Below are 68,408 nucleotides of genomic sequence, written 5' to 3' on the forward strand. Positions count from 1 at the left end.
ACATACAGCATTTTTTGTTGTTGTGCACCCTCCTCCCTCCTGGTGATTGGCTGAGGGATAAACAAGCCTCTTGGCCGGACCATGTCTCTGTGTGTGTGTGTGTGTGTGTGTGTGTGTGTGTGTGTGTGTGTGTGTGTGTGTGTGTGTGTGTGTGTGTGTGTGTGTGTGTGTGTGTGTGTGTGTGTGTGCATGCTCATATGTGTGTGGGTGTGTGCATGTGTGCGTGAGACTGAATAGTGTATTGTAGGAGGCCAGTGGGTCCACCGGGCTCCCATACAGAGACAACAGTTACTCACAGACTGTGCCAGGCAGCTTGAATACACACACACACACACACACACAGCAACAATGACAATCTTCATCGTTCCACTTGTCCACTTGGACTCGGATGAATACACAATAACACAAGGCTGCTACAGTGACTGCATCTAAATAACTTTTGTTTATTGTGTTTTTTTTCTCACCACAATAAATTCATTCATAATTCCGCTGACCTGCGACAGATGGCTGTACTGTCTAGGCCTACATACACATTTGTGTATGTGTTTAACTATACTTAGATTAGAAGTCCCCACAAGAATAGTAAACAAACAAACATTTGACCAACTGGGGACATTTTGTTAGTCCCCACAAGGTCAAATGCTATTTCTAGGGTGATCAGGATTAAGGTTAGAATTGTGTTAGGATTCAAATTTGGTTTAGGGTTGGGGTTAGGAGCTAGGAGCTACAGTGCCTTGCGAAAGTATTCGGCCCCCTTGAACTTTGCGACCTTTTGCCACATTTCAGGCTTCAAACATAAAGATATAAAACTGTATTTTTTTGTGAAGAATCAACAACAAGTGGGACACAATCATGAAGTGGAATGACATTTATTGGATATTTCAAACTTTTTAACAAATCAAAAACTGAAAACCCGCAGCCCTGTGCTCTATCAAAATTCATGTCATATTGACAGGACGAAGAACAGTTTCTAAAGCTCTGGTCTGTCCAAGAAGTGAGTGTAAACGCTAGATATGTTCTCTGCTATCCACTTTGTTTCAATTATTATTTTTGTATAGTGAAGGGTCACTTGTTGTTGTTTTTTCAATCGTTCAGGGAGGATTTAGGTCAAATATATTTTGTTCAAACAGGTCCGATTTTCTCCATGTAACCCTTATTATAAATAACGTTCACTCCCTAATGAGACTCTCAGGGGAACGTTCTCTAAAGTTGTAAGAACTGTTGTTGTTAGCTGGGTCGTTATACTCTTTGGTCTAGTCATTTGATACCAGATGAACTGGCGTTGAGCGCTTTAATATTACTTTGCTGCCATCTAGTGCAATGTATCGTTACATTAAGTGACCCTTTGATGTCGTGAATTGTCACACTCGCAAATGTATTTTGCTTATAGCCCCGTATCAAATGCAACCATAGCTCAATGTCACCCGTTTTACGTTGAGTAATTCCCTTCAACGTAGTGCCAAAGATGTGTATAACGTTGCTTAACTTTCAGGTCTGCTTACGTAATCGCCTGTCAGTGGTCGCTTTACGGTAGATCGTGGAGGTCAGAGAAGCACGATGAAAAGGCTAACCCAACTATAATTTACAAAAAGCTGATAATTTCAATATCTAACTACCCACAGTAAGACAGCGTACAACACTATTCAAACGTGAACATATTACTGCGTTTTAGATACTAGGAAATATCACCAACGTTATTGCTTTTGGCTTGCATCATCACGTTTGGTCAGCTAGGCTAATGTTAGCTAGTTAGCTAGCTAACCCAACCAGCATCTCCAGCCCGAAGCGTTCGCCGGGTGAGTCTCCAGATCGTCACCATACATGGACAGTAACGCCCCTGGGTCGGGAGGGAAAGGCGGCCTCGGGAGTCTCTTTGGAGGCAGCGAATACTCCAACACAGAGCTCGCCGGTGTCCCATGTAAGTGCCCCTGCCAATTGATGTTGCTACGTTGGTGGTAGCTAGCATACTAACTAACGTTAGCTAGACAAGGCCAACACTGGCCGTCGTTGACATCAACTGAGGTTACTGTATTTTCTACATAGTGACTGGAATGAGCCCCCTGTCGCCTTATCTTAATGTTGACCCCCGCTACCTCGTACAGGTAAGAGATGCTAGCTTGCTACCTAGCTAGTTAGTAGAAGTTGACCTCACTCAATGAATGGATATGTAGAATTGATTTGTGACATTCCCACTATCAAGTCGACTAAGATAATAGATGTTAACCTGTGTGTGTGTGTGTGTTTTCCAGGACACAGATGAGTTCATCCTGCCAACAGGGGCTGGTAAAACTAGAGGGAGGTTTGAACTGGCCTTCTTCACCATCGGGGGCAGCTGCATCACAGGTGAGACATTCCCTCTCTCAGTTTCTCTGTCTCACCTCTTCTCTCTATCCACATAACTCCCCTTCTCCCATATTAAGTTATGATGCCTGCTGGTTCTGTATCTGAGTCTCTTCCTCTCTCGCCCCCTCCAATTCTAGGAGCTGCGTTTGGGACAGTGAATGGTCTGAGGATGGGGTTGAAGGAGACCAGAGAAATGGGCTGGACTAAACCTCGTAACGTCCAGTAAGCACCACTGTGTTCCTCTTAGTAGTCTGTGGCTTTAGTGTTATCACGTTGGAGACAGGTTTTTATTCATGCTAATATAAATGTTCTATGGCAGGGGTATTCAACTCTAACCCAATGAGGTCCGGAGCCTGCTGTTTTTATTTTTTACCTGATAATTAATTGCACCCACCTGGTGTCCCAGGTCCCTGATTAGAGAGGACCAATGAAAAAACACAGTGGAACTGGCTTCAAAGGCCAGAGTTGCGTTTGAGGGTTCTGTGGTAGGGTGCTCTATATACTGCTCTCACTTATCTGACCTTGCCCTCAGGATTCTCAACATGGTGACCAGACAAGGTGCATCCTGGGCCAACACTCTGGGCTCTGTTGGTGAGCACTTCTTCCCTTCCTCCTCTTCTTCTTCACCCTGGCTAACCCATGGACCAGGTGTTTTGTCCCTAGTATGTCTATATTAACCATGGGGTGTGCATGTGTGTTTACAGCGTTATTGTACAGTATATTTGGCGTGGCCATAGAGAAGGCTAGAGGAGCAGAGGATGACATCAACACTTTGGCTGCTGGGACTCTCACAGGCATGCTGTTCAAATCCACAGGTGTGTGGCCTGTCTGTGGTTAGTCTATGGTTGTGTCTCGTGTGGGGCAAGAGTTCAACATGTAGTGCCCTAGAAACCCCATCTGTCTCATTCAAAACTTGTGTTTGTTTCAGGAGGGCTGAAGGGAGTGGCTCGTGGCGGTCTGGTGGGGTTGGCCATGTCTGGTGCCTACGCTCTCTACAGTAACTGGGACCATATCAGAGGCGGCTCCTCTTCTTCAAATCTCTACTGAACACATCCCTCCCTATCTATTGCGTTTCATCCAAAATTCCACCCTATTCCCTACTTGGTGTACTACTTTTGGCCAGAGTCTCAGGGAATAGGTTACCAATACTCAAACCCTCCCACAAATATCACCAGGCCCTTCCCTTGTTCACTTCCTGACTTGAGAGGGTTCTGGGATATTGGAGGCATGACTGAGATGTCATTAAACCATGGACTAAATGACCTCCAAGAAACACCCCCCCCAGCCCTGTCCTTCTGGGTTACCTCCCATCTCACCCACACAGATCTGAAAAGGCCTCACACTATTTCCAAGGGGTTTATGTGTTATTGTATTGGGAACTGTTTTTAGAAATGTATCTTTTGTTATATTATTGAATGCTATGTCTCATAGCCTGGAAGAGGGAAAGAGTCATGTAAATAGTATGTCCATGTTAAGAGTATATGCTAAGTAAATGGATACTGGGGCCCTGTTGTAATCAATTTTACATGCCTCCTCCCTCCCTGTGAAGTGATCACTCATCTGACATGACTGGAGTGATGAAAACAATTCAGTGGAAATCGGTTAACAGCTATCCAGTCATGTCTGGTCAGTGATACATCCACCCTTCCCCTCCTTGAAGTTATCTGAACATCTCGGGCGGAGTTACTGACTGGTTATTTTACGAGGTTACACACTTGACTCACGACTGTGTTAGTCCCCTGAGGTAAAGCCAAATGGTTAGTACAGGGAGCGAACGCAAGGTTACTCATCTAAGCATGGTTCATTGAACCACCTCTGCAACACTGGTCTAAGACCCAACCAGAGAGCTTCTGGAAGTCATGATTGTAGTCCTTTGCTTTCATGTGACTGTGGGTTGTAGTCCTTCAGATACAGAACAAGACTTCTCATGAAGCTGAAGAGCAAAGAGACATTCATCCCAGCACACACCCTACCAAGGCCTTACAATCAAAACTGTTGTAATGTATTTATTAATAGTGGGTACTATTTTCCTGTTAAGAGTTGGAGTCGATGCTGGCCTTTCTAAAAGTTACTTCCAAACAGTACTGAAAGTGTCTGTATTATCTATTTGTGTCCTTGCCTGTTAAGCCCACTGTAAGAACAATACAACAATCATTCAAAATGAGAATATGCTGCCTTGGGTCTTTGTCAGTTGTGCTCATGCTGCTTGTGTTGTGAAAGCCTGTAGATGGGGTTAGGGGTGGGATATGCTATTGTGACTGACTGTCTGGGTTTGAACCCAGATTGTGTTGCCGCTACACTATTGGTATCAGTCAGTAAGCTAAACTAACAGTGTTCTACAGTATATTTGAAAGAAGAGGTTCACAATGTTCTGCTTTTTCTGCCAGCTTTATTGGCTGACAGACTGCATGATGGGAGATATAGTCAGGAAAGAGTACAACCAGGAAGTGGAACATTGGTTGGGGATGTGGTGGAGGTCAAGGTGTCATACATGCCATACAAATTGCAGATACTGTATGTTCCTTTGCATGCATCAATGAAATGGGATAACATAATTCTGAATGTAATATTGAAGGACAAAATGCTCCAGACAAAATCCATAGGTTATAGACATAAAACATTGAATTGTTGACTTGAGTGTGATTCTGAAACAAATTGTCCATAACATACACATTAAGTGGATGGTGACTAGAGTGCTTTCAGAGACACAAAGCCTGAATAACACAGAATTTAACACAGATTACAGCATCGTGACAGGTGGCTTGATTTAATGAAATGCTGATGATCAGTACAATGTTGATTGTAAAATGTCTTCATTCAGATTTTGTCTGATGTCACTGTAGTGACTCACAGGTTATGGACACAGAGGAGAGGGGTGTGTGGCCTGAGGCAATATGGTATCTCACACAAAAAATAAATGCTATAGTTTTGGGGTGTGGAGGGGTTGTCAGGTTGTGTGTGGTCTAGTCTAGTGCATGAAGATGTCTCTGATGCGCGTAGCCTCGATCCAAGGGATGTAATTGGCGGTGCGGGTAAACACGCTGGGCTTGTTCTCCACGGTGCAGCCAATGGGGCCAAAGCTCACCACACCGTGCACCTCCCACCTGTCACGCCCCAACTGGCACAGCAGAGGACCGCCCGAGTCGCCCTAAGAGGAGAGGGGGGATAAAACATTGTTAGATCACATTCCTATGTTAATACTAATGCTGCGTTTATAACATCTCGTAAATGTGTAAATACCAGCATGCAACTGGGAAAAATCTATTTAAACACCCCTCCAATTGGTCAGTTATTGTGGGAAAATCATCTATGATCTCTGAGCTCTGACTTCTCTCACATGCTGAACTCTGCAGTTAAGGAAATTACCTCTAACAGCATTTTCAGCAGTTAAATGCAACAAACCATTATTATTATTTTTAAACGATCTATTAATGTTTTTTTTACCACTATAATTTGTTTGATGAGCATGATAGCTGTACTTTTAGTTTATGGTTGACGCAGCTTGTTTGCCATTAGCCAATCGGCGTACTCAGTACAAGTATGTAATTCTTCCTCCTCCCTTTCTCACTCTGTCTTTCCCACTCCTCCCTCTGTCCCACCCTTCCTCAGTCCCCTCCTTCCCTACCCTCCCTTTCTCTACCTGGCAGGCAGCAGGTGGTCCTTCTGTGTCTCTGAAGCCGGCACAGATCATGGAGTCCCTGACGCGGTCTCCCCAGAACTTCTTCTGACGGCAGGTCTTGATGTCAATGATGGGCAAACGGGCCTGGTTCAGAGCCTCAGCCAGAGACACGTTCTCCTTTCCACCTGATACACAGACAGGGACACACCACAGGATTACCTTTAGGCAACATACTTGTTTCATGCCTATTGAACGCAGCCCTTGTCAATGCTCTTTTGTCTACAATCTTAGTTGTAACATAAGTGGTCATAGGGAGAATCTCAATTGCATACTCCTCGCGTCCTCACTCCACACCTTTTTTTCAAAACCCATTGGATGAGAAAGCTAGAGGTCCCTCCCCTCTGATCGTCTCCTCCAATGGGTTTTAAAAAGGAGGCGAGAGGATACGAGTATGCAGTGAGATTCTCCCAGTGTCTCCATTCAGCCTCCCCCTCCTTACCCTGTGTGCCTCCCCAGCCTCCTCTCCTCCCCCTTTCACCCCCCCTTAACCTGAGTGTCTACCCAGCCAACCGCACCTTTCTCACCCTCTCCTCTCAGTCATCATCCCTAGTTTCATCCAACCTCCTCCCCCTTAATCATCCCTCCTTACCCCGAGTGTCTCCCCAGCCGGTCACCCAGCAGTATTGTCCTGGCTTCAGGCTGATCTGTTTGCGCGGCAGGCATGCATAGCGTATGTGGTTGGTGGGCACGATGTCGGTGGCAGCCTTGACCAGGGCGATATCGTAATCCAACTCGCTGTGCGTGGGGTAACGGAAGTGCTCGTGACGATATATCCTCTTAACCGGGATAGTCTTCTCGGGTGTTTCGGAACGTTTAAGCTGGTGCTTCCCCAGGACAATCCTCCAACTCCCAGCATCCTCGGCTTTACCCCTGAGACACACAGCATGGTGGGTAACTGAGTTCACGCAGGGTTCAGAATGTAACTGTCCGTCACATTACACACAGGTAGTCTACTAGTCCTTTTTGGTGGTTTCTCAAGATGTATCGTCTCTTTCTCGTCTAAACTGAGTTATGGTGAATGGATTAGACCGTGGTCCTTTTGAGACAAGTGTTTCATTTTTAGCTCAGTCCAATAATGTTGTGTGCTACCACTCACGGAATGGCAAGTCTTACTTCTGGAAGCAATGAGCAGCAGTGAGGACCCAGTTCTTGTGGATGAGAGTTCCTCCACAGACATGGATGTAGTGCTTACTGCCTCTGGGACGAACCTGAGACACACAGAACACACACATTTGCCATCAACCCACAGGCAAGATTTATATGAAATTGCAATATGAGTGAAATAGTTTTCCTTCCAAAAAAATTTGTAGTTAAGTATATAAAATGCAGCTCTTCTGTGTTGGAATGGTGTATGCGTACCTCAACAACAGAATGGTGTAAGCATATGAATACCAGTGGCGGTCGGCGCTGTTTCAAATGAGCATGGCCTTATTTCTATTACAACATATTCGATTGTTGTCATTTATATTCCATTTACCCAGCTCAATGTAACATCGATAGGTTTAGGCTACCGCATGATACTCAAATGTTTCCCTATACCCATCATGAGGTTGTTATAGCCTATGAATGAAAGTTTACCACGACCGTGACACATTCAATACATTCAATGCATCTAGCGGATCTAGGGTGTAATCAATTTTCAACAGAATCGGTGGAATGAATGCACCCCTGATCACCCTCAAGCACAGTTCACTTTCATAGAAGCCACATACAAACAGCGTGATCACTTCAAATCTACACACTCTCCTCTCACCTTTTCCCTTCGCTTGTGGACTTCAGTGCACAACACAACAGGTCTGTGACCAGACGAAAAACCTTTCCAAGCCAAACCTTCATACCATAACCACTAACTGTTACACACAGTCTATATTGTTGTCACCATATTAACTAACGTCATAGTCAGCATAGCTAGAACTAACGCATTAGTAAACCCACTACAATCATGCAGTATAGTGTACAGCGAGCAGTTTAGCACTTACACCGGCGGGCCCTGTTGGCAATAAATTAATATAACCAAAAGCTTACCTTGACTTGGAAGAGTTCCAGTGTTGGATAGCCAGAGAGCTAACATAGCATCCCTCTCTGTTTGAGCCATGTGTTTGAGCAGGCTAAACTAGCTGGCTGCATTTGCTAGCTAAGTAAGTAAAAGTGAAAGTGAAAACAAATATACAACAAAACTCTTCTATCAACCCTGAGCTCCGACTCCTCCCACACGATGACCTCTGACGTCACCTTAGTAGGAAATGAGCTTGATAACAGCATTTTCGGCAGTTAAATGCAACTAAAAAACATTATTTATCAAAGGCAATCAATAAAAAAATTTTAACACTAATTTGTTTACAAGCATGATAGTTGTACTTTTAGTTTATGGCTTAAGCAGCTTGTTGGCCATGAGCCAATCTGCATTATTCAACAAGTTCAAAGCACTTGAATGCAGCCAACCGGTATTTACAACTTCAAAACTAGTAATTCCCACTTCTTTATGACGTTATAGGCTAGTCTACATAAACTAGCCTATAACACCACAATGTAATTAATAATTGCATTATTGTTTTCAAGTGAGTACAACATTTTACTCTAGGCTGTAAACTGCAGTGAAAATGTAATTTGCATAATGGTGCAAAAGCCCTGTGATTTGAACATTTCATTCCATTTGGATCAGTTGTGGGTCTACTCTCAACAGTTTATAAGGTCTAGAAAGGCACAGTAGCAGGCCATCCTGGCTGTACTTCTCATACTGAGATGCGCTGTCTGCTGCAGATCTTCATTCTCCCAAGTCGTCCTATAATAATGTGGCCACATATGCTCCTAGCAGGCCTAGATATTCAGGAAAGCTTAACACGCGCTCTGCCTCCTCCACGATCCATGCAGCATTCCTCGTTCACCTAGAACCTAACACTTCTGCCTAAATATTTGTAATTTAACTTTTTAAATGTATTACTTTTTATGAGTGGCATAAATGCAACCAGTCACAACGATTTAATCTGATTAGGCTACTTCAAAAGTCTCCTGTAGGCTAGCTGCGCACATTAGTCCAAAATATAATTCCAGCATCCAAACTGTGCAGCAGCCATTTGATGAATGGAAAGACACATCTGTTAAACACCAAAAAGTTGAATGACATTCAGAGATTGTCAAGCCAAGCCTTCGATACTGGATAGGGAGTCAATAAACCATGACGTTGAAGCGCCCGAAGTCGGTACAGAAAGCTGTTGGTGGAAAAATGTGTTGCATATATTTTTTAAATGATAAATATAGAATCGAAATGTTGAAAATCAGATTTCCCCCTAGCTGATCATTGTCTGCAGCCATTTCTGATCGTAGTGTAATGAAACAGACAGCGAGAGTGAGCTCGTTTGTGGTGGTCAGCAAACCCTCGACCTTCTGGCCCATAGCCCTGCGTGGCATCGACTGTGCCATAAAGTGGCAAAGTTGATATCCACGTTTATAAACACAGGGTCGGTACAGTTATTGTTATTCGTGGTTGCAAACATTATTTTAAGTTCATTCTATGAGGGGGGGGGAGGGTGTGCATTTTTTTTTTTACAGTAGAAGGGGAAGGTCATGTTAAAATATTTTTTTTTACGTTGGGGAGATGGGTGCTTGTTTATGACACCTTGAGTTGGAGTCCTTCTCCTGAATCCAAGTGTTTGGCACTTGGGGAGGGGGCCAGTACTGTTATTATCAAACTGTTTTAATGCACAAGCAACATACATTTGTCATCCTTTGGTCATTCTACTTTGATCTGGTTTCATCTAAATATAATAACGTTTGATGAAAAACATGATTTTGGCTGTGCGGTGACCTTTAAGTCAAATGTTCACTGAGTCCCTCCATTGGCATCAATGCATGACTAAGTGAAAATTCGACATCCTGAAGATAGCAAGTAGATAAGTATGTTCATGGGTTTATTGATTACCTGTAGGGAGACCTGCCATGGCCAGGAGTGAGGTCTGGCCTCGTTTCCAGAGACGATCCGTTCAGCCATGTTAGGTTTATAGTGGGCCGTGCCACAGTCCTTAGGCCAGTCTATAGGAAAGAAAATACACAGGAACTGTCAGTACAGTCAGACGAATACTGATCCTAGATCTGCCACGCCACAGTCTGTGAGTCAGTTTAAGAATCATCACAGTCAGTTACAAAGATCAGATCTGAACAATTAGAATGATAAAACATGTATTTTTTAAAACTTCATTTTAGTTATTGGCCCAAGTAGGAATGGTTGAGGTCAGATAGATTAAATGTGATGGAAAGGCAAAGGGGAGGCGAAACAAATAGATTGAGAGAGAGAGAAAGCGGTGTAGTCGCTGTTAAATGGAGTATCCACACGCAGAAATATAACTCCTGTCAACTTGGTGAACGCCTATGTTCTATCAGGGGGTAAAATAACAATATCCCCATGATTTAATTTCTAAATGGTCAATCTGTGGTATAAGGAAATAGCTATATAGTTCTGTCACTGGAGATAGGGCATAAGACACTATCACATATCATAACCCTTTGAAAACAAATACCTGCACTCCAGATCGCCAAATCAGACAATAGATGATATGGGCATACTTGTCTAGAACACATCCATCCGTCTATATCATCATAACAAAGTGTATATTTTATACCAGTGCGCCGTCAGATTAATGGCCTTTCTTCCTTCAACTATCATGCCACAATGCGGTTTACTCTTCTCCCTGCTAACAGACCCACAAGCTCCTTGCACGTTGCCATAGCAACCACATTGACTCAAAGTCGTGAGATAGGAACGCGATCAACATGGTGAGATTCTAACTACAACTAGCTAACAACTTAACATGCTGATATTGACTTTGGTATTAGTGTGTGTAGGCAGCTACGTTTTCTAATTAACTAGCTACCTAGCTAGCCAGCCAGCCAGCTTGTCCATAGAGAGAGCATTGCATTGTGGGTTTTGAAGTCGACTTTTCACATGTTGCTTCCTACCTTATTATGACGACGAAATGCAAAATTCACAACATATATCGTTATAACATATTTTCATAATTTGACCATGTAAATCCTAAGAATTTGTGGTATTGAGTGGATTATTCCTTTTAAAATGAGTGTGTGTATTCGTGTGCTGGTGCCCATGTGTATCAGTGGAGGCTGGTGGAAGGAGCTATAGGAGGACAGGCTCATTGTAATGGCTGGAATGGAATACATGGAACGATATCAAACATATGGAAACCCCGATTGACTCTATTCCATTCATTCCATTCCACCCATTACAATGAGCCCGTCCTCCTAAAGCTCCTCCCACCAACCTCCACTGATGTGTACGTGTGTATCTGGCTCACCCAGGTGCAGGACTTTGTGCTGGGCCTGTCTGCCAGGGGTCAGGGTGTATGTGGCGGCAGGCAGAGGCGACACACACAGCAGCAGCAGCAGAGATAGGAGTGGAGACCCTGGAACATCAACCATCTTCAGCAGAATCACTGCCTCGCGCACACAGCACACTATATATATATAGCACTGGACAAACACATAAACACACGCTCACATACAGGCATCCAATCACCTGCACATACTCAGGCATATACATACACGCACACTCATTCACAAACTAATATGTGCGCATGTACCTACGTATGAACACACACACACACACACATTTCCCCCAGGGACAAAGATGACTACAAAGCCCCAGTGCTGGATTGTTCTCTTGCAGCCAGGGGCTTCTACAGCAATGGATAGGGACTTCTGGGGGGCCCATCAGCACTTTCAACACACCCACATTCCCACACACACACGCACACACATTCATACATGCGCATGCATGAACACATGCACACAGGCACAACACACTCCCTTGGCCGCAAACATAGGACAAACATGTAGGAAAAAAACAGCCCCTCTACTTTACTCCCTACTCACCCCATGACGCACGTCACCCCATAAGCCCATCTCCTGATTCTGTGTGACGTGACCCGGTGACCTGTACCCTCCAAACCCAACCCTTGTACACGCACACAATTTGTCACTCTACCCATTCATATCTACAAACTATTACACCCCATTACCTGTAAATAATTTCCATCATCAGGCTTACTTCTACTTATCTAAACATCTACCTAACTCTAAATCTTCTCCAGTTAACCTCTATAACTTATCCAAACCTCCCTAGGGCTGTGGGTGGATGAAGTGATCCTATACAGTATAAGTATGGCTTGCACCTAGGCCCAGGACTGTACCACTTTCACCATACAGGGGGCAAGAAAGAGAGAGGGCTTTGTTTCTCTACATAACAAATGCAACTACCGTGTTTGTTCGTTAACAGTGAGATATGACAACCGTAGAAGCAGCTAGTGAGGTGTGGTTTCAGGCCTTCACTACGGTGAATGACAGGGAATGTGCCTGCTCATCTGAACAGTAGCAGTACACAGGGCCTGAATGAACTGAACATACAGACTTACTCACACCACCATGGTTCACCAAGTTTACAAACACAAATCTGTGTGTGTGTGTGTGTGTATGTGGGTGTCTGTGTGTTTCTTTTTTAGAGAGTGAGTGAGTGAGTGAGTGAGTGACTGAGTGAGTGAGTGAGTGAGTGAGTGAGTGAGTGCCTATGTACATGTATGTGTATATACTGCAAAGTACAAATCAAATCACATTTTATTTGTCACATACACAAAGAATGCATATGAAAGTAACATCAGTGAATGTTTTGACAGGATATTTTAATACATTACATTTTTTTCCTATTGGAGATTATTTACAATAATCCATGGCATCCACACATTCACATATCCATGCTTACTGTAATGCAGTGCAGGCAGGCAGTAACACATATTGACATTAAGGGTTGTTTTTTATGGGATCCTGGACCTACAGTTGAAGTCGGAAGTTTACATACACTCAGGTTGGAGTCATTAAAACTCGCTTTTTCAACCACTCCACAAATTTCTTGTTAACAAACTATAGTTTCGGTAAGTTGGCTAGGACTTCTACTTTGTGCATGACACAAGTCATTTCACTTATAATTCACTGTATCACAATTCCAGTGGGTCAGAAGTTTACATGCACTAAGTTGACTGTGCCTTTAAACAGTTTGGAAAATTCCAGAAAATGATGTCATGGCTTTAGAAGCTTCTGATAGGCTAATTTACATAATTTGAGTCAATTGGAGGTGTACCTGTAGATGTATTTCAAGGCCTACCTTCAAACTCAGTTCCTCTTTTCTTGACATTATGGGAAAATCAAAAGAAATCAGCCAAGACCTCAGAAAACAAATTGTAGACCTCCACAAGTCTGGTTCATCCTTGGGAGTAATGTTCAAATGCCTGAAGGTACCACGTTCATCTGTACAAACAATAGTACACAAGTATAAACACCATGGGACCACGCAGCTGTCATACTGCTCAAGAAGGAGACGCGTTTCTGTCTCCTAGAGATGAATATACTTTGGTACAAAATGTGAAAATCAATCCCAGAACAACAGCAAAGGCCCTTGTGAAGATGCTGGAGGAAACGGGTACAAAAGTATCTATATCCACAGTAAAACGAGTCCTATATCGACATAACCTGAAAGGTCGCTCAGCAAGGAAGAAGTCCCTGCTCCAAAACCGCCATGAAAAAGAGTGTACTTTTTGTACTTTTTCCTCTGGTCTGATTCAACAAAAAAAAAAACTGTTTGGCCATAATCTCAAGACATCATTCAGGAAGTTAAAGCTTGGTTGCAAATAGGTCTTCCAAATGGACAATGACCCCAAGCAGACTTCAAACGTTGTGGCAAAATGGCTTAAGGATACCAAAGTCAAGGTTTTGGAGTGGCCATCACAAAGCCCTGACCTCAATCCTATAGAATATTTGTGGGCAGAACTGAAAAAGCGTGTGTGAGCAAGGAGGCCTTCAAACCTGACTCAATTACACCAGCTCTGCCAGGAGGAATGGGCTAAAATTCACCCAACTTATTTTGGAAGCTTGTGGAAGGCTACCCGAAACGTTTGACCCAAGTTTAACAATTTAAAGGCAATGCTACCAAATACTAATCGAGTGTATTTAAACTTCTTACCCACTGGGAATGTGATGAAAGAAATCAAATCTGAAATAAAACATTCTCTCTACTAATATTCTGACATTTCACATTCTTAAAATAAAGTGGTGATCCTAACTGACCTAAGACAGGGAATTTTTACTAGGATTAATTGTCAGGAATTATGAAAAACTGAGTTTAAATGTATTTGGCGAAGGTGTATGTAAACTTCCGACTTCAACTGTAGATGTTATTGCAAACCTGAACTGGAGTAGTATCCTTTCCAACCCAACATATTTTTCACCTACTGGCAGATATATTTGAATACTAACATATCAATTTTATATCAAGTAGTCAAAAACTACAACACAGCAGTAGGGAGTCCAGTGTTAGTGTTATTCAGATGCCTCATTTGCACTTTAGACTGCACCCCACTTTAGACTGCACCCTGCACCCCGCCAACCTCCAGTGTTAGTCCCATACAGTCATTGGTTAGTCTTATAATGTGATCATGTCCACCTTCTCAGTGTTCTTCCAGTGTCATTCATTGGGGTTTGAGGAGCGAACACATCGCTTCAGTGACTTCATCACTCCTCCACTCTTCTTCCTGCTCTGCCCACTCGCACCACATGACGACTTACGAGACAGCACAGGTGTCCCCTTTTCCTCTGTCTCTTCCCCCTTCAGTCCTCCCTCCCTCTGTCCTCCTCCCTTTCCCTTTCCATCTACTCCTCCCTCGCTATCTCCCTCTAACTTTCCTTCTTCCTCCCTCTCTACCTTTACCTCTCCCTCTGGTTCTCTCTGTCTCTGTTCTCCTTCTCCCTCTTTTTCTCCCTCTCCGACTCCCTCTCTCTCTCCCTCTCCTTTGGTGTCAGCCTCAGTCTCAATGGCAGCAGTCGCCACGGTATTAATCGATAATGCCATTGGGGAAGTTGCCATGGCAGTGGTCTTTCTTTTGGTATTGACAGGGGTTGACAGGGTAGTGGTTTCCATGGAAGCGGTCTTGCTCTTGGTTGTCATAACAGGGGTTGACGGGGTAGTGGTTTCCATGAGAGGGGTTTTGTTCTTGGTTTTAGAAATGATCTTAACCCTTGATTTGCTTTTAGTCTTCGGTTTGGTTTTGGGAGTGGCTTCTGTGTTTGTGTTGTCTGTCCTGGTCTTGAGCTGCATGTGTTTCTGTATGATATAATAAGATAAGGTCAGAGAAACAACAGTTAACATGTAAAAAATGATGAATATATACAGTGCCTTGCGAAAGTATTTGACCCCCTTGAACTTTGCGACCTTTTGCCACATTTCAGGCTTCAAACATAAAGATATAAAACTGTATTTTTTTGTGAAGAATCAACAACAAGTGAGACACAATCATGAAGTGGAACATTTATTGGATATTTCAAACTTTTTTAACAAATCAAACACTGAAAAATTGGGCGTGCAAAATTATTCAGCCCCTTTACTTTCAGTGCAGCAAACTCTCTCCAGAAGTTCAGTGAGGATCTCTGAATGATCCAATGTTGACCTAAATGACTAATGATGATAAATACAATCCACCTGTGTGTAATCAAGTCTCCGTATAAATGCACCTGCACTGTGATAGTCTCAGAGGTCCGTTAAAAGCGCAGAGAGCATCATGAAGAACAAGGAACACACCAGGCAGGTCCGAGACACTGTTGTGAAGAAGTTTAAAGCCGGATTTGGATACAAAAAGATTTCCCAAGCTTTAAACATCCCAAGGAGCACTGTGCAAGCGATAATATTGAAATGGAAGGAGTATCAGACCACTGCAAATCTACCAAGACCTGGCCGTCCCTCTAAACTTTCAGCTCATACAAGGAGAAGACTGATCAGAGATGCAGCCAAGAGGCCCATGATCACTCTGGATGAACTGCAGAGATCTACAGCTGAGGTGGGAGACTCTGTCCATAGGACAACAATCAGTCGTATATTGCACAAATCTGGCCTTTATGGAAGAGTGGCAAGAAGAAAGCCATTTCTTAAAGATATCCATAAAAAGTGTCATTTAAAGTTTGCCACAAGCCACCTGGGAGACACACCAAACATGTGGAAGAAGGTGCTCTGGTCAGATGAAACCAAAATGGAACTTTTTGGCAACAATGCAAAACGTTATGTTTGGCGTAAAAGCAACACAGCTTAACACACCATCCCCACTGTCAAACATGGTGGTGGCAGCATCATGGTTTGGGCCTGCTTTTCTTCAGCAGGGACAGGGAAGATGGTTAAAATTGATGGGAAGATGGATAGAGCCAAATACAGGACCATTCTGGAAGAAAACCTGATGGAGTCTGCAAAAGACCTGAGACTGGGACGGAGATTTGTCTTCCAACAAGACAATGATCCAAAACATAAAGCAAAATCTACAATGGAATGGTTCAAAAATAAACATATCCAGGTGTTAGAATGGCCAAGTCAAAGTCCAGACCTGAATCCAATCGAGAATCTGTGGAAAGAACTGAAAACTGCTGTTCACAAATGCTCTCCATCCAACCTCACTGAGCTCGAGCTGTTTTGCAAGGAGGAATGGGAAAAAATGTCAGTCTCTCGATGTGCAAAACTGATAGAGACATACCCCAAGCGACTTACAGCTGTAATCGCAGCAAAAGGTGGCGCTACAAAGTATTAACTTAAGGGGGCTGAATAATTTTGCACGCCCAATTTTTCAGTTTTTGATTTGTTAAAAAGTTTGAAATATCCAATAAATGTCATTCCACTTCATGATTGTGTCCCACTTGTTGTTGATTCTTCACAAAAAAATACAGTTTTATATCTTTATGTTTGAAGCCTGAAATGTGGCAAAAGGTCGCAAAGTTCAAGGGGGCCGAATACTTTCGCAAGGCACTGTAGATAAATATAGAACAATACACTACATTACCAAAAGTATGTGGACACCTGGTCGTCGAATATCTCATTCCAAAATCATGGGCATTAATACGGAGTTGGTCCCCTCTTTGCTGCAATAACAGACTCCACTTTTCTGGGAAGGCTTTCCACTAGATGTTGAAACATTGCTGCAGGGACTTGCTTCCATTCAGCCACAAGAGCAGTAGTGAGGATGGGCAATTCATCCCAAAGGTGTTCGATGGGGTTGAGGTCAGGGCTCTGTGCAGGCCAGTTAAGTTCTTCCACATCAATTTAGACAAACCAATTCTGTATGTACCTTGCCTTGTGCACAGGGGCATTGTCATGCTGAACAAGAAAGGGCCTTCCCCAAACTGTTGCCACAAAGTTAGAAGCATAGAATCATCTAGAATGCTGTAGCGTTAAGATTACCCTTCACTGGAACTAAGGGGCCAAGCCCAAACCATGATAAACAGTCCCAGACCATTATTCCGCCTCCACCAAACTTTACAGTTGGCACTATGCATTGGGGCAGATAGCAATCTCCTGGAACCTGCCAAACTCAGATTTGTCCTTCGGACTACCAGATGGTGAAGCGTGATTCATCACTTCAGAGAATGTGTTTTCACTGCTCAGTGAGTCCAACGACGGCAAGCATTTCACCTCTCCAGCCGACGCTGGGCATTGTGCATGGTGATCTTAAGCTTGGCCATGGAAACCCATTTCATGAAGCTACTGATGGACAGTTCTAGTCCTGACGTTGCTTCCAGAGGCAGTTTGGAACTTGGTAGTGAGTGTTGCAACCGAGGACAGATGATTTTTACGAGCTACGCACTTCAGCACTCGGCTGTCCCGTTGTGTGAGCTTGTGTGGCCTACCACTTTGCGTTGTTGCTCCTGGAAGTTTCCACTTCACAATAACAGCACTTACAGTTGACCGGTGCAACTCTAGCAGGGCAGAAATTTGACAAACTAACTTGTAGGAAAGGTGACACCCTATGGAGGTGCCATGTTGAAAGTCACTGAGCTCTTCAGTAAGGCCATCCTGCTGGCAATGTTTGTCTATGGAGATCGCATGGCTGTGTGCTCAATTTTATGCACATGTCAGTAACGGTGTGGCTGAAATAGCCAAATCCATTCATTTGAAGTGGTGTCCACATACTTTTGTATATATAGTGTAGATTGACATGTAGAAACCATCACCTGAATAGTCGAGCTATACACACCACAGACTTAACACAAACACACACCTGTATGGCCGCTGAGCTACGTACGGTTAACACGCACACCTCCACAGACCACACCGACAGACATACCTGTATGGCCGAGCTGAGTTCCACGGGGTCCAGAGAGGCTCCATAAACATCCCAGGTCATCCCGTCTTCATCCCACTGCACCTGCTTCATACTACTCCTCCTCTTGCTGTGATCCCATTCTCCACTTCTCCTCCTCTCCTCCTCCTGTACCACCACCTTCAGACAGGATCTCCTCCTCCCCATCTCCCCCAGTGGAGCAGAGATGCTGTCCTCCCACTCTAACTTCTCCTCCCACCCCTCTCTGGGGATGTCCAGAGGGAACATACTGGAAGAGGGCGACACAAGGTTGGAGTGGGAACCTAGCGATGACCTCAGGTTCAACCTTGACCCCGGAGGGGACCCCAAGATGGACTGTGAACCTAGATAAGTGTTGTAGCCCATGATGGAGTTGGACCGAGGGGGAGACCCCAGATTAGTGTCTGACCCATAATCCTTTAGGGAGCTCTGGAGGGATCTACAGTTTAACCTTGACCCTTGAGGTGACCCCGCCTGCACCCCGACCTCCACCAGCTCCCTCTGTGATGTCATTGTCCCCTCCTCCCTGAACCTTGACCCCTGGGGTAATGATGTCATCAAGTTCATGACCCCTGAATAGGCAGAGTTACAGGAGCAGCGGGGGCAGCCGTCCAATTGTGAGTCGCTGAGGGAGGAAACTAAACCTGCCGATATCTGACCTCGGCCAGACGGACAGGTGAGCCTCGGTGACCATGACAATGCCAGGTGAGCAGGTGGGCTGGGGAAAAACACCCGAGGGTCCATCTCCACTTCTTGCTGCTGTACAGGGATGCCCAAGCAAACACCCAAGGGAGGTGTGTTGTTGTTAGGTCTGGGTCTGGGGCTCAGGATAGGGGGCTTCTCTACATAGTACATCCCCACAGGGGTGCACCCTGGTTGGGGTGGGACCTGCTCAATGCTGCCCCTCTCCTCCAGACCTTCCACACCCTGAGCTCTACAGGAAGGAGAGGGAAAGGGGGAAGAGGGATGCTTGTGGGGGGAACAGGCCTCGTCTGTGTAAGGATTTGGTTGGCATCCTTTAGGTGTCAGGGATGAGGGTAGGCATGATATTACAGCTGGAGGTGAGGGTAGAGGTGAGGTTACAGATAGGGGTGAGGGTAGGCATGATATTACAGCTGGAGGTGAGGGTAGAGGTGAGGTTATAGATAGGGGTGAGGGTAGGCATGATATTACAGCTAGAGGTGAGGGTAGAGGTGAGGTTATAGATAGGGGTGAGGGTAGTGGTAACATTATAGGTAGGGGTGAGGACATAGGTGAGGGTGTGTGCGTTTGACAGGGTGTTTCTGCGGTAAGGGGTGACGGTCTGTATTGGAGTTGGGGTAGGTTGTGACGTGTGTGTAGGGTTGGGCTCTGAGTGGGTGTGTTTAGGGGTGAGGTGAAAGGTGAGGGTGTAGCAGGTGTTTGTATGGAACTCTGAGACTCTGAAGCCAGTCTGGAGTAGCGAGCGGAGTACATGATGCACGGGTTCTCCTCAGTCATACTCCCTCCCTTCCATATGACCGTCTCTGGTGTGCTAACACTGCTACACACACTGGTGCTACACATACTCCAACGCGCCACACGCTCGTTACTAAGGGGAGATCCGTGCCCGTGTATGTTTTGAGACGTCTGTGAGTGTGAGGGTGTGGGTTGTTGTATGTATTGCTGTAGGGTTGTGAGTTTTGGTGTGTGTGTGTTTGTGGAGGACTGTGTATTTTGGCTGGCGCTCCGTCTCAGCTCCAGTTTTGCCCATGCCGGGTCTCGCAGATGCGGGTGTTTGGTTGCCATGACTACGTCCATGGAGCTCTTGGAGAGGGAGTAGATGGGTGAGCGTTCCTCCTCTTCCTCTTCTTTTCTCTCCGTCCTGAGTCCGCCTGTTGATCCAAAATGGCCGCTGACAGGGGGGAAGCCCTCCGATGACAGACGCCAGTGCCTCGCCATGACAACAACACTGACAAATAGGAATAAGGGATCAATTGATCTTCCAGCTGTGGCCTGGTTGTTTGTTCTGCTCAGGTTGTCTTGTCTTGAAGAAACTGCAGAAAAAAATATTTAATCTTTCTTTCTTTCCCTCCTCTCCCTCTCTCTTCCTCCATAAAACCTTCCTATGAGATGCGCCCCACTCTTCTCTTCGTCTCTGGTAACACACACACACACACAGTCCAGATTAGCCTTCGGTAATAAGATTACAGGGTCCAGATTATTTTGTAAAACGTGGGATTGAGCTAAAGTTAAGAGAGCCTTTAGCCCTCACAGGTAACCAATTCTTCCTCCCTTCTGTCTCTCTTACTCTCTCTCCCTTCAATGGAGGGAGAGACAAAGAGAGAGAGAATAAAGAGGAGAACAATAATAGACTCCTGGGAAACAATTAGAGTAAATTTAGCTCTTTGAATCCTATTATTGAGTTAGCAATGAACATTTTTTTTAAAAACACAAAGCCACACAGCCACGCTCCCTACGCTGATCCCATCCTATGTATATCCCAGTCAGTGTGTGTGTGTGTGTGAGTCTGTTAAACCCTGCAGATGGCTGAGAAGCTTTGGGAAACTCAGTCAGACTCCTTGCTAAACGCCACATCCCTTCTCTCCCCTGTCTCTCTTGCCCAAGCTGAACTCAATTTAGAAATGCTATGAGCCGGTTTCCCACACCCAGAATAAACCTATTCCTAGGAGTAGGTTTAATCTGGGTCCCGGAAACTGACACTGTACTCATGAACACTTACTCTTTCCCAACACTAGGATCCACACACGCACCCACACAGGTTGAGTATTGTTTCTTACCTTTATAAGTGCACCTGTTGTACTCGGATCCTTTTCTCATCCACAACTGACAGCAGACTACATTTAATTCTAACACCAACTCTTTTTCACCCCTAGATCAATACTAAATCCATGATGAGCCCTCACTTAAAGTCTCCTCTCTCAATGTTGCTCTCTTGCTCTATTCTTCTATTAAACTCTTTCAGATAGTCTGTTCACATTCCCTTCCTCTCTCTCTCTGACCCCAAGATGTAGGCCAGGTGGCTAAGTGTGTGTGTGTGTGTGTGTGTGTGCGCGCGTGCGTGCGCGTGTGTGTGCGCATGTGTGTTAGCTGTAGCGTTAGTCTTAGCCCTAAGGATAAGCATCTTGTCATCTCATTAGCTGTAGCTCTGCTCTCTCAGACTGACCAATCCCTGTGCAGAGAATCAGTTTGTTGGTGCATGAGTGCATGTTTGTGTGCAATGACTATTGCTCAGGTGAAAAGTTAAACATTTTCCCCATGGCCCAAATAAAATGTATATGAATTTACTGAATGGGTTAAAATTATGTTGCCTGTGTGTGTGTGTGTGTGTGTGTGTGTATGTGTGTGTGTGTGTGTTCGTGCGTGCGTGCGTGTGGCCTTGAGTCTGTGAGGCCCAGAGTCCTGAAGCTAGGGGTGGGAAGGCAACAGCTGTATCTTACATTCAATACCACCTGGTTTCCAGACTGGAACTGTGTACGGGAACACACTGGAACACTACCTTGACTTACATTCAACTTATTCCTACCTGAACCTCCGGTTCTGTAGGAGGGGAAAAGAGCAAAGCAGAAAGAGAGGAATAATGTGGAGGGTAATGACGGTGTAATGACTGAAGGGTCAAGAAACAAAGGGAGAGAGACATGGCTGGTGAGTAAAAATACTGGAGAGAACCCAATTCACCCTCTGTTTCCTTCCCTTCACCTTCATCTGAAGTTCACTTTTTTACTCAGAAATAATTGTTTATAGATGTGAAGAATACAACTTATATTATTGTGCAGAATTTTGCCAGGCAGAGGAGATTGACAGGCAAACAGACATACAACTCAGAAAGTGTTCATACCCCTTGATTTATTTTTGTATACATTTTTTTTTATTTAACCAGGTAGGCCAGTTGAGAACAAGTTCTCATTTACAACTGCGACCTGGCCAACATGAAGCAAAGCAGTTTGACACATACAACACAGAGTTACACATGGAATAAACAAACGTACAGTCAATAACACAATAGAAAAAAGTATATATATATATATATATATATATATATATAGAGTGTGTGCAAATGGCGTGAGGAGGTAAGGCAATAAATAGGCCATAGTAGCGAAGCAAGTACAATTTAGCAAATTTACACTGGAGTGATAGATGTGCAGATGATGATGTGCAAGTAGAAATACTGGTGTGCAAAAGAGCAGAAAAGTAAATAAAAACAATATGGGGATGAGGTAGGTAGATTGAATGGGCTATTAACAGATGGGCTGTGTACAGCTGCAGCGATCGGTTAGCTGCTCAGATAGCTGATGTTTAAAGTTAGTGAGGGAGAAAAAAAGTCTCCAACTTCAGCAAAGTTTTGTGCAATTCGTTCCAGTCATTGGCAGCAGATTATTCTGTGTCACAGTGTTACGTCTGTCGTTAAATGAAGACCAAGGTGCAGCGTGGGAGGCGTACCTTTTCTCTATTAATGTTCCACCAAAAACAATAAACAACTCACCGAATGTAAAGCTAGGAGTGCAAACACATGCAACACACAAAGACAAGATCCCCCAACAGAAGGTGGGAAAAGGGCTGCCTAAGTATGATCCCCAATCAGAGACAACGATAGACAGCTGCCTCTGATTGGGAACCATACAAACATACAAAGGCTAACAAAGAAATATAAACATAGATTTCCCACCCTAGTCATACCCTGACCTACCAAATAGAGAATTTAAAGGATCGCTAAGGTCAGGGCGTGACAGTACCAAAGGGGTATGAATGCTTTCTGAAGGCACTGTATTTCAGATCCAACAATGTTGAAGGCTGTTGGTCTGTCTTTGGGACTCTTCCTCTTGCTTCTGATTGGTGTATCTGTCTACTTCCTGTGGAGGAGGTGCGGCCAAAGACAATACCAGGAAATGGTCACCATGATAGCCCCCTTCCCAGCGTGCACCACTCCAATTCTCCTGACCAATCAGAGACCCAGGTACAGGTGAGTGTCAGGTCACAGCCCCTAAATGTGTGCGTGTGTGTGTGTTGGAGTATGTTCCTCTGCCCAGGTGTTGCTGACACATGCCAGATCTTACAACGCTTGATAAGTATTTTTAGTATCCGCTAACCACATCATATGTTATACCAATCTGTCAGTCGATGACACAGTCGATGACACAGTCGATGACGTGGCACGCAACCATTAGTTGATGCATGCAGGGGAACACAATCTATATGTGTATAAAGAAAGAGAGCAATATGTTAGATAATGGTCGTGTTCCCCTGCTCAGACGTTGCATGCGTTAACCAATGGTTGTGTGCCACACCATCGACTGTGCCGTCAGGCACCAGATAGCTCTGGTAACATATGGTAACATGCTGATTCCGCCAAGCCCGTTCCCTTGGCTGTGGTTTCGCTAGATAGTAGGTAGGGACAGTGGGAATGGTAACCAGATAGCTCTGGTAACACCAGATAACATAGTGGTCAGCTGATACCTAAAATAGGTCTGGGATATGTCGGCAACGTCTGAGCATAGGAACATGACCAAAGCCACTGTGTTATTTGTAGATGTTATGATAATTTTCTGTGCCTCTCTCTGTGATAGGCCAGATGAGATCCCATTCTTTCTGCCGCCCCGATTTAAACCAACTCTCAGGAGCGAGGAGGGGGAGGAAGAGGGACGGAAGGACCTCAGCAACACCCATCGTGGATCTCTCACAGTAGGGAGTAGGTTAGGAGGAGGGGAGGGCAACACTGTCTGTATGTCTCGCATATCACCCACTCCCACTAATTGGGCTACTTTGTGCTACTTCTTCCTCTCTAGGCTGGTATCCAGTAGGTAGTGTAAGGGCAGGTCTGTACTGGGTCCCTGATGTCAGTGAGGTGTCACCCCCTCCTGGTCGTGCTGTGCAACTGTGCTTCTCAGTGGCCTATCGCCATGACAACGAACAGCTTTATGTCTCGCTGCTCCGCCTGAGAAACTTGCCAACATGTTTCTATAGTAACGACACACTGGCAGAACTGCGACTTCTCCCTGACGACCGTCGCCGACACAAGGCCAGGGCCCGATGCAGGGGTCGCGACCCTGAGTTCAACGACAGCTTTGTGTTCCAGGTACACACACAAACACACTAAATTGGTTCCTTTAACTCCCACTAGACAAACTCACCCCCCAATCTCTCTCTCTCTCTCTCTCTCTCTCTCTTTCTCTCTCTCTCCAGGTATCGAGTGTGTGTGTATCTGAGAGTGTGCTCAGTGTGTACGTGTTGAGTGTGGATCAGGGAGGCAGGCACCATGCGGTGGGCAGGGTTCTGTTCCCTATTGAAGGGGAGCTGGGGGAGGGGGGCAGGCTGCTCTGGAGAGACCTAGAGACTAAGGACGAAATGCAGGTACACACACACACACACACATAGACACACACACACACACACACACAACCTGCAGTAAGTAGCTCTTTTTTTTCTCTCTGTCAGTGTTCAGGTCTTGGTGATATTCAGGTGTCTCTGAACTATAGTCCGTCTCTACAACGCCTCACTGTGGTCATACTGAGAGCCCGCAGCCTGCAGATACACACTGACACAGGTTAGTGTCTGCATACATGTGTGTGTTCTGTTATCAGGGGCCTGTTGCACAAAAGTAGAATTAAGACATCCGGGATAAATGACTCAGCTGAGCTCAATGAAGCCAAAACATGTGCGTCCAGGCTTAATTGGTTGCACAAAGACCAAGCCAGGATGAGCAGACACGGATTCATTAAGCCAGGTGAAACCAATCCTGGATAGGTGCGCGCTCACGGCTCACTCAAATAGACCCCGCCACAGATCACAGATTAACTGATTTACCATGGCAACTAGAGCCGCGTACTTTTCCCCGTCGGAAGCACAAATCCTCATGGAGGCATACGAGGAGGTAAAAGATATAATTAAGAAGAAAGGCAACACCGCCAATGTGATAAAGCAAAGAGAAAAAGCGTGGCAAAGTATTGCAGACCGCCTGAATGCGTAAGTAGTGCACAATTACACACTCACCGCTCCGCTGAAACATCACAATTACAATTCAAATATTTAATCTCCAAAAATGCAGTTGTACTGTAATTATGAAACGGTTAAATTTTTTATTGAAATGCACTGCAGATATGAGTGAAATTGTGTAAAGTAACTCCATCACACTGTATAAAGCTATGATACATTTTTTGATATTTTTACTGAAAACAAGACAAAAATACCAAGTAATTTTTTTGCAGTGTGACTCCATTAAATGTGTGTGTGTGTGTGTGTGTGTGTGTGTGTGTGTGTGTGTGTGTGTGTGTGTGTATTAAACATGAACGGGCCAAAACGGACATGGCAGCAGGTCAAAATCAAATACAAGAACATTCTGCAGAATGGTATGGTCCCTGACTAATATTTAACAAAGCACAAGCATATATTGTGGGGCCTTCACCAGCCATGGACTGGGACAATCCGGCAATCTTCCCTGATGACGACAGTGGTCGGCTGCTGAGGGACCAATATGTGTTGAATTATTTTAGTTAGTATGTGTGCTTTCAATTTTGGTTAAATATGTCCTGCGGTGGCAGAGGAATTTGGGTTTTTTTGGGTTCGTTTTTTGACGAATTTGGCCTCTTATGATGTTTGTGCGGTATACTGTGTGTAATACAAGGCTGCAGGGAGGCTACTGCATCCATTCATTTGTCTGTTCAGTTGATGTGTATGGATTTGTCCTGCATTTATTTTAGTGTGCAGACATGCAGGGTGTGTTATATACAGACCTTTGAATGTGTATGTATCATTTTGTATAATATGCTTGGATTCTGTGCTTTCCATCTTGTAGAGTCACTGTGACTTCAGTTTCGAAAGGAGCTGATGGTTTACCTGCTTTGTTTTGTCCTTATTCAATAAAGGAACATAATGTTACACATTGTGTTTTTATATTCATATGGAATGTGTATTTGTTTATATGACAGAGTACTAGGGCCACACTGAAGAAAAAGGATAAAGTCATAAATTTATGAGGCTGGTTCTTTCTGCAGAAAAGCTACATATTGTTCTTACAGTTTTGATACTTATGACAATGTGATACTTAATATTCTGGCACATCAGCATGTCTTTGTTTATGAAACCATACTGAAGTACAATTTCACGAAATGCCCCACACCTGTCATTTTAACAACTGTCCTCCTTTAAAACAACTGGTTACAATATTATGACTTGTGTTTTTTTCCCCTCTGTGGCCCTAATATTCTATCATTTTATATATAGCCTTATAGTCTATGGGAAACTGTAAATTATCTAATGATAGCAACATCTAAAAATCATTTTTTATCCAAAATCATTGAAATGAATGATCACAAACGTTTAAATAATAACAGTGGGTCTAGTTATATGTGATAACAATGTATAGTGAGCAGTGAAATAACTATTGGTTTCCATTTGTGGTGACTGCTGACTGACATTAGGGATGAGATTAAATAGATCCTGGAATTTAGCCTGGTCTGGAGCAGGCTAGCTCCACAGAATAAATCTCCATGGTAATTTATACCATAACATATCCTCCTGCCCCCTATCCATCTTTAGTGCAACCGGATTACGGATCAATTGAGCCAGGATCACCAAGATATCCTGGCTTAATCCCTTATCCTAGTTTTGTGCAACAGGCCCCTGGTGTGTTCTCAAGTGTGATTGTGTTTATTTTGTTTTCAGGCATGTGTTTCCAGGTGAGCCTACAGATCCACACTCGGGTAGTTAAATCCAGACGGACGCCTGTGGTTTGTAGTGGAGCTGACCCTGGCTTCAACCACAAGATGACCTTTAAGCTTCGCCCCTCTCAGCTCGACCAGACCAGTCTGACCTTGGAGCTGATTGGATCAGGCCTTACCCCAGTAGGTGTGGTGGTGCTGGGGCCATTCATGTATGCCAGGGGGCCTCAGCTTCAGCACTGGACTGACATGGTCAATACACCCAACGAACTGGTCAAACAGTGGCATGGACTAGGCAAGCCCACAACACACACACACACAGCAAGATCATTTATTTAATTGTCTACATTTTTCACAGATGTCTTTCACAATAAATAAATTCCTTACTCCATCTTTCTTGTTGTTTCTGTGGTAATTGAGCACTGTAACGAGTGTGCTGGGAGTCAGGAAGCAAGTTCAGGGAGTGAATCATTTAAATGAATAAATGAACAAAACATAATACAAAACAAGGAACAGCACACAGACAAGAAACAGAAACAATGACGCCTGGGGAAGGAACCAAAGGGAGTGACATGTGATGGAGTCCAGGTGAGCGTCACGATGGTGACCGGTGTGCACCATAACGACCAGCCTGGTGACGGAGCACACGTGACAAGCACTTACAGGAACACGTGTGTATAAATGATTTGACAAACCCTACAAAAAGAAAGTGATATATTTATATATATTTTGTGTTTACAGAACAGATTTTCTCACATAGTTGTGGTTCAAAGGTCCAATGCAGCCACTTTTATCTCAATATCAAATCATTTCTGGATAACAATTAAGCATCTGACTGTGACTGTTTTCAATGCAAATGGTCAAAAAGAAAGAAAAATAGCTACTTAGCAAAGAGAAATTTCTCAATCAAGAATTTTGCCAGGACTGTCTGGGAGTGGGACTGGTACTGGGAAGAGGAAAAGTGAAAATGAGCTGTTATTGGCAGAGATATTTTGAAATATCTGTTATTGATCTATTAACTCATTTACCACATAGTGATGTCACCATGGAAGGCCAAAACTTTCTCCCAGCTCTTACATTAAAAGGGCATTATCATAATTTGATTGACTATTATTTTATTTTTTTTTTATCAAGGGAGGCAAAATGCTTGCTGGCTTCCCGTGCATTCAATGCTATGGGCGGCAACAATGTCATACTCTTTGTGACTAGACAGCATCAGATAGATGGCCAACACACAGAGACAAAAAAAGCATATAAAAAAATGTATCTTTCGTCTCTCTGTGTTTTCATCATTTGTATCTCACTTGAGAAAGCATCTGAGTCGAGCGAAACAGCGCCCCTCTGTCGCTGTATGTGTAGGCCATCTATGTGATCATGTCTGGTCATAAAGAGTATGACATTTTTGCAGCCCCTAGCATTGAATGCACGGGAAGCCGGCAGGCATTTGGCCTCCCTTGCTAAAAAAAAAAAAAGACTATTATTTTTGGAGTGAATTCAACTGTGACTTTGTGACTTGCGGTAACTCACTGTAAGGTGTAGTCCGAAAATGTCGGACACATTATCTTGACCATGCTGTAGGTCATGTAACTGTTTGTTATATGCAATAGGCTATGCTTTGTGGACTTCACCTGACAGAAGTTGCTCTCCGGTTTTGTGATGAAAAAAAGGTGTGGTTGAATGTATTATTCTTATTGTCTCGGCCTTGGGCCTATATATCACTGGCCACAAGGCATATGAACTAACAGGTTATAGAGCAAACAATGCAATTATCACAACACATGGGTTGGAATATGGCTGTTGTTTATGGCTTCCCCAGTGATTTTATCCATGTACCGCTACTGTATATAGACCCTGTGTTTTAATCAAATAAATTATACTGTACATACTACCTCAAATAACCGGTGCCCCTGCACATTGACTCTGTATCGGTACCCCTCTGTATATTGTCTCGCTATTGTTATTTCACTGCTGCTCTTTAATTACTTCTTACTTTTATCTCTTATTCTTATCTGTATTTTTTATAACTGCATTGTTGGTTAAGGACTCGTAAGGAAGCGGTATTTGGCACATGTGACTAATACAATTTGATTTGATCTAAATGTTGTATGAACAATGTGGAGATTGAGAAAGTTGAGTAGACTAAACTGCTTGGTGGCCCTTAAGTGGCCCTTAATGTATACGGAGAGCTAACATCAATGACACGCAGGTCAATCTCTCTTGGCTCAAAGTAGAAGAGGATTGACTGCATCATTACTGGTCTTTGTGAGAGGTATTAACATGTCGAAAGCACCGAGATGTCTCTTCAAACGACTGTCACACAGCTCAGACAGTCATGCATACCCCACATGACATGCCACTAGAGGTCTCTTCACAGTCCCTGAGTCCAGAAAACACACAGGACTACATAGAGTCATGACTACATGGAACTCTATTCCACATCAACTAACTCATGGAAGCAGTAAAATCTGATTTAAAAAACAGATCAAACTATAGTATCGAACAACATGGACTGTGAAAAGACACACACACACACACACACACACACACACACACACACACACACACACACACACACACACACACACACACACACAAACGCATTGCTAGCACACCCACTCTACACATACCACAGTGTATTGGTGTATGGGGATATTGTACATTTTGTGTTGTGGAAATGTAGTAGATAGCTAGTTTGCTAGTACTAAAGTTTCAATGCTGGCTAGCTAACTTTACAATCTATGCTTAACTTGCTAGGTAACTATTTATATATAAAGCTGAGGGATGGGCCTAGAGAAATGTAATCGCTCTCAGATGAATGCCAGGACTGACCATCCATGATATCAAAATGATTGTTTTAACCATGTTTTGTGGCTATACAGTGTTTAACGAATTTAGGGGGGAGCCAGGTGGGGCTCCGCTCCCCTGAATGAGACGTTAGCTCCCCTAAATGCAACAAAAGTCCCACTTTGGGGCGAAGGGGTCTCTTAATAATGCTAATTTGACCATTCTCCTATTTGTTTCAAATGAAGTGGTAAATATGTTCTACGGTGAAACAAACACCCCCACCTCTCTGTCATTGGGTGAATAATTGTGTTCTGTGGCAGGCTGTCCATCCAGTAGTGCTGAATTTCGGCCTCACCTGGCTCCTTTACATATAGATTGTCCTTTGTACCTTCTCATTTTTGCCATTTGTTTGCCATGTGTCCTTGATAATAATAGCCTATGCCTTTATTACAGTGCATTAGATTTATCCATTGATTCATCAGTGTTCGTTTTTGTCAGTCAGCTGTTACTCATTGTTTTTCAGGTATGTGCAGGTACTGGTGTTCTCAGTGCCATCCATTGCCAGAAGTAGTAGACCCTTTATTTAGCTTCATTATTTTCTATTAATATTTGTTTTATTTACTAGGTCACGTGATGATAGTCGACAATATCACTAGAGAACTAGTCTACAGCTAGACATCAATGCGCATCCAATCCATCCAGCAAGTAGACAAACATTTTTTTTTATGACCGTAGGTCTATAGTTGACTCTTTTGGTTAGAAGCATTCGATTTTGCAATGGCATAGGCCTACATTATTTGGGATTTGTGTGCCCATGAGAACTGTTTATATGGTGAAACATAATTCAATGTTACGCAGGTATAGTTTCCCTTGCAGTGCATTTTCCCGAGATCTCCAAGATACATGATTCGTACAGGGTTTAAGTTCTATGTTCTAATTCAATTGTTCAATGCTTAGGCCTAATAATGACAAATAACACTGTAATAAATGTAATTAATGTAAGGAAAGAAAAGCATTATTACGTGCTCTACCACCCCTGTTATCTACACGATTAAATGTCCACGTGGGCTGTGTTATGTAGGTAAAACCTCTCGTTTTCTTAAACAGAGAATTAGTGAACATAGTTCAATCAGGAGAAACGACAGCGATTATCCAGTCACAGTACATTTGAAAAACATTACATTTATACCTTTAGATATTGTGGCATAGAGAAAGTCAAATATCAAACAGGGGAGGTGAAATAAATAATTATCTGAGCAAAAGATAACGTTTTTGGATTTTCATCCTCCAGACATTATTCCCAAAAGGTCTTAATGAGGAAATTCCCATGCATGTTATGTTGTAAATGTGAACATGAATTAATGCTACCACTTGATTTCAGATGACTCTGGCGTTTTTTTCTTGCGCTGTGCCCAATGATTTATGAAAGCTTACTTGGTAGGTCGATGTCCTCATTGTGTTTTTACAGACTAGTTTAATGCGTTTTATGTACACACTTTATTAGAATACTTCTGAAATGCACATTATTATTATTATATTTGCTTACTTTCTCTCTACTCCAACCCCATTCGATTCACTGAACGGATGTGGGTGGAGCAATGTCGACATAAGGGTACACATTATAAACACCCACAAAAGCGCTGACGAAGGCTTTTGTTGCGGATACCTAAAACTTCATAAAGAGCAGTGATACTAGCAAGAGCAGTGTGCAGGTTTCTTATTTTTTTCTCATCATACTCAACTGTTTCCATGCACCTGCAACGAAGATAGCTCAGACGTGCAAGTGCCTTTGACTTGTGGTCAGATTCCCTCAGGCCGAACAAATTTGCGCGTTTGTTTCAATGCTGCTTTGAATGTCATTAAGAAAACAGAAAGGTGTCAAAACATTTATTTTCGCAAACATCCTTTCTGAATTTAAAAGTAATCATCTAGTTTTTCAAAAGTATTCTATCTGTAATCCGATTACTATTTTTGCTGGTAACCTAATGTATTAGGCCTACAGTAAGATTATTATTATTATTACTTTTTAATCAGTTACTTGTAACAGATTACATGTAATTCGTTACTTTAAAAAGTACTTACTCCTTTACTCATAAACACTGCATTCATTTTCATTCGCTAGCTAGTACATTTATGCAAATTAGCTAATGTTATCTGAGGGCTCCATGTTGACGATGTGTGGCTAAATAAATCTGCACTCTGATTGGTAAGGCGAAAATAATTTTGCACAGTGATTGGCTTGAATCTTCAACGACTGAACCAACCATATCTCTGCCAATTGAATATAAATATATCCTTACAGTCTTTGCCTTAACATTACATCATGTTTCATGAGCTGAAATAAAATATCCCAGAAATGTTCCATACACACAAAAAGCAGATTTATCTCAAATTTTGTGCACACATTTGTTTACATCCCTGTTCGTGAGCATTTTATCCTTTGTCAAGATCATCCATCCACCTGACAGGTATGTTTTATCAAGAAGCTGATTAAACAGCATGATCATTACACAGGTGCACCTTGTGCTGGAGACAATAAAAGGCCACTTTAAAATGTACAGTTTTGTCACACAACATACAATGCCACAGATGTCTCAAGTTTTGAGGAAATGTGTAATTGGCATGCTGACTGCAGGAATGTCCACCTGAGCTGTTGCCAGATAATGTAATGTTAATTTCTCTACCATAAGCCGCCTCCAACGTCATTGTAGAGAATTCGGCAGTACGTTCAACCGGCCTCATAACCTCAGACCACGTGTATGGCGTTGTGTGGGGGAGCGGTTTGTGATGTCAACATCGTGAACAGAGTGCCCCATGGTGGCAGTGGGGTTATGGTATGGGCAGGCATAAACTACGGACAACAAACACAATTGCATTTTATCGATGGCAATTTGAATGCACTGAGATACCGTGATGAGATCCTGAGGCCCATTGTCATGCCATTCATCTGCCTCCATCACCTCTTGTTTCAGCATGATAATGCACGGACCGATGTCGCAAGGATCTGTACACAATTCCTGGAAGCTGAAAATGTCCCAGTTCCTCCGTTGCCTGCATACTCACCAGACATGTCACCCATTGAGCATGTTTGGGATGCTCTGGATCAACGTGTAAGACAGCGTGTTCCAGTTCCTGCCAATATCCAGCAACTTCGCACAGCCATTGAAGAGGAGTGGGACAACTTTCCACAGGCCACAATGAACAGCCTGATCAACTCTATGCGAAGGAGATGTGCAGTGGCGACCTATCATTCAGGGCAGGTTTTGAACCCCACATTTTTACAACATTTTTTGGCTTGCCTGTTTTGCGTGTTATTTTGGCATTAATACGTGTCACATATCAGTTAGCAAACAATGTTAAAAAAAATATATATATATATAATTGAGTTAATAAAGCCACATACAAACACAGTCTCATTTTTGTTTTCTTGAGTAAGGCAGCTCCAAAATGCAGGTGTTTCAGCCTAGCTCAGTGCTTTCTGTGGTGGTGGGGCAAGCCAGCAGAAAATACGGAGCGTTGCGCCGTGATTGATTCAGTGTTCTGTCACTCATGGGGACACTGCGTCACTGCCAAGTCTAAGGGTAGAGCTAGAACATTCTAGCCCCTTGGGTGCTGCCATAGAGTTACATTAGAAGTGCCCATTCAAGAAGGCTCAAGGTCATTGGCCACAGATAAAATGACATCAAATCATGTTATATGTACAGTAGCTTTCATTGGACTGATGTCAACATCATACTTTCAAAGTCTTAGTGAGCAGTTATCATCTTGAATCAAGTCGAAAACCTACTGGCAAATTATTTTCAATCCTTGTCATATGAAGATAAATAATGAAGAGAAATTGCAGAAAAAGCGTATCGATGCTCATCGGCCATAAAGATTACACAACAAGTTGGAGATCACAAATTCAACAATGAGTCATTTGGAAGGAATCAGTGACAGTGGCTAACTGCAAGCATTGCAAAGCAATGTAGAGTGGCTGTGTGGCCCCAAATCTGGGATTAAGGGGCTATTTTCCAAGTTAACAATGATAAACATTCAACATTGACCATGCTGTCAATGAAACATGATTGTTAACTCAGAACTGTGAAAACTTGACTCAGTGAGTTCAAAACAACTGGGAAGTCGGGAATAAACGAGCTCCGACTGGGAAAATAAGTTTTGAACGGTCATCCAGCTCGGAATTGTAAATCTGATCATTTTCTAGAGCTATGGCCTGAAGATCAATGACGTCATCATGATTCAACCCTGTTTTTTTTCCAGAGCCCCAGTTGTTTTGAAAGCACCAGAGATCCAGAGAATGCCAGACTTTGATGACAACATTTGCCCAGGAAGGAACGCCTTGTCACCTTCCTGTTCAAGTGAGCCCAGCACAACAAGGTGAGTCCAAAAATGTATTGTATGCTGCTGCATAAATTATGTAATATGCCAGGGAGATATGTATACTGTAGCTAAGAAAGTAATACTATGTGTATGTTATGTAGTAAGATGTTACAAGCCCATATGCCTCACCCTAATAATTTGGTCTATTTACCCCTCTTAATTCTGCCTACTGTTCTGAATTGGTGGTGCACATGTAGCCTGTAACCTGTTTTTGAGAAATGTAATCATTGAATATTGTAAGAGCTTTCATTGTCTGCTTATATGCACCCTTTATTCATCCTATGATTCTGACTTGGTGTACAGGTAGAACACTGTAAGAACAGCCCATGTTCTGAATTATGTTGCTGTACATTTCAAAAGGGCTAAACAAATAGTTATATTGACTACGTCCCTCCTAGCTCGCTCATTAATGTCTTAATCAAAATTACGGATTGCCTCTTATCGTCTCCTTATGCCATAGTTTGTACATCTCATTGTCATTAGAAATCACATTTGTTTAAGCAAGTCAGCCATATCAGCTATGTTTTAAAAAGGCAGTAAATGAGGCTGAATGAACTGTTTTGCAGCCAGACAAAGCTCCGCTGATAACCAGGTGTAGCAGTGGTAAGATGTTGGGACTGCTGCACTGTTGGAGCTAGTAACAGAAGCACTTCGCTGTGCCTGCTGTAACACCTGCAAATCTGTGTACACAATCAATAAAATGTCATTTGTTTAAGCTGGCCCAGGTGAAAACTGGATTGGTTTTAAAAACCAACTTGCCTGCCTCCCAGGCGTGAACCGCATTTAAAGCCCCTTGGAGAAGTCTCAAAACAAAGTGACGCATGTCAAGCACGTGGAGTAATGACTTAAGATTCTGTGTTTTCTAATGCAAAAGTGTTTGCCCATGAGAAAAATACATACAGTGGGGCAAAAAAGTATTTAGTCAGCCACCAATTGTGCAAGTTCTCCCACTTAAAAAGATGAGAGAGGCCTGTAATTTTCATCATAGGTACACTTCAACTATGACAGACAAAATGAGAAAAAAAATTCCAGAAAATCACATTGTAGGATTTTTAATGAATGTATTTGCAAATTATGGTGGAAAAATAAGTATTTGGTCACCTACAAACAAGCAAGATTTCTGGCTCTCACTTCTTCTTTAAGAGGCTCCTCTGTCCTCCACTCGTTACCTGTATTAATGGCACCTGTTTGAACTTGTTATCAGTATAAAAGACACCTGTCCACAACCTCAAACAGTCACACTCCAAACTCCACTATGGCCAAGACCAAAGAGCTGTCAAAGGACACCAGAAACCAAATTGTAGACCTGCACCAGGCTGGGAAGTGAGAATCTGCAATAGGTAAGCAGCTTGGTTTGAAGAAATCAACTGTGGGAGCAATTATTAGGAAATGGAAGACATACAAGACCACTGATAATCTCCCCCGATCTGGGGCTCCACGCAAGATCTCACCCCGTGGGGTCAAAATTATCACAAGAACGGTGAGCAAAAATCCCAGAACCACACGGGGGGACCTAGTGAATGACCTGCAGAGAGCTGGGACCAAAGTAACAAAGCCTACCATCAGTAACATACTACGCCGCCAGGGACTCAAATCCTGCAGTGCCAGACGTGTACGTGTCCCCCTGCTTAAGCCAGTACATGTCCAGGCGAGTCTGAAGTTTGCTAGAGAGCATTTGGATGATCCAGAAGAAGATTGGGAGAATGTCATATGGTCAGATGAAACCAAAATAGAACAACTCGTCGTGTTTGGAGGACAAAGAATGCTGAGTTGCATCCAAAGAACACCATACCTACTGTGAAGCATGGGGGTGGAAACATCATGCTTTTGGGGCTGTTTTTCTGCAAAGGGACCAGGACGACTGATCCGTGTAAAGGAAAGAATGAATGGGGCCATGTATTGTGAGATTTTGAATGAAAACCTCCTTCCATCAGCAAGGGCATTGAAGATGAAACGTGGCTGGGTCTTTCAGCATGACAATGATCCCAAACACACTGCCCGGGCAACGAAGGAGTGGCTTCGTAAGAAGCATTTAAAGGTCCTGGAGTGACCTAGCCAGTTTCCAGATCACAACCCCATAGAAAATCTTTGGAGGGAGTTGAAAGTCCGTGTTGCCCAGCAACAGCCCCAAAACATCACTGCTCTAGAGGAGATCTGCATGGAGGAATGGGCCAAAATACCAGCAACAGTGTGTGAAAACCTTGTGAAGACTGACAGAAAACACTTGCCCTCTGTCATTGCCAACAAAGGGTATATAACAAAGTATTGAGATAAACTTTTGTTATTGACCAAATACATATTTTCCACCATAATTTGCAAATACATTCATTAAAAATCCTACAATGTGATTTTCTGGATTTTTTTTCTCATTTTGTCTGTCATAGTTGAAGTGTACCTATGATGAAAATTACAGGCCTCTCTCATCTTTTTAAGTGGGAGAACTTGCACAATTGGTGGCTGACTAAATACTTTTTTTGCCCCACTGTATATGCTGTATCTGCCTGCCAAGGGAAACTACTTTAAATTCAAACATATACTTTTTGGAAAATACATGTTTTTGAACGAAGCACCATGCTGCCTTGTTGACAATATGACCGGGACAGCACAGATTACTATTAGATTTCAGAAGGGTGCTCCTCCCTCACTGTTTTTGCCCGGTCACGTCACAGGCCATATCCCAGTGCACCTCGGTTCAGCTTAATCAAACTCCCTCAGTGATATAGATCACATACTGCAACACTGATTCTGTTAGAAATAAATACATTTACCTTGGTTAAGAAAATTAAAGCTTTAATACAAGTATTTCAGCACTCCAGGTTTCAATATAAACATACAATCATTGACTAAGTACTGGCATAATGTGTTCCCCATGTTACAGTAATGGAGAGGTGGAGAGAGCTATAAGAGGTCTACTCATGATCATAAATCAACTGGGCTATCCAATGCCAGATGAGTAGATCAACCAAAGCAACGGCCTTATCCAAAGACCCGAATTGAGACTCATTTCTACATTGTAGATTTTTCAACATCAACGCTTCTCTGTCATTTGAATTGATTTCCACTTTAATAAAGCTGCAATCATCACCTCTGTGCTTAACAAATAAACATATACATTGATTGAGTGTATCAGTAGGCAACAGCTGCAGCACAAAAACTAAACTAAAATACTAAACCAAAATGATGTGACGTCCCTGAACGTCCCCCGGTGTCCTCTACATGTCTTCCTCTGAATGTTTGGGGTTCCATAGCCCAGACCTGAGTGACGTCTACACATCACAACGTTACTAAGACTGTTCTGCTCCCAGCCACCCCATTGGGGAAATGTTCAGCAAAGTCTGACTCCTGTTAAGCATTGTTTGTTCAACAATTAAACATCTTCAGAGCTGTACCGTGGCGTTGAGGCCACTGGATATGGTCTCGTAACCGACGGAGACAAGTGTTAGAACACTGCTCTCCACGTCCTCTGGCTGATGATGCTCTTGATCCTGCTGCTGGGTTGTATCCATGGCAACACCAACCGGGGTTCCGGACTCCTGCAGCTGCGCCTTCTTCCTGCCTCGGCCCCTCCCTTTGCCCTTCCCCGATCCTTTCCCTTGACCTTTAACCCCGCCCACTGACCTGAGCGGTTTGTCGTTGCCGTCATCTCGGGGCTTGCGGTGGCGGCGGCGGATGCGTCTCATTGGAGGACCGGTGTCGACGGGATCGGTTGCAGCTGCGCCGGACAGGATGCGAATCTGTTTGTCAATCACCATGGTGATCATGTCTAGGGCGGTGTCGAGCATCCCGAGGCCCAGGCCGTGAGTCACGTTGTCGAACAACGCACTGTTAACCGGGTCACGGAAACACTTCCTCATCGCCTCCAGGTGGCTCCTATCCCAGGTGGGGTGGGAAAAGGTGTGTTAGTGTTTGTTTCACTGTACAGAAAACATATAGCTCATAGTCAACTCATGACAACACTGTGCTGTAACCACACTAACCAGGTGTGGTGTGGGTGAGGGTTTGGTATTACCTGGTTTCTATGACCTTTGACCAGTGTTGAACTGTGTTAGTCTCTGGTATAAGCTGCTTGGCCATGTTTCCAAAGTCCATGTAGTCATGGGCAAAGTCCTTCATGTCGTTACACAGGGCTTTGGTGTCACCTGGAAAACACAACGTTTTAACAATCTAGAAACCGAGAGAGATGCCCGCACACAAACACGCACACACTTACCCTCTGTGAGCTTGGAGAAGGAGGAGGACACAGCAGTAGTAGTACTAGGAGTGAGGCCCAGTATATTTAGAGACTCCTGAAGCGTTTTCTTGCTGGCCGGGCCGCGGCTGACCCTGGTGTAGGCTGCTAGCGAACGCAGAGACATCTTCTCTGGAGCCTCCAGACGACGCTTGATCTCGTCATAGGGTATCAGGTACTTACCTAGTACCAAAGGAACAATAGATGAATGATACAATTGTGTTGAATCTTCCGCTTAATCCATACTACAGCAGGTAAGGCCAACCTTCCTCCTGGAGAACTACTGGGGGTGAAGCTAATCATGGTCCCGAGGAGTAGCTGATAGGTAGAATCAGGTGTGTTAGAGTAGTAGGACAGGAATATCCTACAAGATGAGAGGTCTCCAGTAGGAGGGGCAGCCCTGGCCTAATCCCCTCCTTCTCTGGCTGTGATACTTACGGGCCTTGGAGCTCTTCATGTTGGGGTCCAGGAGAGACGACACCTCAGCAAACGGAACATGGGGTACGTGGTTGTGGTCTGGAGCACCAGCCTGAGTCTGGGTGGTGTCGCCTGCCGGGATCTGAATCTGGGTTTGCATCTGGTTCACGTCCCCCATTCCCTGCTGCGCCTGTCCATCCCCCAGCACCATGGAGGGGTGGTTGGATAACCCTTGTAACCCTGTCAGCCCCTCGACCATAGTCTGCTGATAAGCCCCCTGTCCCACAGAGTTGGTCTGTTCGGAGGAGACTTGGAAGATGCCCATGACAGGTTTAACCACTCTAAACACCATGTTGCCTTGGGAGTCCACCCCCGCCAGGCTGGGATTTGGTTCCATCTGCTCGGATGTCATTTCCTCTTTACTTCCTGGGTGACTGTTTGGAGTGCGAAGAGTTTCTCCCAAACTTTTCTGTATTTGTCTCAGCGTCAGGAGTAGGATGAGTTTGTGCTTACACACTGCTAGGGTCAGTTTAGGGTAAAGTCTATAGGACAGAGAAAGAAAACCCAACATCAAACACTGGTCTACAGAGTAACTATCATCATCAATATTGCAATAAAAAACATTTAAATCAACATCTGTGATTCCCCAATTAGAAATAATTGCCACCAGTAGTATGAAAATATATGTATCATCTTTCCCACCCTCTCCAATTCAACAATTTAAATGGACTTCTATTTAAGATTGTATTCTGGTAAATAATAAATGGGTAGGCCTATTACATGGGTATGGCATATACACTGTGTACAAAACATTAGGAACAGCTTCCTAATATTGAGTTGCACCCCCCTTTTTCCCCTCAGAACAGCCTCAACTCGTCAGTGCATGGACTACAAGGTGTCGAAAACGTTCCACAGGGATGCTGGCCCATATCGACTCCAATGCTTCTTACAGTTGTGTCAAGTTGGCTTGATGTCCTTTGGGTGGTGGACCATTCTTAATACACACGGGAAACTGGTGAGTGTAAAAAAAACAGCAGCGTTGCAGTTCTTGATACACTCAAACCAATGCACCATTTTGTCTTGCCCATTCACCCTCTGAATGGCACACATACACAATTTCCCAATTGTCTCAAGGCTTAAAAATCATTATTTAACCTAGTCTCCTCCCTTCAGTGCCCCTTGACTTTTTCCACATATTGTATTACAGCCTGAATTTAACATTTATTAAAATGTATTTTTTTGGGGGTGGTAAAGTGGAATTATGTTTGGCATTTTTACAAATTAATAAAAAATGAAAAGCTGAAAGTTCTTTAAATCAAATTTTATTGGTCACATACACATATTTATCAGATGTTACAGTGGGTGTAGCGAAATGCATATGTTCCTAGCCTCAACAGCGCAGCAGTTTCTAACAATTCACATCTAAAAGGTTAAATAATGGAATACTTAAGAAATATTAGGATGAACAATGTCAGAGTCCAGAGAATAAATAAATGTGATGGGATGTATGGACAATTAAGATAGTATATGGATAGAATATGTAGTATATCTGAAAAATAGTATATGTACAGCAATAGTTAAATAGGATAAGTATTGAGTCAATAAGTATTAAACTCCTTCATTATGGCAAGCCTAATTAAGTTCAGGAGTAAAAATGTGCTTAACAAGTCACATACGTTTGCAATAATAGTGTTTAACAGGGTTTACAATGACTACCTCATCTATGTTACCAACACATACAATTATGAAGGTCTCTCAGTCGACCCAGTGAATTTCAAACAGATTCAACCACAATGGGCAGGGAGGTTTTCCAATGACTCGCAAAGAAGGGCACCTATTGGTAGATGGGTACAAATAGATTTTAAAAGAAGCAGACATTGAATATCCTTTTGAGCATGGTGAAGTTACATATTTGAATGGTGTATCAATACACCCAGTCACTACAAAGATATAGGCATCCTTCCTAACTCAGTTGCTGGAGAGGAAGGAAACCGCTCAGGGATTTCACCATGAGGCCAATTGTGACTTTAAAACAGTTACAGAGTGTAATGGTTGTGATAGGGGAAAACTGAGGATGGATCAACAACATTGTAGTTACTTCACAATACTAACCCAATTGACAGAGTGAAAAGAACGAAGCCTGTACAGAATAAAAGTATTCAAAAATAATGCATCCTGTTTAAAACAAGGCACTAAAGTAATACAGCAAAAGAAAATTGGGGGCAAATCCAATACATTACTGAGTACCACTCTCCATTTTTTCAAGCATAGTGGTGGCTGCATCGTATTATGATTATGCTTGTAATCATTAAGGACTGGGGAGTTTATCAGGATAAAAAAGAAATGGAGCTAAGCACAGGCAAAATCCTGGCGGTAAACCTGGTTCAGTCTGCTTTCCACCAGATACTGGGAGATGAATTCACCTTTCACCAGGACAATAACCTAAAACATAAAGGCCAAATCTACACCGGAGTTGCTTACCAAAAAGACAGTGAAAGTTCCAGAATTGCAGAGTTACAGTTTTGACTTGAATCTGCTTGAAAATCTATGGCAAGACCTGAAAATGGTTGTATAGCAATGATCAACAAACAATTTGACATAGCTAGAAGAACTTTGAAAAGAATAATGGGCTAAATGTTTCACAATCCAGGTAAGCTCTTAGAGACTTACCCAGAAAGACTCAGGAGCTGTAATCTCTGCTAAAAGTGATTCTAACATGCATTGACTCATTTTTACAAAATGTTAGATTTTTTCTTCCACTTGGACAGAGTATTTTGTGTAGATTGTTGACGTAAAATTACAATTAAATCCCACTTTAACACAAGAAAATTTGGAAAAAGTCAAGGAGTATGAATACTTTCTGAAGGTACTGTATGGCATGGTCTTATGATAAGAGCATTTTTTTTGTCATTATGCAAATAACTGAGGTTTGGACGTCACATGTGTTATCTCTAGCTTTTGGTCACCCTCGCATTTGCTTTGGCGCTAACCTAGCCAGACTTAGATATCCATCTAGTTTAGTGTCTTGTAAATGGCAAGGGCAACCACTTCCTTTGTAAATCAGACACGCTACTGTACCTTGCTAACTACTCAGAATGTACATTGGGCCCGAAGTGTTACAAGTCTATACTATAACTGCTACCATTGCAATTATACACGAAGCCCACTCGCAATTCTGTTTTGTAAAAAGTAAACCATTAATATTGTCTGTGTCTGTCTGAAACCTAAACATGGCTGGCTAGGCCGCAGTGGGGGCACGGTGGAAAGGCTTAATCGACGTGATCTTAAATAGAATACAACACATTCTGAACAGGTTGAATAAAATGTTGCCGCTAACCTTCATTGTAGTGCAAGTAGTGAGGATTTTCCGACTCACCACTTTGCTCTTTGCTTTTTCCTAACAGCAAGCTGATCCTAGAACGGTGCGTGGTGAGACAGGAGACATTTTCCTTCTTCTCCAGATCTCCTTCGGCGGGTTGCAAATCAGCTCTACATCTACTGCCGCTAAAGCGGCTTTATCCCTGCGCCTATTGGCCACATCACGCATCATTCAAGTATCTATGACACTTCTCATTGGATGTTGCTGAGTGTCAGTCCAATTGAAGGTGTGGGATTTCCGGTTGAAAGAGGGCTTGAACAATGGGATATTTTGTATCGGTTTAATCAGCATAATATTACCCCAGACAATACATTGTTTCTTCATTCTGATTTGCTGTGAAAAGATAGTGGAGATGTAATGTTTTTGCACACATTTTGTTCTATGTTCTATGACAAACAACTCAGAAATGTGTTATATATATATATATAAAATATACACAAAGTTCCAGAGTCATGGTTTCTCTGTCATTATGCCACATTGGAAAATAACAAGCCAGATACGTGACAAAATACCTTAAGGAAAACAAAGGGGATTGAATGGACAATTGTCGAAGTGAAACATTATCCATCCTCCTGTCCTTTTTTAAAGCAGCTACACTATGTGTAATTTCAGAACATTTACAAGAGAACAAGGCACAGGTATGTCTGAGATAAAGCTTTAAAAAAGAGTGAGGTGTCTGTAACCCAAATAATTTATCTTCAGGATCAGGGTAGGTGTCTCTGATTCTCCTGACACAACAGCTGGGCATGATGCCCCCATCGCCACCGTCCAGGTTTCCGGACCTCCACGTGAGGTACTGCTAGTAGGCTTTTATGGCAAAACAACCTGATGTTTTCATCTTCGTCATCCAGTGGGTAAGTCAGCTTTAGCAGCTCCCTCCTGTAATGAATCAATGGATTGGATTTATTACAGTTCTCCGGACAGTTAAAGCGCTCAAATGTCGCCCACCAACAATGTGTAGCAGACCTGGGTTCAAATAGTATTTTTCCCCCTTTCAAATACTTGGGAGTGTTGAATTAGCCTGTCTGACTCTGGAGTGACGGATGGTTGGTGTTTGCACTTTTGGGACTACTGTATTCTATTGGTTCCATTGTGCCGGACTTAAATCAAGCCCAGCGTAAGTATTTGAAAGGAAAATATTATTTAACCCAGGTGTGATGTGAAGTACCCACCTCATCAGTAGTCCATGTGTAGTACGGTCTTGTAGAGAACCAACCAATTTAAGTGAGCCATCTGGCTGACACATTGGTGTGGTTCCTGGCTGCAACACTTCCTCTCTGCATTGCTGGTGGTGGTCATCTCCCTGCAGTGTGAACACACACCAGTCCGGCACCCCAGGAGCGGCTGGTCGTGGCTGTGTGCTGCAAGGCTTTGCTCGTCAGAGGTCGAACATCAGTCCTGGACATCTTTTAACTAAACTCCGCAAAAAAAGAAACGTCCTCTCACTGTCAACTGCATTTATTTTCAGCAAACTTAACATGTGTAAATATTTGTATGACCATTACAAGATTCAACAACTGAGACATAAACTGAACAAGTTGCCAGTTCTTGCTGTGAGATGTTACCCCACTCTTCCATCAAGGCACCGGACATTTCTGAGGGGAATGGCCCTAGCCCGCACCCTCCAATCCAACAGGTCCCAGACGTACTCAATAGTATTGAGATCTGGGCTCTTCGCTGGCCATGGCCATTCCTGTCTTGCAGGAAATCACGCTCAGAACGAGAAGCATGGCTGGTGGCATTGTCATGCTGGAGGGTCAGGTCAGGATGAGCCTGCAGGAAGGGTACCACATGAGGGAAGAGGATGTCTTCCCTGTAACGCACAGCGTTGAGATTGCCTGTAATGACAACAAGCTCAGTCCGATGATGCTGTGACACACCACCCCAGACCATGACGGACCCTCCACCTTCAAATCGATCCCGCTCCAGAGTACAGGCCTCGGTGTAACACTCATTCCTTCGACGATAAATGCAAATCCGACCATCACCCCTGGTGAGACAAAACCGCGACTCGTCAGTGAAGAGCACTTTTTGCCAGTCCTGTCTGGTCCAGTGACGGTGGGTTTGTGCCCATAGGCGATGTTGTTGCCAGTGATGTCTGTTGAGGACCTATCTTACAACAGGCCTACAAGCCCTCAGTCCAGCCTCTCTCAGCCTATTGCGGACAGTCTGAGCGCTGATGGAGTGATTGTGCGTTCCTGGTGTAACTCGGGCAGTTGTTGTTGCCATCCTGTACCTGTCACGCAGGTGTGATGTTCGAATGTACCGATCCCGTGCAGGTGTTGTTACACGTGGTCTGCCACTGCGAGGATGATCAGCTCTCCGTCCTGTCTCCCTGTAGCGCTGTCTTAGGCGTCTCACAGTACGGACATTGCAATTTATTGCCCTGGCCACATCTGCAGTCCTCATGCCTCCTTGCAGCATGCCTAAGGCACTTTCATGCAGATGAGCAGGCAACCTGGGCATCTTTCTTTTGGTGTTTTTCAGAGTCAGTAGAAAGGCCTCTTTAGTGTCCTATGTTTTCATAACTGTGACCTTAATTGCCTACCATCTGTAAGCGGTTAGTGGCTTAACGACCGTTCCACAGGTGCATGTTCATGAATTGTTTATGGTTCATTGAACAAGCACGGGAAACAGTGTTTAAACCCTTTACAATGAAGATCTGTGAAGTTATTTCTATTGTCTTTGAAAGACAGGGTCCTGAAAAAGGGACGTTTATTTTTTTTGTTGCTGAGTTTACATCCATCAACAGATCCTTTAACTCTTCCTCTGACATGGCCTGGATTTTGGCTTGGAGAGATAGAAAAGTAGGGAAATTATGTCAAATGAGTGTGGTTTGCACTTTTTTACTATTCAATTGTGCCAGGCAAGCACAATCATGCCCAGCTTTACATTTCTGTAAATACACACATCGACCTGTACTTTTTTCTCCTCAAATTCTCTCTCCTCTTCTTCTGTCCTCACTCTAGGTGGCACTATCGTCAAGAAAAAAAAAAAAGTTAAACAGCAAATCGTACCAGTAACACGAGATAACTCCCTCTTTCATTGAAAAATGAGACTGAGGGCCAGTGAGAGAGTGACGCACTAAACCTGTACATAATGCTATTCAGCGTGGCTCTCGGATTACTCACCTTGTTTTGAGAGATGATTATCTTATATAAGATTGCCTCACCCACAGACCTTTCCCCAAACTCCTCCATTGATGTCATTGTAAGATTTGCATGGAAACTTCTACATACCCATCTAAAATTAGGAGGATTAGATTTGTGCCTTTGGAAAAACTTCAGATACACCCCAGGGCCTGACATAAGACTTGCTCTAACCACGAACCATCATGGTCCCATGGATACTGCAGTACAACCTGGACATCAGTGACTTACACCTAAACAGGCCCCGGAGTTGAGGAGAGCCGCAGGCTGTCCTAAAATAAAGGACTGACAAACAAACATCAATCAAAATAATAATTATTGCGAGTTTAAGAATATGTCCCAAGAGAAAAGATCATTTGCCCTTATTAAACTCGACAGATCATTTTCCATCAATGGATGTCGATTTAACTTGTCTCGACTGCTATGATTAAGCAATAAGACCCAAGGAGGTGTGCTATATGGCCATTATACCACGGCTAAGGACTGTTCTTAGGACACAACCCGTAGCCGTGGTGTACGCTATTTGCTCTATACCACCACCAAAGGTATCTTATTGCAGCGAACATAAACTGGTTACCAAAGTAATTACGTCAGTAAAACTAAATATTTTGTCATACCCCTGGTACACTGCATTCAGCCAATCAGCATTCAGGGCTTGAATGACCCAGTTTATAATTGAAAATAAATCCCATTTGCACATGTGCATGACTACAGAACAATCCTAGGGGGGAGTTTGAGTGATGAAAATTGGATAGAGGATCTCAATCTCTGTGTAAGAAACACTTGGATGAAGTTTGGCCATTTCCAAGAAATTGTGCCTTTGTTATGTTTATTTAACTAGGCAAGTCAGTTAAGAACAAATTCTTATTTACAATGACAACCTACCCCGGCCAAACCCTAACCCAGACAAAGCTGGGCCAATTGTACGCCGCCCGATGGGACTCCCAATCACAGCTGGTTGTGATACAGCCTGAAATAGAACCAAGGTCTGTAGTGATGCCTCTAGCACTGAGATGCAGTGCCTTAGACCACTGCGCCACTCGGGAGCCCAATATTTGCCAGATGTTAAGACTAAAAAAACGTTACAGATGGTCTATTTGCACGACTGACTTATTTCAATAGGCATTGAGTAAAATCAGAGTTTATAATTGCAATTCAACAGGCAGCTGCAGGTAGCCTATAGCCCCTGATTGGCCAACATCTCATTTCAGGGAAAAATCCACAATGAAACGGACATTAAATATGGAGAATGATACATTTGCAATAAAGCTGTGACCATGATCACGATTGATAACTTACAATTTAATGAACTAAACATGGCCATTGCATAACACCACAAGGCCACAACAAACTGAAGCTATAGGCTATTTATTAAACCCATTTGCCAGCTCCTGGTAGGCTACAAAAGTGGCACAAATTGATTTGCGATGACTCCAGTGATATCGTCATTTCAACATATTTATTGTATCAACTGGTAGGCTACAGTGGCCTACAATGGCATAGAAATGAAGTCTACTTGACGGCCAACAGATGCAAATGTATCATTCTCCGCTTTTAATGTCAGTTTCGTTGTGGAGTTTTTCAGAACAGAAGCAAGCATGTGAGGGAGATCCACAAGTTCCATTTCAAATGTCCACTCGTGCAGCGCTCAAGACCCATGAACTCAGCATGCGTCGCTTGATACGGTTTTCCGTGACAAAAGTCGACATTAGAATGCAGTTTACTTTAAACCATCTCTGAGAGAATTTATCTAAAGGCTCTAGTGCGCCTAAAGTCGTTTTCCAGTGCTTTGTCGCCTTTATGTTAGTTCTAGTGAGTTAGTATGTTTTATGAGAAAAGGGTTGGAAATACACTACATGACCAAAAGCATGTGAACACCTGCTCGTCAAACATCTCATTCCAAAATCATGGGCATTAATATGGAGTTGGTCCCCCCTTTGCTGCTATAACTGCCTCCACTCTTCTGGGAAAGCTTTACACTAGATGCTGCTGTGAGGACTTGCTTCCATTCAGCCACAAGAGCATTAGTGAGGTTGGGCGATTAGGCCTTGTTCACAGTCGGCGTTCGAATTCATCCCAAACGTGTTCGATGTGATTCTTCCACACCGATCTCGACAAACCAGGGGCATTGTCATGCTGACACAGGAAAGGGCCTTTCCCAAACTGTTGCCAGAAACTTGGAAGCACAGAATCATCTAGAATGCCATTGTATGCTGTAAGGTTAAGATTTCCCTTCACTGGAACTAAGTGGCCAAGCCCGAACCAGGAAAAACAGCCCCAGACCATTATTCCTCCTCCACCAAACTTTACAGTTGGCACAATGCATTCGGGCAGGTAGCGTTCTCCTGGCATCCGCCAAACCCAGATTCAATCGTGGGACTGCCAGATGGTGAAGCTTGATTCATCATTTCAGATAATGCATTTCCACAGCTCCAGAGTCCAATGGCAGCGAGCTTTACACCACTCACGCTTGGCTTTGCACATGGTGAGCTTAGGCTTGTGTGCGGCTGCTCGGCCATGGAAACACATTTCATGAAGCTCCCGACAAACAGTTATTGTGCTGACGTTGCTTCCAACGGCAGTTTGGAACTCTGTCGTGAGTGTTGCAACCGAGGACAGATAATTTTTACACGCTTTGCGCTTCAGCGGTCTCGTTCCGTGAGCTTGTGTGGCCTACCACACCGTTGTTGCTGTTGTTGCTCCTAGACGTTTCCACTCCACAATAACAGCACTTCAGTTGACTGGGGCAGCTCTATCTGGGCTGACATTTTATGAACTGACTTGTTGGAAAGGTGGCATCCTATGACGGTGCCACATTGAAAGTCAGTGAGCGCTTCAGTAATGCCATTCTGTGGCCAATGTTTGTCTATGGAGATTGCATGGCTGTATCTCCGATTTTTTACACCTGTCAGCAAAGGGTGTGGCTGAAATAGCCGAATCCACTAATTTGTAAGGGTGTCCACATACTTTTGTATATATAGTGTAGGGGTTTCCATAATCTAAATAGCCTACTGGTAAAAAGTAGTCACAACGTGCAGGCGTGCTGCTTTCTCTCCATGGCTCAGCTGCAGTCTCTTCCAACCAGTGCTCTCAACATATACACACCCCCTCCGGCCCTTCCCATCAATCACTCACTCACTAACAGCCTGCTCACTGCCTGATAGCAGCAGGTCACAGTGAAATATATATTTTTTGAGAGAAATGCCATTGTGGCCACAGTGCAATTTAGAAGTAGCCCCGATATCATTTTTCAAAGTAGCCCAAGTTGCAGAGAACCACGGGCATGGCAACCCTGAATGAAGCAGAGATATTACTCCTCCTTCTTTGGGATTGTGTTGGCGAATTGCATTCAATTTAAAGGGCACACACCGCCACCTACTGTACTGGAGTGTGAGCCCAACCTCGCTATCTCAAGTGTTTCTCTGCCGCTGCCACCACAACCTCTGTTTTCTGGGACTCTCCATCCATTTCTGCAGTACAATTGACAACCATAGCTATGAATGCCAAGAAACCCATCTTACTGAAAGCACATATTCTTCCCAACACACTTGATTAGTCTCTGCCTACTCACAGGAATCCTCTCAGGATCCCTCACCCTGTACCCATCTTCCTCTACCACTCTCTCAGAGGTGGAAAAAGTACCAAATTGTAATACTTGTGCAAAAGTAAAGATACCTCAATAGAAAATGACTGAAGTAAATGTCACCCAGTGTCGTGACGTTGTATTGATCTATGTGACGACTGCCGTTCATCGAATGATTAACTGTTTATGATTACGTGATTCAAATAATTAGGCATTTATTAACTCAGTAACCTGGGGCACCATGGGAAAGTTTGGTTTGATTGAGTTTCCATTTCCCAAATTAACTCAAAGAATATCAGAAAATCGATTTTACAACCGTCGCTAATTCATTAATTTCTTCTACACTCATCCTGAACATCGCATAATCCGGGAATCTGCACAAACCCGAGTCCCACTAAATAAGTCCCACACCAATTGAGTTGATTATTTATTTACTAACAAGCTAAAATGCTCATATAAAAGATACACAAACACACATTCTAGGCTATTGATTAGAACTTAGTACAATGAAACCGGTCCCTAGTGGGCCAACACAATATGACACGTGTTACACAAAATGGGGATTTAAAAAGAGAGCGAGAGAGAGAGAGAGAGAGTGCACAAGAGAATAGCACACTTGGGCACATTTGTAAACTATGTTAAGTTTAACCCTAACCTTGCCCCGAACTGCCACTCTTATGGGTCAGAATATAATGATGTAATTACGTGTCAAAGGTCTCCGATGGGGTATCTCCTTGTGGACCGAGTTCCGACTTCTCCTCCGATGGCAATACTTCTGTTGTTACCGGGTGTAACTCTCTGATAGTCCACACAATGTCGGCGTCCTTTCTCTTAGTGGTCTGTTTCCTCGCCCTTGTTCTGAAAGGGGGTCTTCTGAGTACTGTCAGCCGTGTAGCTCAGGGCTCCAGTGTAGGAATGAAAGCAGTGTAGACACCCAATTCCTTGGAGAGTGGTAACCGGGTGGTCCTGCTTGAATTCACCCTCTTAGACACAGCTACTCATTTGTAGCATAGATTAAGACATTCCTTTGTCTTCTTCAACCTCGTGTTGCATTTTGGGGTTTACAACTAATCGGACGTTGACTGCAGCTTGTGGTCACCTAGTCTGATGTGTTAATTCTTAACTCACATGTTTTATACCCTCGGGTCAGAAATGGGCGTTTCCACCTTTAGGGCAAGTTCTCTGGGCGTACCTAGTTACGAGGCTAGGTCTGGATTTTACTCAGATCCAACTTAGACAACTTCACATTTTATCTTTACAAAAACATTTGCTTTGATCAGTACATTTTCCACACAACGTACAGTATGCAAACATCAGGTACATATTGTGAAAACTCTTCAAGTTACAATGTTTTCGTTAAAACGTCGTCATTTAACTTTTAATAACATAACAAAAACTGCATTCATTTTCATATTTCATCTATCGTCATTACTACCATTTTGGCTGATGAAACATATTGTCCCACAGTCCATTTATTGCATGTTACTGTTCTGAGGTAGGTTCTCCATAAGCCCATCATTCATTCCCTTCCTCCACAGTGAGAGGACAAAGGGATTTTGTCTGCTGCCTTAAGATTTACAATGGGTGTGAGGTGTCATTAAAAAAAAACACCTCCATACCTCTGGATCTCTCCCCCTCTGGCAGGTATGAGAGATGTCTCTTGTAGGAATGTGGTCCACTGTAACCTGACCCAAACAGGCCAGTCATGACACCAGTAAAATACTACTTGAGTATAAGCCTAAAATTATTTGGTTTTAAATATACTTAAGAGCCTGCTTGGTGTTAACATCCACTTCCTCATTCCCCTCTACTCCCACATGAGCTGGTACGCAGAGGAACATCACAAATACCCCCCCCCCCCCCCATCGGTCTCATCCTACACAAGCACTGCGAAACCGCATACAATACATCCTGTCCGCTCCGAGACACAAATTAAGCTCATCAGCGCTGCACAGGAGTCAGAGCAGATGACTACCCTGTCTAGCCACACCCCCTCCACCCACTCTGCAGCCCAGAGTATGGCCATCAACTCCATTGTGCAAACAGATAAATTATCAGTTGCTCTTTTTGTCACTGCCACCTTCGACTCAGGAACACTAAAAGCTGCACCTGTCCTCCCTGTTTTACAGTTCTAAGATCCATCTGTGAATATATTCCAGAAATCTTAGTATTGTGTTCTTAAATGGTCACTTAAAACTGAACCTACTCCTTCCTCAACAGCTCTTATCCTCTCAAGCAACTCCAGATATATTACTGGCTGAGGGAGCAACCAAGGTGGAATAGTGTTGGGGTTTGTTTCCTTGTTCCTTGTCAATCATTGGCTCATTGATGAAATTAGCATTATGACAATATCTTTAATGAAATCATTCAAAAACCTTTATTAATGTAATTGCAGACAGAAGTTGACAACAGAAATATAACGCATGTTTCCGAGTAAATTCTGCATCAAAGAAAAGGTCCCAAGTGTTTTTTATTAAACCCCAAGTCCAGCCCTAGTGATGTCACTGCCTACGTCATTATCTTTTACTCATGAGACCAAAACCATGTCTACTCAACACTAAAACTCTTGTTTATATAGCTATCAAAAAGCTTAGCAGTAAATGTCCAAGTTGATTTATAGTGGAATTTCTGACTAATCTCTTATCTCTTACAGAGTTCTGTCTTCACAGTCACACATTTCTCAGAGGGGTCTCTTTATAAGAGCAAAGAGACTAGAAAACAACTGTGGAACAATACTAAACCTCTATAATTAATATATATTGTTAATCTGTAGTATAGGACCCTATAAATGTAGAGGAGGAGGGGTCCCATAGCCCCTCCCCTTCTATTAATACAACATAAGCATAATCAATTATTATAATACATCAAACATTACAGACAGACCCTATCATGACCCCTAGGTGAACCCCTTTCAATAGCAGGAAGAACCATAGAGGGGCTAAACTCCCTCCAAAACAACCCCATCTCTCTCACCATGCCATTGCCTATCCACCCAAAACTACTCTGTTAATATTCTCCACCCATGTCATTCGAGTGTCAAAACAAAACCCCCAGTAACCTAAACCCCTCCCACCCTCTCCAGATTCCTTCCGTACAGTATATTTACTCCCCACATCAAAGACGGCTACCACCACCTCCTTATCTGCCTGTGCCTTCCGTATGACTGACTCAAGGCACAGTACAGGATCCATTGTTCCCCTGCCTTTCCTGGACCCACTTTGATTTGGTGACATTAGTCCTCTACGCGACAGAAAGGAAGTCAGTCATTCCGTTATTGTCCTTTCCATACGTGAGATGTCAACGCTATCGGCCTATAGCTTGACGGACTAGCAGGGACTTTCCCAGGTTTCCGTAGCGGCACCACTACAGCCTGCTTCCAACTCCCAGGCGGTTTCCCTTCCTGCCACGTCTTATGATAAAGGCCCAAAGCTTTCCCCATTGCAGTGTCCCTGAGATGAGCCATCATGATGTAAGACATCTCATCCTTCCCAGGAGACGTTACCCCAGCTTTAGCTAATGCTCGCTTCATCTCAGCCAACGTAAAAGGTGCATTCAATGCATCCTCCACCATCCCTCTCTGACCTAGGACCCCCATATGTTCTCCTCTGACCCTCTCTCTCTCTTATTCTGCCAGATTATTTGAGCTGTGCACCTTCACAAATGCCTGGGCTAACATCTCTGCCTTCTCCATATCTCTCACTGCAACAAACTCACCACTTTTCAGCACAGGTATAGCCCAATCTAATCTGACCCCACTCCTCCTCCATACCTCTCCCACAGAAGTGGTCCTGCGTCTGTTTCCACAGAGCAGGCGCCAACAATCCCGCTTAGTTGTCCTAATGAACCTTCTTACTACAGCTTGTGCTTGTTTATACTGTCACTGGTAATTATGGGACATTTGAAACATTCTGAAAACCCTGTTCCTACTCTTCATAGCTTCTCTACACTCTTCAGTCCACCAGGGAACTGCTTTACTCTTCCCCCCCCGTACCCATAGGAATCACCTGCATTGCGACCCCTACTATTGCTCCTCTTACTCCATCATTCATTGTTTCTATATCTGAATTGAGATCAACCTGAGACAGCTCTTGTTTACTCAACTCTTGAAACTGACCCCACTCTGCTTTCCCAAATATCAATCGCCGACTGAATCTTCCACCCTCAATACTACAGTACACATGATAGTGATCACTACCCCCCTCTAGATTCCTCCAAAACCTCCCAACTACATCTTTCTGCCGTTGAACTTGAGATCAGAGAAGGATCCAGAGCAGATCAAGTAGTTCCTTCAACACTTGTCCATTTACATCAGTCCGTAACCCTCCCTAGAGCATTCTATGAGCATTAAAATCCCCACACCATTACACGTCTCCTATCGTCACCTTCCACATTCCCAAGGGTCATCAACTCTAGTCTCTTAAAAGTTCACTATTACCAGATCCCCCCCCCCCCCCCCCCCAACCAACCACACCTCTATCAATATATACTCTAGTTCAACTCCCTCTATAAAAAGGTAGCACACCCTCCCCATCTCTAAGGACTGCAACATAACCTTGTATTACAAAATCTAGACTAGGTTTAAACCATGTCTCCTGGAGACATATCACATCAGGTTTGGCTGGTAACTTCTCAAAGTGTTTGAACTCTTGCCCATTAGCCGTCAAACTTCTGGCATTCCATTGAAGGATTAACACCACAATGAAAATGAACCAATACCTGATTCCTGGCTGAACTGATTCCCAATCCTATTGAGGTCATCCTGTACATTTTCCCCTGTAAGTGTAACGATCGTCTGTTGAAGAAGGTGTGGACCAAAGGGGAGCGCAGGAAGTGTTCATACTTTTATTACAGCTGACCACTAAATGACACAGAGACTGAACGAAAACCTAAACAGTCCTGTCAGGTGCAGACACACAAAACAGAAAATAACTACCCACAAAAACCCTACGGGAAAAAAAGCTACCTAAGTATGGTTCCCAATCAGAGACAACGATAGACAGCTGTCCCTGATTGAGAACCATACCCGGGCCAAAACAAAGAAATACAAAAACATAGAAAAAGGAACATAGAATGCCCACCCAAATCACACCCTGACCAAACCAAAATAGAGACATAAAAAGCTTTAAGGTCAGGGCGTGACAGTAAGTCATGTGATCCCAAGATACATCGCTACCTGCTCCACTATGATCTGTATCTTTTTAGTCTTAGATTGTAATTTTTTTTTGGTGTAATTGATTGCTGCTGTCACAAATGCAATAACCTTCCTCATGTCTACTACGAGTCTTGTGTTCTCCCCCATTCTGCTCCCTATGTTGGGGTAGGTTCCTTGTTCCTTGTCAATCATTTGCTTATTGGTGAAATCAGCAATCAGACAATATCTTTAAGTAAATCAATCAAAAACCTTTATTAATGCAATTGCAGACCGAAGTTGACAACGGGAACATAGTACACATGTTTCCAAGTAAGGTCTGCAAAATAGGAAAGGGTCCAAGTTGCTTTAATATGCTTGCAGTCAACCCCAAGTGATGCAACTGCCTACGTCAACACCTTCTACTCATGAGACCAAGGGCTCAGCAGTAATTTTCCACTCCCCAAGTTGCTTTATAGTGGTATGTCTTGACTTGTCTCATCTCTTTCACTCCCCTGCAGGGTTCTGTGTCTAATCTCTTTTAGCCTTGAGGCGCTTTCAACATAAACATAATCAATTATTATAATACATCAAACATTTTGTGCAGCCCCTATCATGACCCCAAGGTGACCCCCCCCCCCCCCCCCCCTTCACCTACATTACACCAAACCTGCATCCCGACCTGCCCTGGAATACCTGCTCTCCTAGGTGCCCTGCTTGTTTCTGCTTGAACTACCTTCACTGCTTCTGCATACAATATTTTACACTCCCTCACCTGCTGCACTTCCACCTGTCTTTTCATCACAGCACAACACCCATATGCCACACTTGAACCTTATCTCGTCTCCACATTCCCCATGTGCATGTTTTCCCCCCTAGTTCACACATCTCCTTTTGCCTTTACACAGTGCCACCACACGCCCAAACCTTTGAGAGTTATAGCAACACAATGGTTCCCGGGAACATAAACTCGCACATAGTAACTCATATACTCAATCCTAAAAAAAATGCTGGCAGTACCAGATCCTCAATGTTCAGTAGCACTGTCAGGCTATCTGGAGGCGCTTTGCCTCAATAAGAGAGCCTCATTTCAGGTGGTTCTTTATTTCTTTCATGTTAACAATTTGTCCTGTAATAACTCCCTTCACCCATTGCCGTCCAGCCTGATCAGGCATGCTACTATCAACCACACGTTTACATACCTGCTTGAGTTTGAGCACCTTTAGCAGACACGACCACTCCTACTTTACCCACCAAAACCCTAGTCAACGCGATCATACTCACAGCCATGACTCCACCCTCGTCCTTAAATTTCTTAAACACCTTATACTCCACTTCTCTCAGTACAACACTGCGAATCCGAACCTCCCTCATCACTCCTCTCCTCCGACAAGACCTGCAAAGGCGCCTCAGGCTTCCTCCTCGTCTTAACTTTTACTCTCACTACTCTACATCCACCTTTTTCCACTCCGCCACTACATTCCATGCCGTCCTCCTCAACTCCTAACCCCCCTACCTTTTCATCCATCTCTGCTCCAGTCACAGCCCAGTGTTGCTCAAGCACCTCCACTGGATTTCACGCTCCAAAACAAAAACCAGGCAGCCTTGTGCATGATTACTCTCATTTGTCTTGCCTGCGCAGTGGGTTCACCTGAACCAATTCTTGAATGAGAGACAGAAAGTCCATTAGCTAGCTGGCAAAAATGTTACAAATATGCTTTGTGTTGTTGTTGTTCTTCTTCTTCTTCTTGATTGGGTTGGTGGATCCCATCCAATTTAAAGGTGCATACACTGTCACCTACTGCACTAAAGTGTGAGGCCAGTCACAGCCTACCTACACAATATTGTCTTCATTATTCATGTTCCTAAAAGAAGAAAACATGTGCACCACCAACTAACCCTACACCTATATACCACTATATACATATATACCACCTATATACCACTATATACATATATACCACCTATATACCACTATATACATATATACCACCTATATACATATATACCACCTATATACCACTATATACATATATACCACTATATACATATATACCACCTATATACCACTATATACATATATACCATCTATATACCACTATATACATATATACCACCTATATACCACTATATACATATATACCACCTATATACATATATACCACCTATATACCACTATATACATATATACCACTATATACATATATACCACCTATATACCACTATATACCACCTATATACCACTATATACATATATACCACCTATATACCACTATATACATATATACCACCTATATACCACTATATACATATATACCACCTATATACCACTATATACATATATACCACCTATATACATATATACCACCTATATACCACTATATACATATATACCACTATATACATATATACCACCTATATACCACTATATACCACCTATATACCACTATATACATATATACCACATATATACCACTATATACATATATACCACTATATACATATATACCACCTATATACCACTATATACATATATACCACCTATATACCACTATATACATATATACCACATATATACCACTATATACATATATACCACCTATATACCACTATATACCTATATACCACCTATATACCACTATATACATATATACCACCTATATACCACTATATACCTATATACCACCTATATACCACTATATACATATATATCACCCTATATACCACTATATACATATATACCACCTATATACCACTATATACATATATACCACCTATATACCACTATATACATATATACCACCTATATACCACTATATACATATAAACCACCTATATACCACTATATACATATATACCACCTATATACCACTATATACATATATATCACCCTATATACCACTATATACATATATACCACCTATATACCACTATATACATACATACCACCTATATACCACTATATACATACATACCACCTATATACCACTATATACATATATACCACCTATATACCACTATATACATATAAACCACTATATACCACTATATACATATATACCACCTATATACCACTATATACATATATACCACCTATATACCACTATATACATATATACCACCTATATACCACTATTTCATGATAATATAAATCACCACCCCATTAACTCTTCTGTAGTAAAATCTCATACACACACAGGTACTTCTCTGCAGTTGCCACCTACAATAAAAAAAAAAACACTACCCCATTCCACTACTTTGACCCAATCTGCTCCTGCCCATGCCACCAGCCTGGGAGGACGGGACACCACCCCTCAACACACCCTGTAACTCTTTTTAATAAGTCAAATCTAGTATACCCAAATACTTCTCTGCAGTTGCCACCACAACATCTATTTTCTGTGATTTACTTTCCATTTCTGCGGTTCAGTTGATAACCATTGCTCTGAACACTAAGAAGCCAACCTTACTGTATTCATGGGTAGACCTGTGATACACACCCTAACCTCATAAAAGCTTCAGATGTGTGTGTGTGTGTGTTAATGTGTTCTGTGCTCACTCAGCTTGTGTGTTAAGTGAAGTTCATCTTCAAAGCTCTTCCTATTATTACCCAGTGACTATAACCATCAGAATATGACAGAAGCCGACTCGTGGCCTGATTCCACCCGCCTAACTCTAATTCTTCAGTCTAATTCTAAATTCTAATTCTAATGTATTCTACACATGTGATTAACCCTGGTCACATCCTTCCCTGTCTAACAGTATGAGTGTTATTGTTCTGTTGTAGGTTCTCAAATCAATAATAGGAACTGGAGATAGCTCTCTCAACCAGTCAGATATGTAGTAAAGCCCTTGTGTTGCCATGACAACCGGGTGTTGGTAAGATCAGTACTGCACCATGTGGCTCTTGTAAAGCAGGCAAAGGTGAACTACAAGACAGGTATGTAACAACAGGAACAAAAAGACATGGACAGGTTCTCTCTATGTGTGTGTGTGTGTGTAGGGTTGGGGAATAACGAATTAGCCTACATGTACAGTACCAGTCAAAAGTTTGGACACACCTACACATTCAAGGATTTTTCTTTATTTTTACTATTTTCTACACTGTAGAATAATAGTGAAGACATCGAAACTATTACATAACACATATGGAATCATGCAGTAACAAAATAAGTTTTAAACAAATGTTTTATATTTGAGATTCTTCAAAGTAGCCACCCTTAACTTTGATGACAGCTTTGCACACTCTTAGCATTCTCTCAACCAGCTTCACCTGGAATGCTTTTCCAAACGTCTTGAAGGAGTTCCCACATATGCAGAGCACTTGTTGGCTGTTTTTCCTTCGCTCTGCGGTCCAACTCCTCCCGAACCATCTCAATTGGGTTGAGGTCGGGTGATTGTGAAGGCCAGGTCATCTAATGCAGCACTCCATCACTCTCTTTCTTGGTCAAATAGCCCTTACACAGCCTGTAGGTGTGTTTTGGGTCATTGTCCTGTTGAAAAACAAATAATAGTACCACAATGCAAACCAGATGGCATGGCGTATCGCTGCAGAATGCTTTGGTAGCCATGCTGGTCAAGTGTTCCTTGAATTATAAATCAATCACAGACAGTGTCACCAGCAAAACACCCCCACACCACCTCCTCCATGCTTCATGGTGGGAACCACACATCCAGAGATCATCCGTTCACCTCCTCTGCATCTCACAGACACAAGGTTGGAACCAAAAATCTAATATTTGGACAGATTTCCACCAGCCTAATGTCCATTGCTTGTTTCTTCTTGGCCCAAACAAGTCTCTTATTCTTATTGGTGTCCTTTAGTAGTGGTTTCTTTGCAGCAATTTGACCACGGAGGCCTGATTCACACAGTCTCCTCTGAACAGTTGATGTTGAGATGTGTCTTTTACTTGAACTCTGTGAATAATTTATTTGCGCTGCAATTTGAGGTGCAGTTAACTCTAAATAATATGTCCTCTGCAGGTAACTATGGGTCTTCCTTTCTTGTGGCGGTCTTCATGAGAGCCAGTTTCATCATAGCGCTTGATGGTTTTTGCAACTGCACTTAAAGAAACTTTCAAAGTTCTTGACATTTTCCGGATTGACTGAAACATTTCAGAACAAATACTAGTCGAATAAGACATGGGAGAGATGATGAATTTTGGCAAATAGATTTATTCATAGACTAATACACTTGAAACAAATAGCCAAACCCGAAAACTGCAGACATTACTAGGCTAAACTGACAACAGAGTGAAGAGCAGAAATCTCAACTAGTAAGCAAGTCGCAGCAATGGAGAATTGAGTGTGTCAAACCGCCATAAAAAAATCGAATGAAACGCAGCCTGACGTGATCATTGACAGCTGCCTTGAAGGACACAAATAAAAAATACTTTCGGCAACTTAGATCAGTGATATTTAGGCTAAACTGACAACCGAGTGAAGAGCAGAAATCTCAACTATTCTGGGAGGGGGTAGATTTTCGGCACAACACCGGAACAAAAAGTGAGAGCAAGAAGGGGTGACCTGCTGAGTTCTGAGGTACCATGAAAAAAAAAATCACTTTATAATGAAGCATTGCATATCATCGCAATTGCGTAGTGGAATAGAGCCGTAGCCTAGAGGAGAGGCACTTACAGACGTTGCACACATGGTGAACATTTTAGTAGCCTCGGATCCCGGAAAAAAAATGGTCCTTTTATATAAGCATTTTATGAAATTCTAAGTCATTTTTACATGACTGGAGATTTTGGCAGAATATTTTTTAATACAGCACAAATGAGTGACACTGACAAACAGAATCTGAGATCAATAAAAACGATCATCAATAGCCTAGGCCTAGGTGTGTAGAGACACACATATTGTAGGCTACAATATGAGGAGGAAATTACAGTCCTAAAAATGCCTGCCAGTTTCACTGACTCACCACCCAATGATGCACAGCTAACTCATGCATTCGCGCCAAAGGTCCATCTCTCTCATTTATCTTATTTTGGTAGCCTACAGCATAAGGATTAGTCTTCTATTTTCAGCAGGAGCCATTTGCTTTCCAACCTGTGTTTTCCCGTGATTGTAGGCTATTTGAAATATTGCAAATGGCCTTTTTTGTCTGCATGCAGTTCACTGACTGATTTGTCGCAAGTTCCCGCCTGTAGGCTATGTCTTGTTATTGGGCTACAGTCAATCCACACCTAGGCACATTTTTTAAAAGAAGCTATTGATTCTTTGTGGCTAAATTATAGGCCTTCGTACGGTGTAGTAGGCTATTCTGAATTATTTAATTTCTTTCAGAAGAGACAGCAGTAATCTAGTTCTATAACTTTGGCAAATGTATCAGGGGTACTGCAGCTCCTCCAGAATACTTTGCCCGGCTATGATTCTATAGGCCTAAGAAAATAAATGATGAAGTTCAACACTGGAGAGATGAGAGTTGCAGGAGGGGGAGCGATCATATAAGGTGAATCTCATTCTAGTTCTGCGAGAGATACAGTTGAACTTCTCACACAGCCACGATGACGTGTTGGTCTCAAACATAGGGTTTGTTGTGCAAACCATAAGACCGGGCACAAATTAAGAGAATAATTAAAAAAGACTCAACTCAAATGAACTCTGATCGCTTTTATTCGTATTTTGACAATACAAAAAGTGAAAATAATTTTTCATGCATGAGAGGTACTGGATCCGGCCAAAAACGTTCCGGAAATAAAACAGTCATAAAAGGAGAGGAACAGGATCTGGCTCAAATTAAACACTGTTGATAGGCCCTATCTACATTGGTACAAATCCCACTGCTGCTCTCACATTTAGCTATTTGCACCTTAGGCATTGTGGTTGTTGTGGATGGCTGTTCACAAGCGTATAGCCTATTTGTATTTTAACACAATAATGGTTGAATTCAAGAAGTTTAAGCTGCCTATCAATCATTGTTTTTGCGAACAGTGGACAGCCAGTGAAAAACAGCGCAGTTACAAGTTCGAGGGAGTTCCTACCTTCTAAACTCCTCCGTGGTATTGTGCTCCATACTGTCAAAATCAAGTTTATTGCTCAATCTAACTCGCACTGGGGGAAAAAATCCTTAGGCCTAAAGGACTTGCACACTTTTGATAGACTGTAGTTGCTACATCCATTTTTGGACTGATAAATGAATGACATACCTGTATACCCATTGATTCTTGAAGAATATAACTATGAGCTTAGTTCAACTGCTCAACTTCGTTCACCCCATGGTAACTGAACATTTAAGCTTGTTTGTCCTCCAATGTTTGTAAACATTGTAAATGTAAACAAACACTGTATCGCCTCAAAACATGGTAATAAAAAAAACAATCATTTTGATATCATTTGATATCCTTGCATCCATGGCTCTGTCTATTCATCTGACAGTGGTTACATTTCTCCAGGCCCATGCCTGGAGGTGTCTTCTGTAGACAAAAACAACAAAACACATTTTGCTTCAAAATTCAGTCCTATGCCCTGAAGTCTGTGGATGAAACAAAATCGGTAAAAAACATGAGTAGTTTTACTAATCTCTCTCTCTAAAAAAAAGTTTCCATACTTTAATTAAAGGGGAGATCAAGCTGATCCTAACTGTTATAGGCCTATTTCTATTTTGCCTTGTTTATCAAAAGTGTTGGATCAACTGACTGACTTTGTCACGGCCTGACCTTAGTTCCTTTTTTAAGTCTCTGTTTTAGTTTGGTCAGGGCGTGAGTTGTTTTGTAGTCTAGGTTTTTCTATTTCTGTGTTTGGCCTGGTATGGTTCCCAATCAGAGGCAGCTGTCGATCGTTGTCTCTGATTGAGAACCATACTTAGGCAGCCTGTTTTTCCGCTATTATTTGTGGGTAGTTGTTTTCTGTCTCTGTATCCTTGCCAGACAGAACTGTTTCAGTCTCGGTCATTCTCGTTTGTTGTTTTTGTCATCCAGTGCTCAGTTTCTTTATTAAATTTACCATGGACACTTATCACGCTGCGTTTTGGTCCGATCTTTCATACTCCTCGTCAGAAGAGGAGGAGAACCGTTACAGGCTTTCTTCATGTCTATAGTATTCTCTCTGGTATGGAATCTGGTTTCCGCTCAGGTTATGGATGTGTCACGGCAACCTGAAAGGTCCTAAATGATGTCACCATTGCCCTTGATTCTAAGCAATGTTGTGCTGCTATTTTTATTGACTCGGCCAAAGCTTTTGATACGGTAATTCATTCCATTCTTGTGGGCCGGCTAAGGAGTATTGGTGTCTCTGAGGGGTCTTTGGCCTGGTTTTCTAACTACCTCTCTCAAAGAGTGCAGTGTATAAAGTCAGAATCTGTCTCAGCCACTGCCTGTCACCAAGGGAGTACCCCAAGGCTCAATCCTAGGCCAAACGCTCTTCTCAATTTACATCAACAACATAGCTCAGGCAGTAGGAAGTTCTCTCATCCATTTATATGCAGATTATACAGTCTTGTACTCAGCTGGCCTCTCCCCAGATTTTGTGTTAAACGCTCTACAACAAAGCTTTCTTAGTGTCCAACAAGTGTTCTCTGCCCTCAACCTTGTTTTGAAAACCCCAAAAACAAAGGTCAAGTGGTTTGGTGAGAAGAATGCCCCTCTCCCCACCGGTGAGATTAATACCTCTGAGGGTTTAGAGCTTGAGGTAGTCACCTCATACAAGTACTTGGGAGTATGGCTAGATGGTACACTGTCCTTCGTAGTAGTGTACATATCAAAGCTGCAGAACATATCAAAGCTGCAGGCTAAAGTTAAATCTAGACTTGGTTTCACACCTCTTTCACCCCAGCTGCCAAACTAACCCTGATTCAGATGACCATCCTACCCATGCTAGATTACGGAGACATAATTTATAGATCAGCAGGTAAGGGTGATCTCGAGCGGCTAGATGTTCTTTATCATTCGGCCATCAGATTTACCACCAATGCTCCTTATAGGACACATCACTGCACTCTGTACTCCTTTGTAAACTGGTCATCTCTGTATACCTGTTGCAATACCCACTGGTTGATGCTTATTTATAAAAACCCTCTTCGGCCTCACTCACCACTATCTGAGATGCCTACTGCAGCCCTCATCCTCCACATGCAACACTCATTCTGCCAGTCACATTCTGTTAAAGGTCCCCAAAGCACACACTTCCCTGGGTCGCTCGACTTTTCAGTTTGCTGCAGCTAGTGACTGGAACGAGTTGTCATGTTGTGTTGCTACTGTACCATGCTGTGTTTTCATGTGTTGCTGCCATGCTATGTTGTTGTCTTATGTCTCTCTTTATGTAGTGTTGGGGTGTGTCTCTTGTCGTGATGTGTGCTTTGTCCTATATTTTTATTTTATTTTTAATCCCAGCCACCATCCCCGCAGGAGGCCTTTTGCATTTTGGTAGGCCGTCATTGTAACTAAGAATTTGTACTTAATTAACTGACTTGCCTAGTTAAATAAAGTTTCAATAAAATATAAATAAATATATAACCAAAACACAGGAGGTTGGTGGCACCTTAACTGGGGAGAACGGGCTCGTGGTAATGGCTGGAGCGGAATAGGTGGAATGTTATCAAAAACATCAAACAGATGGTTTCCATGTGTTTGATGCCATTCCATTCGCACCGTTCCAGTAATTATTATGATCCGTCCTCCTCTCAGCAGCCTCTACTGACAAAAAGGATTATATTGCTTGTTATCACTTGCTTCATGTGTGGAACCAATGATGTATATAAACCCTAGATGACTTTCAGGGGCGCTGTATTAAAGCCACCACGCAGCCATTTTGGTACTTCTACTCCATTGTAAAAAAGATTTTGGAAGCTATAAAAATGCATTTATTAATGTCTACATTACTTTTTGCCAAGTACATTCTATTACAGACGCCTTATTAATGCATACTTTTAAATTATGTTTTGTGAACTAAATATATACACTACCGTTCAAAAGTTTGGGGTCACTTAGAAATGTCCTTGTTTTTTAAAGAAAAGCACAATTTTTGTCCATTAAAATAACATCAAATTGATCAGAAATATAGTGTAGACATTGGTAATGTTGTAAATTACTATTGTAGCTGGAAACGGCATATTTTTTCATGGAATATCTACATAGGAGTACAGAGGCCCATTATCAGCAACCATCACTCCTGTGTCCCAACGGCATGCTGTGTTAGCTAATCTAAGTTTATAATTTTAACCTCTAGTGACTCCCAATCCCGCATGAGGGAGCGTAATCATCGACTGACACTAATTAGCATAACGCAACGGACATAAATATTCCTAGAAAATATTCCTATTCATGAAAATCACAAGTGAAATATATTGAGACACAGCTTAGCCTTTTGTTAATCACCCTGTCATCTCAGATGTTCAAAATATGTTTTACAGCCAAAGCTAGACAAGCATTTGTGTAAGTTTATCGATAGCCTAGCATAGCATTTTGTCCAGCTAGCAGCAGGTAACTTGGTCACGGAAATCAGAAAAGCAATCAAATTAAATCATTTACCTTTGATGAGCTTCGGATGTTTTCACTCACGAGACTCCCAGTTAGATAGCCAATGTTCCTTTTTTCCAAAAATATTATTTTTGTAGGCGAAATAGCTCCGTTTGTTCTTCACGTTTGACTGAGAAATCGCCCGGAAATTGCAGTCACGAAAACGCCGAAAAATATTCAAAATTAGCTCCATAATATCGACAGAAACATGGCAAACGTTGTTTATAATCAATCCTCAAGGTGTTTTTCAAATATCTATTCGATAATATATCCACCAGGATAATTAGGTTTTCAGTAGGACCGATTGGAATAATGGCTACCTCTGTATTTTACGCGAGAATCACTCTGGGAGCATCAGGTGACCACTTGCGCAATGTAGCCATTTACGGGTATTCTTCAACATAAATGCGTAAAACTACGTCACAATGCTGTAGACACCTTGGGGAATACGAAGAAAAAGTAATCTGGTTGATAGCCCATTCACTGCTCAATAGGGACTCATTGGAATGCAGCGCTTTCAAAACATGAGGCACTTCCGGATTGGATTTTTCTCAGGCTTTCGCCTGCAACATCAGTTCTGTTATACTCACAGACAAGAGTGTTTTCTATCCTAAGCTGTCAATTATATGCATATTCTAGCATCTTGTCCTGACAAAATATCCTGTTTACTACGGGAACGTTATTTTTCCAAAAATGAAAATACTGCCCCCTAGTCACAAAAATTAAAAGGAAAGAAAACCCTTTTGCAATTATGTTAGCACAGCTGAAAACTGTTGTCCTGATTAAAAAAGCAATACAACTGGCCTTCTTTAGACTAGTTTAGTATCTGGAGCATCAGCATTTGTGGGTTCGATAACAGGCTCAAAATGGCCAGAAACAAAGAACTTTCTTCTGAAACTCGTCGGTCTATTCTTGTTCTGAGAAATGAAGGATATTCCATGCGAGAAATTGCCGAGAAACTGAAGAACTCGTACAACGATGTGTACTACTCCCTTCACAGAACAGCGCAAACTGGCTCTAAGCAGAATAGAAAGAGGAGTAGGAGGCCCCGGTGCACAACTGAGCAAGAGGACAAGTACATTAGAGTGTCTAGTTTGAGAAACAGATGCCACACAAGTCTTCAACTGGCAGCTTCATTAATAGTTCCCGCAAAAAACAGTCTCAACGTCAACAGTGAAGAGGCGACTCCGGGATGAGTACTAATGCTAACACTGCAACACTAAACACTTTAATAACGTTTACATATTTTGCATTACTCATCTCATATGAGTAATATACTGCATCCTATTCTATTATACTGTATCTTAGTCTATGCCGCTCTGACATTGCTCATCTACAGTTGAAGTCTGAAGTTTACATACACCTTAGCCAAATACATTTAAACTCAGTTTTTCACAATTCCTAACATTTAATCATAGTAATAATGCCCTGTCTTAGTCAGTAAGGATCACCACTTTATTTTAAGAACGTGAAATGTCAGAATAATAGTAGAGATTATTTATTTCACATTTGATTTATATCATCACATTCCTAGTGGGTCAGAAATGTACATACACTCAATTAGTATTTGGTAGCATTGCCTTGAAATTGTTTAACTTGGGTCAAATGAGCTGGTGTAACTGAATCAGGTTTGTAAGGCCTCCTTGCTCGCACACTCTTTTTCCGTTCTGCCCACACATTTTCTATAGGATTGAGGTCAGGGCTTTGTTGTCCTTAAAGCCATTTTGTCACAACTTTGGAAGTATGCTTGGGGTCATTGTCCATTTGGAAGACCCATTTGTAACCAAGCTTTAACTTCCTGACTGATGTCTTCCTGACTGATGTCTTGAGATTATTATATCCACACAATTTTTCTTTCTCATGCTGCCATCTATTTTGTGAAGTGAACTAGTCCCTCCTGCAGCAAAGCACCCCCACAACATGTTGCTGCCACCCCCGTGCTTCATGGTTGGGATGGTGTTCTTCGGCTTGCAAGCCTCTTCCAAACTTAAAGATTGTCATTATGGCCAAACAGTTCTATTGTTGTTTCATCAGATCAGAGGCCATTTTTCCAAAAAGGATGATCTTTGTCCCCATGTGCAGTTGCAAACTGTAGTCTGGCTTCTTTATGGCGGTTTTAGAGCAGTGGCTTCTTCCTTGCTGAGCAATATAGGTGTCGGTATAGGACTTGTTTTGCTGTGGATATAAATACTTTTGTACCTGTTTCCTCCAGCATCTTCATAAGGTCCTTTGCTGTTGTTCTGGGATTGATTTGCACTTTTCGCACCAAAGTATGTTCATCTCTAGGAGACAGAACACGTCTCCTTCCTGAGTGGTATGACGGCTGCTTGGTTCCATGGTGTTCATACTTGCATGCTATTGTTTGTACAGATGAACGTGGCACCTTCAGAAATTCAAAAATTGCTCCCAAGGATAAACCAGACTTGTGGAGGTCTACAATTTTTTTCTGAGGTCTTGGCTGATTTCTTTTGATTTTCCCATGATGTCAAGCAAAGATGCACTGAGTTGGAAGGTAGGCCTTGAAATACATCCACAGGTACACCTCCAATTGACTCAAATGATGTCAATTAGCCTAACAGAAGCTTCTAAAGCCATGACATCATTTTATGGAATTTTCCAAGTTGTTTAAAGGCACAGTCAACTTAGTGTATGTCAACTTTTGACCCACTGGAATTGCGATACAGTGAGTTATAAGTGAAATAATCTGTCTGTAAACAATTGTTGGAAAAAATACTTGTGTCATGCACAAAGTAGATGTCCTAACCGCCTTGCCAAAACAATAGTTTGTTAACAAGAAATTTGTGGAGTGGTTGAAAAACTAGTTTTAAGGACTCCAACCTAAGTGTATGTAAACTTCGGACATCAACTGTATGTTTCCGTTAACTTGATCAGTGATTTTTTTTCAGACATTTAGAACGTTTGTATAGAAATGATGTGACATGCAACAATTCCATTGAACTGTCTTGTGTTTATAAAAACAGCTTGACTTTGTCACACCTTAAAAATATATATTTTTTGCAAAAACCTAGAATTTTGAGTAACAATGATGTGGTTGAAGTGTTTCCATTATCCTATTAGTCAAATTGTGCATTAATAAAGTGGTGAAACCCTGCCCACCTGTCTTTCACTTCTCAGGTAGGCTGTAAAAGCCAGCATGGAAAGAAAGCAAGAATTGACTAATAGCTTATTTGTCATATTCTAATAATTCTCATGTGCCTACTTATCGCCATGGTAACTTGTGCTCACATAGACCTAGATCTGAAGCGGTTGGATGAAGAAACTTAAAATATAATTCTGAAGCAATTTAGGCATTCTTGACAGTCTTTGTATTGAAAATAAAAAAATTCCTCTGTGGAGATGGGAGAACAGCAGACTAGCCAGGATCAAGGGAAAGATGAACGGAACAAAGTACAGAGAGATCCTTGCTGAAAATCTGTACCAGAGTGCTCAGGACCTCAGATTGGGCTGAAGGTTCTCCTTTAAACAGGACAGCGCAGCCAAGACAACGCAGAAGTGGCTTCGGGACAAGTCTCTGAATGTCCTTAAGTGGCCCAGCCAGAGCCCGGACTTGAACCCAATTGAAAATCTCTGGAGAGACCTGAAAATAGCTGTGCAGCGATGCTCCCCATCCAGCCTGATAGAGCTTGAGAGGATCTGCAGAAAATAATGGGAGAAGCTCCCTAAATATAGGTGTCCCAAGATTGTAGCATCATACCCAAGAATACTCAAGGCTGTAATCGCTGCCAAAGATTCTTCATTCAACGAAGTACTGAGTAAAAGTTCTGAATACTTATGTAAATGTGATTTTTCCGAATTTTCTTTTCAAAAACGTGTTTTTGTTTTGATGTTATGTGGTATTGTGTATATATTGATGAGGATTTTTTTAATCCATTTGAAAATGTGGCTGTAATGTAACAAAATGTGAAAAAAGTCAAGGGATCTGAATACTTTCAAATATACTCTATAGCCATATCAAAGTTCCAGAGTGGCATCTTTGTTAGTTTTAGAGTTCTGTCTGTGTCAGGAAAATGGGGATATTATAGGATGGCAGGCAGCAGCCAGTAATGGGCTGTGTGTG

General features: G+C 42.7%; 5 protein-coding genes and 1 long non-coding RNA gene across 12 annotated transcripts; 3 read left to right on the plus strand and 3 right to left on the minus strand.

Annotated features, from left to right (window-relative positions):
* Positions 1-913: 913 nt before the first annotated feature.
* On the plus strand, positions 914-4,507 carry LOC110498943 (mitochondrial import inner membrane translocase subunit Tim23). Of its 2 annotated transcripts, XM_021575679.3 has the most exons (7): positions 914-1,918; positions 2,044-2,102; positions 2,250-2,343; positions 2,481-2,565; positions 2,876-2,934; positions 3,048-3,158; positions 3,272-4,507. In XM_021575679.3, the coding sequence occupies exons 1-7, from the start codon at positions 1,822-1,824 to the stop codon at positions 3,388-3,390; spliced, it is 624 nt and encodes a 207-aa protein (XP_021431354.3). In that variant the 5' UTR covers positions 914-1,821; the 3' UTR covers positions 3,391-4,507. The 2 variants fall into 2 exon arrangements, with proteins under 2 accessions (XP_021431354.3, XP_090068450.1); XM_090212324.1 differs by lacking the exon at positions 2,044-2,102 and having other exon boundaries at positions 1,503-1,918.
* Positions 4,508-4,715: 208 nt separating this feature from the next.
* zgc:112285 (serine protease) lies at positions 4,716-12,165 on the minus strand. 3 transcript variants are annotated; one of them, XM_021575676.3, is made up of 6 exons: positions 11,329-12,165; positions 9,942-10,051; positions 7,136-7,230; positions 6,612-6,892; positions 5,984-6,147; positions 4,716-5,491 (listed from the first exon to the last, which is right to left on the minus strand). In XM_021575676.3, the coding sequence occupies exons 1-6, from the start codon at positions 11,450-11,452 to the stop codon at positions 5,312-5,314; spliced, it is 954 nt and encodes a 317-aa protein (XP_021431351.1). In that variant the 5' UTR covers positions 11,453-12,165; the 3' UTR covers positions 4,716-5,311. The 3 variants fall into 3 exon arrangements, with proteins under 3 accessions (XP_021431351.1, XP_021431352.1, XP_021431353.1); XM_021575677.3 differs by lacking the exon at positions 11,329-12,165 and adding an exon at positions 10,537-10,923; XM_021575678.3 differs by lacking the exon at positions 11,329-12,165 and adding an exon at positions 10,639-10,920.
* Positions 12,166-12,697: 532 nt separating this feature from the next.
* On the minus strand, positions 12,698-21,162 carry LOC149974409 (uncharacterized). The gene is made up of 2 exons (XM_090212325.1): positions 18,175-21,162; positions 12,698-15,179 (listed from the first exon to the last, which is right to left on the minus strand). The coding sequence occupies exons 1-2, from the start codon at positions 20,107-20,109 to the stop codon at positions 14,544-14,546; spliced, it is 2,571 nt and encodes an 856-aa protein (XP_090068451.1). The 5' UTR covers positions 20,110-21,162; the 3' UTR covers positions 12,698-14,543.
* Positions 21,163-21,530: 368 nt separating this feature from the next.
* On the plus strand, positions 21,531-27,213 carry syt15 (synaptotagmin XV). The gene is made up of 7 exons (XM_021575681.3): positions 21,531-21,813; positions 22,942-23,128; positions 23,733-23,854; positions 23,952-24,241; positions 24,349-24,516; positions 24,601-24,709; positions 26,827-27,213. The coding sequence occupies exons 1-7, from the start codon at positions 21,807-21,809 to the stop codon at positions 27,159-27,161; spliced, it is 1,218 nt and encodes a 405-aa protein (XP_021431356.3). The 5' UTR covers positions 21,531-21,806; the 3' UTR covers positions 27,162-27,213.
* LOC149974410 (uncharacterized) lies at positions 24,743-26,042 on the plus strand. The gene is made up of 2 exons (XR_016489349.1): positions 24,743-25,128; positions 25,475-26,042. It is a non-coding gene; the product is annotated as an uncharacterized LOC149974410 (long non-coding RNA).
* Positions 27,214-36,759: 9,546 nt separating the features above from the next.
* LOC110498945 (uncharacterized) lies at positions 36,760-49,628 on the minus strand. 4 transcript variants are annotated; one of them, XM_090212329.1, is made up of 5 exons: positions 49,448-49,628; positions 38,653-39,173; positions 38,197-38,397; positions 37,996-38,125; positions 36,760-37,856 (listed from the first exon to the last, which is right to left on the minus strand). In XM_090212329.1, exons 2-5 carry the CDS (start codon positions 39,041-39,043, stop codon positions 37,364-37,366), a joined length of 1,215 nt encoding a protein of 404 aa, XP_090068455.1. In that variant the 5' UTR covers positions 39,044-39,173; positions 49,448-49,628; the 3' UTR covers positions 36,760-37,363. The 4 variants fall into 4 exon arrangements, with proteins under 4 accessions (XP_090068455.1, XP_090068453.1, XP_090068454.1 ...); XM_090212327.1 differs by lacking the exon at positions 49,448-49,628 and adding an exon at positions 42,008-42,148; XM_090212328.1 differs by lacking the exon at positions 49,448-49,628 and adding an exon at positions 41,969-42,131.
* Between the last annotated feature and the right edge of the window lie 18,780 nt (positions 49,629-68,408).

This window comes from Oncorhynchus mykiss, chromosome 20, assembly GCF_057628025.1.
Source record: "Oncorhynchus mykiss isolate SJ-2025 chromosome 20, ASM5762802v1, whole genome shotgun sequence".
Lineage (NCBI taxonomy): Eukaryota > Metazoa > Chordata > Actinopteri > Salmoniformes > Salmonidae > Oncorhynchus > Oncorhynchus mykiss.

Coding starts and splice junctions, on each gene's coding strand:
- LOC149974409 (XM_090212325.1), bottom strand. CDS start 20,109: ATGGCGAGGCACTGGCGTCTGTCATCGGAGGGCTTCCCCCCTGTCAGC. Junction 15,180..18,174: donor AACTCAGCTCGGCCATACAG/GTATGTCTGTCG, acceptor TATATCATACAG/AAACACATGCAGCTCAAGAC.
- zgc:112285 (XM_021575676.3), bottom strand. CDS start 11,452: ATGGTTGATGTTCCAGGGTCTCCACTCCTATCTCTGCTGCTGCTGCTG. Junction 10,052..11,328: donor GCACAAAGTCCTGCACCTGG/GTGAGCCAGATA, acceptor TCTTTCCTATAG/ACTGGCCTAAGGACTGTGGC. Junction 6,893..7,135: donor GCTGCTCATTGCTTCCAGAA/GTAAGACTTGCC, acceptor TGTGTGTCTCAG/GGGTAAAGCCGAGGATGCTG.
- LOC110498943 (XM_021575679.3), top strand. CDS start 1,822: ATGGACAGTAACGCCCCTGGGTCGGGAGGGAAAGGCGGCCTCGGGAGT. Junction 2,344..2,480: donor CGGGGGCAGCTGCATCACAG/GTGAGACATTCC, acceptor CTCCAATTCTAG/GAGCTGCGTTTGGGACAGTG. Junction 2,935..3,047: donor CAACACTCTGGGCTCTGTTG/GTGAGCACTTCT, acceptor GTGTGTTTACAG/CGTTATTGTACAGTATATTT.
- syt15 (XM_021575681.3), top strand. Junction 24,242..24,348: donor ACGACAGCTTTGTGTTCCAG/GTACACACACAA, acceptor CTCTCTCTCCAG/GTATCGAGTGTGTGTGTATC. Junction 24,517..24,600: donor AGACTAAGGACGAAATGCAG/GTACACACACAC, acceptor TCTCTCTGTCAG/TGTTCAGGTCTTGGTGATAT.
- LOC110498945 (XM_090212329.1), bottom strand. CDS start 39,043: ATGACATCCGAGCAGATGGAACCAAATCCCAGCCTGGCGGGGGTGGAC. Junction 38,398..38,652: donor CATGAAGAGCTCCAAGGCCC/GTAAGTATCACA, acceptor CTTTGGTACTAG/GTAAGTACCTGATACCCTAT. Junction 37,857..37,995: donor TCAAAGGTCATAGAAACCAG/GTAATACCAAAC, acceptor CACCTGGGATAG/GAGCCACCTGGAGGCGATGA.